The sequence below is a fragment of the Corylus avellana genome, chromosome ca2 (assembly GCF_901000735.1).
Source record: "Corylus avellana chromosome ca2, CavTom2PMs-1.0".
NCBI classification, from domain to species: domain Eukaryota; kingdom Viridiplantae; phylum Streptophyta; class Magnoliopsida; order Fagales; family Betulaceae; genus Corylus; species Corylus avellana.
Window position 1 is genome coordinate 36874693 of NC_081542.1, and position 61932 is coordinate 36936624.

Genomic DNA, 61932 nt, shown 5'->3' on the forward strand with positions numbered 1-61932 from the left:
AGACTTGGTGCAGCAGAAACAATGACCATTTCCATTTGGTTCTCTATAAATAGGCATGTTTCCCATACAAGATATCTCACCCATCACCATTAAACCAAAGTATTAGAGAATACGGTGCTTACTTAGATATGATGAAAGGAGTCCATTTCCTTGCAATTGTCGCTCTCTTGTCACTTGCATCCTCCCTTGTCTCTGCCTTCGATCCCAGCCCTCTTCAGGATATCTGTGTTGCAGTTGATGACCCCAAGTCTGCCGGTATATTTATTATTATGTTCATTACCTTTTGCTCAGAAGCATTGCTATTGTTATTGTTTACTTACTGATCTTGTATGCTATCTTGCAATCTATTGTTTCCTGCAGTGTTTGTGAATGGAAAATTCTGCAAGGATTTGAAGTATGCCAAGGCTGAAGATTTCTTCTACTCTGGGCTTCAAAAGCCTGGAAATATAGATGACAAGATTGGATCGAGTGTTACTACTGTGAATGTGGACAAAATACCAGGCCTCAACACTCTAGGCATATCTTTGGTTCGTATTGACTACGCACCATATGGCCAAAATCCTCCCCACACTCACCCTCGTGGTACTGAGATTCTGACAGTCATAGAAGGTACTCTTTTAGTTGGTTTTGTCACATCCAACCCCGAGAATCGCCTTTTCACCAAGGTTCTAAACAAGGGAGATGTCTTCGTGTTCCCAATTGGTCTCATTCACTTCCAGTTCAATGTGGGAAAGACTAATGCTGTAGCCTTTGCGGGTTTGAGCAGCCAAAATGCAGGTGTCATTACAATAGCAAATACTGTTTTCGGCTCCAATCCTCCTATCAATCCTGATTTTCTCGCCAAGGCCTTCCAACTTGACAAGAATGTTATTGAAGATCTTCAGAAAAAGTTCTAATTGTACATCATTTAGAGAAACTTCTAAAACAATTATAATAATTTGCCTTGTTCCATTATAATAATACTAAAATAAAAGTTTGTTTATGTAACACTCTCTAAGTGGAGTTGAAATATAAAATAATAGACATTTGTCGAGCGTGCATCTCTCTCTCTCTCTCTATATATATATATATATATAACAACCCAAATAAACAAATGAGATAAAGATATAAGGAGCCAATTCTAATTTTTGTCATATTAACCACTTATCAATTTTCCAAAATATTTTCCACCATCTACGCATTCATATCAGCCTTTATCTAAATTTTAACTAGAAAATTCACTTTTATTTCTTTATTGTAACTACAAACCTTTTTCAAAAGTCTTCATCAACTTATTTCAAATTATTCTCTACTTCACTAAAATAATAATTTGTTTGACTATTTTCTATTCACCTTTTTTAACAAAATCAAGGAATTTTAAATTGAACTCTTCTCATTCCATCACTATTAACATAAAAATAAATAAATAAATAAATAAAAAATTTACTCATGGTGGACTCATATCATTATCATCTCTAACACAATGGCAGAGGCTTATGCGGCATAGAAAACAATATGTTTTTTAGGCGGAAAGTCGGTTAGTAAAATTCTATAACCACCTATGCGGTTAACCAACGACTAGCGGTTAATAATCCTAATAACTACTAATCACTTTTTAAAATATTTAAAACAAAAAAACAAAAAAAACCAAAACGATGTTGTTTCATATCCTTTTAATAAATATAGTATAATACATATATATATATATATATATATATATATATATATTATTTATATACGCGGTTACCAGTTACAAATTTTTCTTAATATCTTTTAAAGTGGGTAGCAGTTAAGGGTTACTGCGGTTAGCGATTAGCTTTTCAACCTTAGTATTTTATTTGTTGGCAAAGTTTTGAGACTATGAAATGTTATTTTGGAAGGTAATGCTCTGACGATTGTTCATGCTTTCTTCGGGAGACCAATTGTGGAAAATATATTGTAAGTAGGTTAAAGATGTGAAGATTGTTTTGCACAGTATCCAATCTTGGGTCATAATACATACAAACAGGTAAGCAAACATCTATTGGCAAAAGGGGCGTTCAAAACATCAACGTATGAAATTTGGATGGAAGAATCATTTTCTTTTTTCTATTCAATATGGGAAAGAGGAAAGGGAAAGAGGTAATTGGAATTTGGTTCCACCATTTCTTTGGGGCTTGTAGGAGTGGTTAAGTTGCTGAACATAATTGTCCCCATTCTTTTTCAAATAATTGTCGTCTGAGAATCCAATCTTTGGTTCCATATATCTTTGAACCATGGAAGAAATATACAAATTGAGGCCTTGTTTGCTTCAAAGAGTGAAGAAATTATTGGAAAGCATATATCATGAAGTCCTAGAAAAGCCAACCCATATATATTTTAGGGCTTATTTGAGATTACGTTTGAAGGGCCTTGAAGTGTTTTTAGCTCTCAAAAAGTCCGTTTGAAGAAAAAAGTACTCGTTTAGTAAAATTAAAAACGCTTTTTTAAGGGTCTAAAAAACTCAAAAATAGCTAAAATGAAACTTTTGCCCAAAACTTTTTTTTGACTTAAAAACTCTATTTTTCAAACGCAATTCCAAACAAGCTCTAAATGATTTATATGAGCAAATATACATTTTACAAATTGGTAAAAAATTTGTAATCAAGCTCGATCAAGGGCCTAATCAAGAATTTTTAAAATTTTCACATATAATACCTACATTAATGTCATATTCTCCCATCTAAAAAAAGCGTTGGGGCTTAATTTGTTTATTTATTTTCATTTTAAAGACTTAACTGTAGAGTATGAGATAATTTTGCCCTATACATAAACCATAAATCCGAGTAAAAGCAAAATTCATTTTCTATTCTTTATTACACGCCAAGATTGATGCTCGATTTTTTCTCTTTTTTTTAAAGGGGAAATCATTCCAATCTCATTGATTGAATGATCACGAACATAAAGCTCTTACATCACAGAGCATAAAGCCCTGAGAAAATCATAGCCGAAGCTACAAGATTACAATATCATAGATACATACATAAGAATCTTACATTCAAGACCTATCTAAGACATCAGCATCCCCTAACCCATGACTAATCTTCAGTTGTAACAACAGGTCTGCTCCAAACAGACTCAATCTAATGCATAGGTAGTAACTCATCCTCCTCGACTCACAAGCAAGGAAATTATTCACATCTTCAACCCAAAAGGCGAGGACCACAAAATATAGGGAAAATAAAGAAAATGCATAAAATCCCATAAAACACCATTGGAGGAAGGCTGCTCGATGATTCTGGCCAGGGCGCAAACAAACCACGTTCAGGCGCGTGTGAGTCACGATCTGTCGTGGGGTTGCCGAAATCAGAAGCGGCAAGAGCCATTGGAAGCAGGCGTGGCCGGTGCGCACTGTTGTGAAAATTTTAATTACTCACAAGTGTACAAATCGTTTTGCAATATAGGGATGCAAGTGCTAGGTCGATCTTATAGGGAATTGTGTTTTTGAAAACATAATTTATATCTAAACTAATTTAATTTCAACCCAGTTCCAAAAGAGATTTGATTTTTGTTTGCAACAAAAAGAAAACATAAACTAAATAAAGTAAAATAGTCAAAAGATAAAGTACTAAAGTTGTGGAATCCACACACACCAAATCATAGCATCATGTTTCATGTTCATCAATATTATCCAAAGTGCTCACAATAGAATCTTAGGTATGTTTTACTTTCACTTCAAAAAATTAATCAAAACCATCCCATGTATCTAAATTACTAGGGATATCCAATTGTTTTATAAATAAAAACACAAGCAATCAATTATGTGAAATTATCTCAAATCATCAAATGTATCCTTGAATCACAAAAGATATACAAGAATCACTCCACAAATTGATTTGAAGTAAAACTATTGAAATAAAAACTCAATAAAATTGGATAACATTAACTTACATGAGAATAATGTTGCTATTCATTGATCCTTAACCTTAGTTGAGAATTTAGCTCTACATGACTATGAAAAATAAAACCTAAACCTAAAGAAAAACTAAAAGGGAGAAAAACTGTGGATCCAAATTGTGTATTTTACTTGAAGGCTTAGAGGTATATTTATAGGGCTTAGGAGAAACCTAGAAGCCCTAGTAATCCTAGGAAATTCGGAGGTCTGTCTCCCAATCAAATTAGGAAGCAATCTTAGTACAAATCGGAATAGGATTCGTTCAAATTTGCATTCTTATATTGCAGGACAATTTTGGCATAGTAAACGTCAAAATTAGGAAAATCCTATTGCACAATAAATTGTATAATTTTGAGTTATATTTTTAATGCCGCTAGTTTCACCTCAATGCAACACTTGAGTGAAAAGTTATGGTCAAAATACCGAGACATATACAGAATCTGAAATTTAAACCCAATCCGATTTTGACTCAAATTAGAGAAATTTCGATTTAATCATTTCCTTGATTCGGTTAAACTTAACCACATCATCTAGGTCTTCTCAAAGTATGCTTTCTTCCAAACTTTGCATTTTTTCCCTTTAAAGTGGTAGTTTTCATTTAGCAACCTACAAAACACTAAAAATATAGAACTAACACAAAACGTTAGATTATGACACAGCTAAAGGATTAACCAATGTCAATTAAGTGGTTCAAATATGTAATATTTGGCACACATCACGTGTGGTGGAAAGGCGCAAGTCGAGGTGGGTCAAATGGAGGGACATAAATCGAGCTTTGAACAGTCCAATCCAAGGCCCCATAAACCCCAAAAAAAGACACGATAGAAATGGTAGATGGCACACCCGGCGCGGTAGTGACCAAAAATAAAAGTAAACAAAAATAAAAGGGAGGGGGGGAAGAGGTGGTAGAGGGGGGGAGGGTGTAGTGACCAAAATAATTAACTAAGCTTAGGTAGCTTAGTTAGTGGGTTAAATTAGGCTTTTGGTCATTAAGGACACTAGAAGGGTAATTTGGACTTTTGGATTGGACGTATGCTAGGGTTAGTCGACGTACGCTTCTGTTTGTAGTTTAGATGTACGCGTGGGGGAGTACCGTACGTACGCTCTGCAAATAGTACACGGACGTACACGGGATCACACGAACATACGCTACTTTTTGTAATACCCTTTGGATAATACGTGGACGTACGAGGCACCCTTTGGACTGTGATGGAAATAGTACCGGACGTACGCTAGGGTTGGCAGACGTCCACTACTTTTCTGGAGAGTTGGTAGAGCCCCTCAACTATAAATACCCTTCTACCCCCTTCAATTTTTCACACCTCTCTCTTTCACCCCCAGGCTGCCAGAAACCCTTTTATGAGTGTTTTATGAGATTGTGTGCGTTTGCTGCTAACGGAAGGAAAGTTCTTGAAGTTTTGCTTCAAGGAAGTAACACTCTTAAGTGTAGCTCGTGTTTACATTGTTATGCTACTTAAACGTTGTCTTCGTTGTTGTTCGAGTTGTTAGTTTAGTTTTAGCTTTAGTTATGCTTTAAATTTTGTTAGAATAGCGTTGTCTTGACTTAGCATGATTTTGTTTGCTTGAAGACGTTGTTTTGAGTTAAGAGACCTTAGGAAGCCCTTTGATAGCCTTAGAATTTGGTTCTGGAGAATAGGAGGACAAGTGGACAAAATGAGGTTCTCCTTGAAAATCTCGAAGCGGACGTACGGTCGGAGATATAACAAAGGACGTACTGTCCCGATCCCGGACGTACAGCCCAGAGTGTGACAGGGGACTTTATTTTAGCCAATCGTCCAATAGCTCCTATTTTCTTGTTTTAGAGTTTTTTTTATAGAAATAATACTAATAGAAGGATTTCCACAGATTTGGAGAACCCAGATCATTTGGAATACTCAGAGACGTTAGACGACCCAGGTGAGTTTTAACTCACATAATGCTCATTGTTATTTTCCATGCACTGCACGACTATTTTGTGTACCAAAAATATGCATATTTGCAACTCTCACGATTTATACTTGTTATACAAGAACTCTAGCATTTTGAGAAAAATGGTGTGCTGAATATGTTAAAAAAGTGAGATTTGTAAAAGCATGCATGTAAAATACAGACAAGATAATTCACATCGTATAACATGGTACACCGATACGTGCGGTATAATAGCAATTGGCTTACTATACATGTTAGCTTTATGGTCAAATGTATAAGTGTTATGTGGGCTTTGGATCCAATGGTTTTGTGACCTAGTGCAGCCATTCCCAAATGGCTAGGTTACTACAGGACGGACATCATTAGTGGTGTAGGCCACCCAAGGTCAGACTCGGTTGTGCCGCTAGTGTTATGTACGGTAGCATACAATGGCTGGGGCACCTACATTGTATTACAGGTCCCTCGGGACAGCACCAACCCTGCTGGGAAGGGGTAATATTTCGGGTAGACCATACTGTTGAACTATGACTGTCACTCCATATCATATGCATGTATCATATATCCATACCACATTCGTGATAAAAACTATCATATGGAACAGTTTCTTGCTTTATGAAAATGGAGTTCATTACTAAACTGGCATGGACATTATTTGCATTAACATTCACTAAGTCTTAGACTTACCCCCCCCCCCCTTGTTTTATGTTTTCCCTATCATTACTAAATTCCGGTTTAGCTATTTTAGAAGAGGATGCCGCGAATCGACTTGGGTAATAGCACAGAACTTAATTCGAGTCATTTTTAAGGACTTGGACTCGGTTTGGTTGAAGTCTATGAGGAAGGATGGAGGAACTGCCCGTGATGATATGCTCGAGATTTTAATCTCGTTAGCCCTGCTTAAGCTTAGATCTAGGATTTGATCTGTTGATCTTTTGTTGGAACAATGTTATGACTTTATGTTATGGTTTGTAATCCTATTTTGATGACGGTCTGATGACCAGTACCGTTGATGGTTATCGTTATATTATGAGGATTTATATTTACTCTAGTGCATGTTGTGTGGATGTTAAATTTACTACTCTCTATTTCCTATATTTTTCGAAAGTCTTCCACTGAGATTTTCTCGTTTAGACGAGAAATGTTGAAATTCCTAAGTCTTGTTCCGCGAGGGATAGGGCTGGGAGACAACCATGAGGTCAATTACTAGTTAACTGATTTTTCCATCAGGGTCATTACAGGGGGGAAGGGTCAAAGAAGAGAGGGGGGGAGGGGCCTGTAACAATAGATTGATGCTCTATTGAGATCCTCATTGAGGCAATTGTTCTTTCTCCCCTCCCCGCATGTGCGGGTTTTGTTTCCCGTTCTCCGCCTCTTTAGGGGTTTTCACTGCGCCTTGTTTCCGATCCTAGCAGCGCAGCTGTTGAGCCCCCCTTCAGGGCGCTAACTTTTCCCCTATGCTCCGGTCTCCTTGTGGGGTTTAGATCCAGTTTGCCTCAAGCTTGATCTTGATTCTCTAGGGCTTGGCGGCCACTCCCCCTCCGATGCTATTCTTGGTTGTTGGTTTTGTTTTTTGTTTCCTTGTTTTGTTTATGTTTGTCTTGATTTTCCTTATATTCGGTTTTGGCTTTCCCTGTAGTTTTTGTTCTTGTTTTATTTGCTTGTGATAAGGCCTTGTTCTCTTGTTGATCTGTGGGGTATTTGTTGTTAGTCCAGACCCTTGGTTGTGAACAAAAACTATATCCTGGCTTTCAGGTCTAGGAGGATGAGTGTTGGTATGGACGTTTTATGCGCCCAGGGCCAAGGAATAAGCGCTACCTATGCATTGGATTATGTTTTCCTGGAGCAAATCTATTATTTCATTTGAAGATTAGTCATAGGTTAGTGGAAGTTAGAAATAATATATAGGTCTTAAATGATAGAATGTTATGTATGTGTCTATGATGTTGTAACCTTGTAGCTTCGGCTATGATTTGCATTCTCTGAGCTTTGTGCTCTTGTGATGTAAGAACTATATGGTCGTGATCCTTTTTATTAATGAGATTGGAATGATTTTTCCTTTCAAAAATTTAAAAAAATAAAATAAAAAAAAGTTAATATCTTAGAACACTAGCAACACCTTTTCTTAAACTTTTCTTAAATTTAGGGAACCAAACTACTTTTTTCATCTCTATTCAAATAAACTTCATAATAGCTAATTTTATTCTTCTCATATACTAATTAAATTTTCTTCTAAATAAATGATAGGGAAAGGAAAGATGAGAAAAATCCTTTTTTTGAATGAAGCAAAAGTGTGGCCCCAGTACTTTTGTTCGATCCCTTGGTCTATGGTATTAGAACAAATAAGAAACTAAATATAGAAATAAAAGAGATGAAACATGGAGATTTTATGTGGCTCGGCCTATGGCCTATGTCCACACATCAAAGCCTTTTCTTGGCTACATATTTTCTTTCACTTCATTATTTGATTGTATACAAGACTTTATTTATAGAGAAAGAGTATGAATGTTACATGTCTCTTTTACTTCTATATTAACAATCATAATTGTAATTCTTATCACTTGAGTTCTTGTAACTCTCATCTTCATATGCCGTTGCAAACCCAACGGTAGATCACGTACGTTGAGATTTGATCTTGAACCTCAAAGGGCTGAGAAATGGCTTCTATGGCTTGAATTGAAACATCAGCTGCTATGACCAAAACTTGGACTTCAGCAACTCTAGCCGTCATCAGCTACTGTGGTCGAAACATGGACATCGATGATTATTTGGCCGGCAACGGCTACAATGGCCGGAATTAAGCCAACTATGGGCCTTAAATAGGTCACATGGACCAAACATATGCCTCTTAGGGCTTTTTTTTTTCGACAAACTAAAATCAACTTGCATTGAGAACCCACGACAAGTTGCAGCGATAGGTGAATTTTGGCCGTGGAAGATGAAAGAGGTTGATGTATGTTTGTTGTTGTGATTATATGAGTCTTTGAATTTTGATTGTAGTTGTAGATGCGAAAGGGATGAGAGAGAAAAAAAATGACACAAGATCGATACTCTCATGAGTATATGAGGTTCTAATACCATATTAGAACAAATAAAAAACTAAATAAGGAAAGAAAATAGATGAAACACAAAGATTTTAGGTGGTTCGGCCTATGGCCTACGTCCACACATTAAAGCCTTTTTTTGGCTACATCTTTTCTTTCACTTCAACATTTGATTGTATACAAGGCTCTATTTATAGAGAAATAGTATGAATGTTACATGTCTCTTTTACTTCTACATTAATAACCATAACTGTAACTCTTATCACTTGAGTTCTTGTAACTCTCCTCTTACTATAGGGAACATCAAGGGAGTTTGGTGCATGGAACTTTTTGGGAGTTTTCCATACATTTAAGGAATGAAATGAAATTTAGAAAGTCTGCTGCTAGTGTTAAGTGCTAAAATATTCATATTTAGCCTTAACTTACATTTGTTAATCCTTTAGTTTTGATTAATTTATGCCATTTTAGTTCTTTTATTGTTTTCTTTGTTTTAGTAGGTTGTTAGAAGAAAAGGAAGCAATTTCGGAAGTTTTGAGCATGAAAGAGCTATTTTGGAAAAATTGAAGGATTTGGTAGTGCAATTGATTGCAGGGGAGCTGCGATCGAGCGCAATACAGGCGAAGACCACAAGCGCGAGGCTTGCACTCGTTCGCACCAGAGGAAGCCTTGATTGCACCTGCAATCAAGCGCCAGCACGAAGGATTGATCACATGCCTGCGATCGATCGCACACGGGTTGCGATCGAGCGCACCCGTGCATGAGGAGCAAGTCAGCCGCTAGCCTTGATATGGAAAGTGTGATTTTTAGGGTTTTGTAACTTTGCGTGAACTAGGGCTCAAACCCTACGATTTTAGGGTTTCTAGAGTATTCTTAAGACTTATAAATAGACCCTTAAACCTCTAGAATAGACACAATTTCCAAGGAGAAGAATTGGAGCTCTTCAAGTTCAAGTTTCGGGTTTATTCTTTTCATTTCTATTTTATTTTTATGAAGATGTTTAACATCAAACTCATGTGTAACTAATTTATTTAGTAGGGCTAGATTGAAGCCCTAATTATGTTTAGTTAATATTCAATATTGGTGCCTTTGTGATGATCATGTTGTGATATTTAACTTGATTAATTCCTGTTTTCATGAATTCCTCATATGTGTTTGCCTGATCAACATAGGCATGTGGTATGGACTAGTTAGTTAAATCAATTTGGATGACCGAGTCCTGGGTTTAATAAAAGTAACAAAAGAAATCTACACCGGGTTCTTGGGTTAATCAACATGAAAATTTGGGAGTATACACCCATGCCGTAGGTTCCGTGTGTTTGTCGATTTTCATAGAATCATGCTTTCTTAAAAAACAACTTAGTATACACCCATGCTAAATCCTTTAAGAAAGAAAAGAGTTAGAGTATACACCCATGTCTAACTCATTGTTTAGGGAAATCTATAGCCTAAAGAGTATACACCCATGCTTTTAGGTTGACAAACATTAAGTATTCATAACATGATCAAAGCATTGGCATATTGATATATTATGTAAGCATGATTAGTGGTGGATATCAAAGCCCTACCTTTTTATTATTATCAAATCAAAATCAATATTTGTTTTGTTTTACTTAAGGAATTTATTTTAAACAAAGTTTAGCAATCCTCATGGGAATGATCCTGTACTTGCATTATATACTACTATATTGACCTTGTGCACTTGCAAGTAAAACGTACAATTATTTGCCTATTAACTTAGGTAGATATTTGCACAACAGCTAGTGTTCTTAAACCAAAAGTTATACAAAACAAGGGATGTGCATAAATGTTTTCCTGCTATCAAAAGTGAAGGGTTGTTAGACAAATTAGAAAAATGGATGAGCCAAATTTTTTTTGAAGAAATTTATATAAAATACAAAATATGAGAACTATAGCATAAGCAAAGAGAGAGAAAAACGAACAAGGAATTTTTGAGTGGTTCGGTGTTAGACACCTATGTCTACAATTGTACGTGAATTGCCTCAATGTCTACATTGTGCTATCATTAACTTAAAAAATGTTTATAATACAAAAGTCTCTATTTATAAAAAAACATGTGGTAGGTGAGGGAATATGATTTGATTACAATCAATCCTAAATGGTGAATATTCTACTACCAACCTAATGTGGAAAACATCTTTTCTAAATATATTATAACATCCCCTCAAACTCAAAGTAGAAGCCCGAGTTTGGAAGACAAACGAGTCGTCTTTTTTTTTTTTTTTGATGAAGAGATATGGTGTGGCAACAACCAAGAACAAAGTGTGAGCTGGAGCTTCACATCCACTAATCAAATATATGATGCATTGATGAAAACAGGTGATATTCCTATGCAGCTTGAACAAAAGCTTGTTTGTGAGCTTGGATGGGACCAAATTAGGTGTGATGTAGACCCAAACCAAGCTTGTGCTCGCTCTTATGAAGCCGGCATGATACGATGGTGGATGTTGTAAGTGGTGAACACAGTGGTGACGATCAGTGGTTTCCTAGAGGTGGTCAGACTAAGACCAGCGAGAGTGGCGAACGAAGGTGGCCGGCACCAGTTGTTGGAGACAACACTACGCGGTAGGTAGCTGGTCGAAGACGGTGGCAGCCAATGGTGTGTTGGCAATCATCTTAGTTGGCCCACTTGGGTTAGTTAATGGACCGAGTGACCCGAATTTGGCTCACACGTGAAGCATGTGTACTCGACCAACTTGGGCAGTTATCAGATCCGACTTGAGTTGGGCTCACTTGGGCAATTAACAGTTTGTAGGACTTGGATACATCTCGCGCATGTAGAAGCCCATTAGGGCTAGTTACCGAATTCGATTCGAGCGTGCGGCGCGTGCACTAACCCACTTGGACTGGTTATTGGATCCGGTAACCGGAACTGATCAACGAGTAAAAGAGCGTGATCAATAAAGGATGTGAATGGCCAACACATGGGCAACACTAAGAGCGCATGTAGGGTATTGGTAGCACTTATAAGCACATGGATCGCGATTAGAAACATCAGGCAGTACGTGGAAGACTCTGGTGGCGCTTGGAACCATGTGGAATTATAAGTAGGAATTTTAGGCGGCGCGTGACGACACGTAACAGGTCGATTAGGGCTGTTTTGTACGGCAGAGTGTAGAAATGCTTCCAAGCTTGCGAATGGTATGTATACAACAATTTGAGAGAAGGCATGGGAAGCTGAAATCCAAAGAGGACAATGGATAAACAAACCAACAGGAATTTCGGAGGAGTCTTTACCATAAAGAACACTTAAAAAATTGAGAGAATGTCGGAGTCCATAAGGAAAGAGGATATGATACCATATAGAAATTTATATGAAATATAAAATATAAGAATTATAGGGGAAGTATATAGAGATAAACGAGACACAATGAATTTTGGGGTGGTTCAATCTTAGACATATATGCTCGACACAATGAATTTTGGGATAGTTCAATCTTAGACATATATGCTCAACACCGTGAACTGCCCAAAGGACTATCTTTTGCTTTCATTAACTTAAAAAATGTTTACAATACAAAGATCTCTATTTAATGGAAACTGGCCTAAGGTAGGTAAGGGAATACAAATATAAAGATTTGATTACAATCAACCCTAATTGGGAATATTTTAATATCAACCTAATTTGAAAAACATATACTCTAACATTTTACATAAGTTGTGTTGTGATTGTAACTTCTTTTTTCTTTTTGGAAACTCTACTTAATCCCCATAAATTTTCATGACATTTGCGATTATCTTTCCAAATATTAAAAACTCTCAATTTAGTGTATTTAACTTTTCATTTTTGCAATATCACCCATCCGTTAAGTTTTGGTGTTAAGTCAGACGGCAAAAGCGATGAAATGACCTTTATACCAAAATTTTCAAATTCACCTTTAATTAAAAATTAAAAATTTTAAAAAAGGTGACTCCCTGTGGTGTGACCCACATTGGGTCATGACTACACCACCCATGGTAAGGTCTGGCGGTGACCTTGCAGTGGGTCACCCCTTGACCGATGTTGGGTCATGTCACCTTATGAGGGCCACTAGTACAAAATCTATATTCATGATCTAAAGGTTATTTGAGACTAACACATTAGCATTGTGAGATCGATAATTATAAAATAAAAATATAATTTCTATTATTAGTACACTTTTCTATAAGGCTATATGGTAGAATAAAAGAGTAATGTTATACATTACACCATTATTTCACTATGATGATATAGTGTATTTGCTTATTTACCCTTAGATTTGTATTTGTTAAAAGAACCAAAAAATTAAAAATTAAAAAAAAAAAAAAAAATCAAGTGTTGATTGGTGAATAGTGAAAACAGTATGTTAAATAGCATTTAAATTTATTATGGATATATATTTTTTTTTTTTTTGATATGTCCACACAAGGGAAGGAGGAGAGGAGATTCGAACTAGTAACCTCCGCTTCATTAGGCGTGGTTCACAGCCAATTGAACTACCCCTTGGGGACTATTATGGATATTTATATTATAATATTCTTGATGGAAATACTTTGTACGTATGAACACGTACATAGCGTTCTTATTCATCGGAGTCCAAGGTTCAAAAAATTTCAATACCTCGTGGGGTTAGTTGTCCAAACAAAATTACTTGAACTTTTCAAGTACTTTTTTTTAAAAAACTAAATTTATATCCAACTAACATGGCTTTTACACAATAATTTATATATCTTCTTTTATTCTACCTTTTTTTTATTATTAATATTATTTTGATGAATTAAGTCTTCAGAAACAAAGCCGTCTCATTTGACATCTTCAGAATAGGTTGTTAATTGACCAAAGCACCTTTACAAATATGTCATGGCGTTGAAGTGGCAAGAGCCAATTAAAAAATGATATTGAGAATTTGTCAATTGTTTGTTTAGTTAAGCATGAGAAGAAGTAATCAATTAAGAAGAAAGAAAAAGCATGCATTAGAAGAATAAACCAAAGGAGGTTAAAAGTCTACAGTAGTTGTTGATAAATCGATAACCATTGAAGTCTTAAGAATTTTTTGTAGCAGAACCAATGACCATTTCCATATTGGTTCTCTATAAATACACATGTTTCCCATACAAGATTTATCACCCATCACCAAACCAAAATATTAGAGAATACAGAGCTTACTTAGATATGATGAAAGGAGTTCACTTCCTTGCAATTGTGGCTCTCTTGTCAGTTGCATCCTCCCTTGTCTCTGCCTTCGATCCCAGCCCTCTTCAGGACATCTGTGTTGCAGTTGATGACACCAAGTCTGCTGGTATATATATAATTATGTTCATTACTTTTTGCTTACAAGCATGACTATCATTATTGGTTTCTTACTGATCTTGTGTGCATGCAATATATTGTTTCCTGCAGTGTTCGTGAATGGAAAATTCTGCAAGGATTTGAAGTATGCCAAGGCTGAAGATTTCTTCTTCTCTGGGCTCCAAAAACCTGGAAATACAGATAATAAAGTTGGATCGAATGTCACTACTGTGAATGTGGAACAAATACCAGGCCTCAACACTCTAGGCATATCTTTGGTTCGCATTGACTATGCACCATATGGCCAAAATCCTCCACACACTCACCCTCGTGCCACTGAGATTCTGGTAGTCGTTGAAGGTACTCTGTTGGTTGGTTTTGTCACATCCAACCCAGAGAATCGTCTTTTCACCAAAGTTCTAAAGAAGGGAGATGTCTTTGTGTTTCCAATTGGTCTCATTCACTTTCAATTCAATGCGGGAAAGACTAATGCTGTAGCCTTTGCTGGTTTGAGCAGCCAAAATGCTGGTGTCATCACGATAGCCAATGCTGTTTTCGGATCTGATCCTCCCATCAACCCTGATGTTCTCGCCAAGGCCTTCCAACTTGACAAGAATGTTATTGAAGCTCTACAGAAAAAGTTCTAATTGTACAACATTTAGCTAAACTTTTGAAATAATTATGATAATTTGCTTCGTTCCATCATAATAATATTAAAATAAAAGTTTGTTTATGTAACACTTTCTAGGTGAAGTTAGAATATAAAATAATATTGACGTTTGTTGAGCGTTTATGTATCTCTCTCTCTTTGAACTAGCCATATTTTCAAAGCATTAAAAAACTGACAGATTCCAGCTTTTTTATTTTTGAACATGTCAACACAAGAGGAGGAAAAGAAGAAAATGGGATTCGAATTAGTGATATCCGCTTCATGAAATGTAATTTCCAATCGATTAAGCTATCCCTTTTGGACAACAAACTGATTCCTACTTGTCTATATACGAAAGTCACTTGTCCACAAAGTTTATAATTAAATGGAAAATGGAAGAGCAACTAGAAACATAGGTTATCATGACATGTTTAAAGTAACTTTTATCATTTTTTATTTTTTTTTTTGGTAAGTAACTCTCATATTAAACCATTTAAAACTATATGTAAACCAATATAGAATGAGTACGAAGAATAACATTACTAAAAATAAAAAAGGTTTTTTAAAGAGTAATGTTATACATCACATCACTATTCCATTACTATTCCACTGTCGTAATGTGGCGTTGTCAATTCACCATTATTTTTCTTTTTTCTTTTTTCTTTTAGCAATGGTTGATCTAAGAGTGCATTGACAATAAAGTAATGTTAATTGGTAAATTGTTATATGACTGTACTACAATTGGGATGACGTGTAAATAAAAATTAACCTTTGAATGAGCAATGGCTTCTAAATGAGAAAATAAATGGTTGGTTTTAACTGCTACATTATTTCAATTATATAACAATTTTATAGCAGTCTAATAAATAACATTTTTCTTAATAATATCATGTCAACATAATAAAATAATGATAAAATAATAGCATGGTAGAGTAATGCTAGAGGTATCTTTCATATTCTTCTCCTATCACTCTAAAATTGAAGGACTTTTAAAATAGTATTTTTTGTCCTTAAGGGATAGCTCAATCGACTGTGAACCACGCCTTATGAAGCGGAGGTCACTAATTTGAATCTCTTCCCTTGTATGGGCATGTTAAAAAAAAAAAAAAAAAAAAGTATTTCCCTTTTTCTAAAAGTTTGCCCATAAAAAAAATAAAAATAAAAATAAATAAAATAAAAGGAGGAAAAAATTTTATCAGACAAACTTTGCTGGGAAGAAAGAATGAAGAGCAAGAGAGGGAAAATCAAAAGAACGAGAGGGAGCGATCAGCGATGAAAATGGAGACGAAGAGAGAGCGTACGATCGAAGTCCATGTGGAAGAAGACGACGACTTCCTATCCCAGGTGGCGGCTATCGAGGCTAACGCCCTCTCCATCTCCTCCACCAAGCGCCGAAAGGTCGACCCCGGGGAAGCCTACACCGCCGCTCTCAGAGGCCTCTTTTCGCCCGACAATTCTCGACGCGGCGTCAAGGTCGACCCTGCGAGAAACGACGGCGTTCACGCTTCTTCTTCGTGTTTCAAATGCGGGAAATCTGGCCACTGGGCACGCGATTGCGATGCTATAGGAGTAGGAGTAGGAGCAGGAGCAGGAGAAGGAGGGTATAATAGTAATTTCGGGAGCCACTCGTCGATGCCTGAGAAGCAATGCCCCTGCGGAATGGGACCTTGCCTGGTTCTCACTGCAAATACGCAAAAGAATCCGGGCAGAAAGTTTTACAAATGCCCTCTCAGACAGGTTTGTAAACCGATTTTCCGTGTTTGATCTGTTTGGCTGCCGAGAAAGCACGGGAAAGGCAACTCAAATAAAGCTCAAAGCATTAACGGTGTTTAATATCAGATTCCACTAGCTTGTGGTTCTTGAGTCAGTTTAATCTGTTTGCGTTGTATGTGTAGTTTATAAATTTTCGTGGATAACGATTTAGGTTATATAAACATGGTATTGGCGATTTTTTCATGCAATTGGAAAAATTCATGTGTACGCTTTGAGTTTTTTTCTTTTTTTTTCCCAAATAGTAAAAGGTTTGAATCTTTCGTCATTTTTATTTTTCATAGGAAAATGGGGGCTGTGGTTTCTTTGAGTGGTGTGACAATGCTTCTGGAACCAATGGCATGGTTGGTGGGAAAGAAAATTGCGGGTCTAATTCTTCGTTTCCCGATCTTCCTTGTCCCTGTGGAGCTGGTTTTTGCCTGATTCTAACAGCAAAAACTGGGAAAAATATCGGCCAGCAATTCTATCGCTGTCCTGCAAATCAGGTAATAGTTATACACCAGATTTTTGTGCAATTTCCGCGTAATAGTGCATGCTATGATATATTGTTTAACCTATTACTCTAAGAAGGAAAGTGTACTTTATTTTCTGGCTGTTGCATTTTCAGCTGAACTTGATCTAAGTGTAACTTTAGCGAGAATTGAACCCTTTCTTTGTTTTAGTCTAGGTGAAATGATAGATGGTCTTCTAGTATCCCGATCATTTTGTTATGCTAGAGAAAGAAGATGATCTTTTTGTGTGTCAAGAGGGTTTTTTTTTTTAAAAAAAAAAATTATAAAAAATTATAAATAAAAAAAAAATAAAAAATAAAAAAATAAAATAAAAAATAAAATAAAAAAAAAGCAATCTATAAAGCATGTCTTTCTGTGCGTGTGTAAAACTCGGTTCTCAATTATGATCTTGGATCATGGGCAACTAATAAGTTTTTGAAGCTTAAAGGATTTTTTTTTAGGTACTTCCAATACTTAATACATACTGGAATTTTGATAAATGTGAGGTGGTTACCAAATCCAGTTATCATTTGTTTTTTCTCTTTATAAAAATTAATAAATTCTTTTTCCTCCGGCCTGAGTCATCACCTGTTTTAAATCATCCTAAAACAATTGCTTGATGATGGTACCAATAATTTTTTAGATTCATAATAGATTGCCGTTGATCTGTGCATAATGCCATCCGAACATCAAGGAGTGGTTAAAATGTGTCAACATTTAATAAGGTGGCCTTGTTATCATAAGGAGTTTGTAATACTCAACTTTGCCTCTTGCTTGTGAATAAAACACCCACAGGAAAATGCTTTGCTGCACTTGTGGTTTTTTTATTTATAAAGAATTCATGTCTCGAAACAATGAGTTGCTGCTTCTCGAAGGTTACTGTTGAGTATTTGTGCGCTGACATTGCGCCTTGGACTCTGGCTTATGGTTTGAATTGAAGGCTTTGAATATCTAACTAGTGATCATATAATATTTGACCTTGAAATAAAATTTATGGTCAATAACTTCAGGATGACTGTTGATCTGTATAATAGAAGTAGGGGCATCGCTATGCTCATTTATCATATTGAAATAGAGTGATGCATTCATGGAGGTATTATATGTTTTCAAACATAGTGGTGCATTTCTGGAGATGTACTCCGGTAGTTGGATAGAGTAATGCATATATGAAGTTGCAATAGAAATGAGCTTTATCATGAACAGAAGTACAAGCTGATGTTCTTTTGGGATCAAAATGGCATTGAGTATGATGATTCCATAGAACTAGATAACAACAGGGAATGCAATAATACAGCATCTGCAGCATGCCATTGACATTTTCCTTTGCATTGTCTCAATTGGAAGCAATTAGATAAACCCTTAGCATCACTGAGTTGTCAGCACTGTACGTGTTGACATAATGTTTGTTTAAAACAGGACAGGAAGCACACACAAAAAAAAAAAAAAAAGGAAACAAAATGAAGCTGAAGAAAAATACTGGCAAGTTCTGTGATTAGTAAATTTCAATGTTGAAACTTCTGTTATTCTAAAATACATGCAAAAAATGTCTTTCGCTGGGAACTATGCTGAAAAAAAACTGATGTGGATGTGATCCAGTTGCTCCTTTTTGTGCTTCTATGCTACAATGTAGTGCATCATTAGTGGGAATTTAATTTGATTTGAGGTAAATGGCAAGGATGAGAAGAAGGTGAAAAATGTTGGTTGATGTAATGAAAAAGTTGCCATCGCAAATGATTGAACATGGAGCAGTCTTGTAGCTGACCCAAATAGTTGGAAGACTATGCTATCTTGAGGATGTCAGTCATTAGATAATATTAAGTTCTATTCTAGTTGTGCCAATAATATGTCAGATCATATGGAGTTGACTCCAGCATTAGTTTAGACAGCACTAGGAGCAGTCTTGTAGTACATGTCACTGTTCTGATTTCTTATGGAGATAGATCACTCCAGAATTAACATGCTGATGGAGTGGTGTTGCACGGATTAAGTGGTTCTGTTGATGAGTGGATGGACTAGGAGGTAGCATAAATATTAAATAGTTCAATAACTTATCTGATTAAATTGGTGAAGGCCCATACATAAAGGGCATAAACATGAAATGCACTCCATGTGTCTTCCATGAAGGGACTTGGAAAATATCCAAAGTGCAAGTGGACAATTAAAGAAAAAAAGCATAAAGAAGAAATATTGGGAGAATTTACTGAAGTGGCCTTAAGGAATTTCCGATGCTAGAGCTGTGGGGGAGAGCTCATGCATCTCTTAGAAACCTTCTTTGTGCCATTTTGACGTGCAGATGACTATATAACTCTGGTAATGCAGAGCATGTATGTTAACACTTTTTTGAAAGTGTTTTCGCTGTTTAAATGCTGAAAAGTGCAGGACTATATCACTCTGGTAATGCAAAGCATGTTTGTTAACACTCTTTTGAAAGTGTTTTCGCTGTTTAAATTCTAAAAGCACTGAAAATAATTTTCAGTTTTTGTTTTCAAAAACACTTGTCTAAAAACAAAGTGATCACTTTTTAGAAAATAAAACACAAAAAAAGTTAGAAAACTTCGTCCACCTTGATATAAGAGTGTTTTGAAAACACATGCTTAGCTTTTAAAAATAAGTGAGAAACATCCTTGAAAACAAGGTGCAAGTTTTCATGCACAGTAACAAAAGGAAGCTGGCCTCTTTGGAGGTAGGCCTCCAAAGACCACCCTTCACTGGAGATGGGGGAAGTGAATCTCCCCTTCCTACCTCTCCTATTGAAAAAGGGATGGCACTAAGAGAGTTGGTCGCTCAAGGCCACTCCCGCTCGAGGCCACTCCCATTGACACAAGGGTGGCTTGTGGCTACCCTGACACATAGGGGTGAGCCACCCCCACAGTTAGTGGGGGTGGCTCACCCTTAATTGATTTTTTTTTTTTTTTAATGTTGTTTTTTGAGAAAAGTGGGGGTGGCTCACCCTTAATTGAATTTTTTTTTTTTTTAATGTTGTTTTTTGAGAAATGGGGAAAATAATTTTTATAGGATCCGTTAAAAAAAAAATATATTGATGGAATTTGTACAGAGTTGGATAGGAGGGTTGATTTAATAATGGGAACTCAAAAAGTTGAAAGATAAAAATAGAATATCATGGAGTGATATGATGAATTCTCAAAACTCATGGAGTGATTCAGTATTTTTTTTTTTTTTCCATTTTTTTTTCTTTAAGAAACACTTTTCTAAACAAGTTTTAAGATGTGGGCCGCACATTTTAGTTTTTTAAACACAATAGAAAGCACTTTTCCAAAACTAATCCAAATGTACTGTAATTCTGCTACAACAGGCCTTTCTTTCTCCATTCAGTAATAGTTGAGGCTGTAGTTTTTCATTCTTTTTATTCTCAAATTTGATTTTCTCATTCTTAGTGTAGTCATCAATCTTCATTAGACACGTGTTATCATCTTAAGCTACATATCTCTTTTAGGTCTTCAGTTGGTGCTAGCTTTCTTCCGAATGCCTTTATTTCTTATTAGATCTCCAATGTTTTGCCCATTACTTTTCTTGATACATGAAATGCAGCTCCAAAAGAATCGTTATACCTATTTTCCCTTCTATAGTTGTACTCATTCAGTATCTAATATCATGATTTTGTCAATCAGAATGCAGAGTATAAAAGTTTGGTAAATAATTTAATCATGCAGTCATCTGTTGCAAACAGTTATTAATACTTGTATGGCTAGAACTACTGGCATATAAATTTTCATCTATCAGAACCTTTTTTTTTTCTCTGATCTATCAGAACCTTTTATTCTCATAGACTAATGTTTAGTTTATTGAAGTACATTTATTTGTATCACTTGTGCACCGATCTTCCAAATTGGAGGTAGAAAAGCTAATGTAAGACAAAAATACTTCTTAAAGGTTTTTAGAGAAGTTACTGAGTTTCAGCGACTTTAATTTTTTATGTTACCTTATTTTATCTTTGGAATGCATCGAAGCCTGAAAAGTTTTCTAGCCTGACGTTGTGTTATGCTGAGTTATTGCTAATGTCATATACTTTAAAAGTTAATGTATCAACATTATATATTATGATACCTTCAACTGGATTAGATATAAATTTTAAATCATGGTTCATCAGGATTTAAGCTTGGGATTGCTTTAAAGACCTCTTGAGAAATTATTTTGGTCTTTATGTAATATGCACACATTTATATGTACTATGTACCTTTTGTAGGGATTTCACGTGTCTTTAAGATGTTTGTATGAGCAAAAAACTTATAATTAAGAGCCTTAAGGTATCTTTTAGAATTAGGTATTAAAGTGTGCATTTCTTTTTTTCTTTTTGATCTTGCAATTTTTCCTTTTCTACTTTCCTTTTCTTTTTTAGCGGGTGGGGGCAAGGGACAAAGTACAGAAGACAAAATAAGCACAGGAATGGGAATAATTACACTCAAAAACTCAGAGGTAAAAGTCTGAATGGGGCAACATTGAAAATGTGATTTGTAAGAGCAAACACATTTCAAATATTTATTTAGATTAATATTTGATGAATTTGACAAATAGTCTTTTTACTATGTTGGATAGCAGCGCAATCACTATGTGACAGTGTCAAGATATACTGGTGTTTATTCTTTTGTAAATTCTTAATATGCTTCAATTGTACTTGTATTTGGTGAAACTGTCATTGAATTATAGAGAATTAGATGGCAAAATGGTAGGATTAACCTAAAAGTTTAGGTGAAAATAGCTACTCCAGAAGCATGTTTTATTCAACCAATTTGAACTGAAAGGTAACTTTGTTTCAAATTGTATTCCATGATGGCCATAATTAGATGATATCATTGTGAATAAATGCAGTTTTTGTGGTATGAATAACATCATCCAAAATCTTTTCTTCGGTGTCGTATAAAAATTTTCCTTTAATGCGTAATTGTCTTTTTGTTAATTTTTCTATCTACTAAATACATTTTCTGAGACATGCATGGTGCAAATAACTTTGTTTACTGGGTTAATTGCTTCTTTTTGTGTAGGGAAGTACTTGTGGTTTCTTTAGGTGGTGCAATGAGCATAATGTAGCAACTGATCATCCAGTCAGTGCCTCCAAGGCTTGTAATTACATGAATGGCACATGCAACGATAGCTATGGAGTAAGAACTAGTTCTTCTTGCTTTAAATGTGGCAAGGAAGGGCATTGGGCAAAAGATTGCTCCACCCCATCATCAAATTCTCCTGCTCAACTGGGGGGAGATTCTGCTTCAGCAGGCACTTGTTACAAATGTGGTAAGCCTAGACACTGGGGGAGGGATTGCCCCACTCCATCATCAAAGTCTCCTGCTCAGTTGGGGAGAAATTCTGCTTCATCAGGCACTTGTTACAAATGTGGTAAGCCTGGGCACTGGGGGAGGGATTGCCCCACTCCATCATCAAAGTCTCCTGCTCAGTTGGGGGGAAATTCTGCTTCATCAGGCACTTGTTACAAATGTGGTAAGCCTGGGCACTGGGCAAGGGATTGTTCTTCTAGTCAATAAGTGAATATCCAACTGAAGCACTAGATTGGTTTCTACATTTTGTAGCACTTGTATATTGGAAATTTGCAAGACTGGTCAACTTTTTGTGCAACCTATGTTTTTGAGTTTGACATATGACTAGAATTTATGATTTCCTTTTATAGGAGCATGAATGTGATACATGAGCTTTAGCTGTTTGAATACTCAAATTCATTTTTTTTCTATAAAAATTAATCTGATGTGTAAGTTTTCTCTGCAAGTTGCTGTACCCATGAATTAAAATCCTAATGGCATTGATAGAACCACAAAATTTGCTGGGGAGAGGGTTTCTGGAGTAACTTATTACTGATTCTAATCTTAAAATTCAGCTTCTGAGAAATAGTGTTGCTTTGCAGATGAATCACAGACAGGACAGACAACTACTGTACTTCATTGACAAACTCCAATGAGGTTGTTTGCCTACAAACAAGAGACATAAACAAACTGGTTGGGAGATGGAGCTTTATGGCCAGAGTTTATTGAATGCAACAGAACCAATTACTTTTTATTTATTCATTTTCATGACAATTGGTTTCAACCAACTAAAACCAATGGAAAAATAAAAATAAATATTTAGAGAGTTTGATGTTGTGTGCTCTGCGCCTTGGGAAGTGGCGAGGTAAAATAACAAAAATGCATTTTTGAGCTAAAATACCAAATTCAGATTTGGGATGGTGGGCATGACATGCTTAATTCTCCATTTAATGCATCCTTTTTTAAGTAAGGCCGTAACATATTTTGCCATGTCTTACGCCAATCCTTCATGGTAATTATGATTACATCATACTCAAAAAAACTTATATATCTAGAAGAAAATACACTTTATCTCCTGAACTACTCACCTATTTGCACTTTTAACCCTAATGTTTAAAAAGTGACACTTTACCTCCTCAAAGTATCTGATATTGACATTTGACTCCCATAAAATACATTTTACCCCCTAAAGTATTTTGACTTGACACTTTACCCCATCCCCCAAGTAACTAAATTTTGAGGGGGTAGAGTGTCGAGTCAAAATACTTCAGGGAGATAAAGTGTACTTCATAGGAGTCAAGTATCAATGTTAGATACTTTGGAGTTAAAATGTCACTTTTAAACATTGGGGTTAAATGTGCAAATGGGTGGATAATTCAGAGGAGTAAAGTGTATTTTCCCTGTAATTATATTATCATATGGGTATCAACTAAGTTAAGGCACCAAAACAACCAAAATAAAAGAACTTAAATAAACCCAAAAAAATTAAACGGAGTCTTAAGTTAATTGATTGCATACTACAATATATCTAATTGTTATTTAAACAATAACAAAAAATAAATACAAAAGACAAAAATTGAGAAAAGAAAATTCAAACAACTGAGAAACACCAAAAAATTGAGAAGAAAAAAATAATACACAAAGAAGAGAAGCTTAAATATTACTGCAAGATTCTAAGTTACAAAATTATTCTCTTTATGTTTTGGCCCCTCGTTAAGAATTTATGCCTGTCCCTAGCTGTTAGGGAGTCCTTTATTGCCCAACCAGCAGTCTGCCAAGAGTCCAATGGTAGAATTATAAATATTCTTTTTTTAAATCAGCCCCTCTTGTGATCCTACTTATGGGGAGGCTTTGGTTGCATCTCTTATAGTTTCACCTTAGAAGGAGACTCCCAAGTTGTTATTATAGCTTTTCAACATTCCTTGTTTACCATTTCTCTTTTCTCCTTTTGGAAGGAAAATAAAGTTTACATAAATGCAAACTTTTAGGTCCTTCATATGACTTATTGGGTTGTGGTTATAGTTTACCCCACTACATTCCCACACGTTTTCCTCACTCCTACCCTCTTTCCAATTTGTAGTGGAAAAAATCCACCCCTTTGATTCAGTCTTCCTTTCTGTTTGGCTATATTTGACAATGGAATGGACTTAGGAAGTGGACTGATACTGTAGCAGATTTGATTGATATGAGAGAAAAAAATAAGAATGTTTTGTATAAAAAAAAGTGAAAAAAAATTTGTTTTGTTGTGATTTTTTTTATTTGAATAGTAATAAAAAATGATTGATTTAATGTAAAAAATAAAAATATTAGAGTTAATTTTAAAAGGAAAAGTATAAAAAAAAAATTTTGAGTTTTGGGTCATGGGTCCTCTTTCCGGTTCGGCCATATGCCAAACATTACCTTTCATTTCTTAAATGTACTTGTATCAAAAATAAAAATAAAAAATTAATAAAATAATAATTGAATGTCGAAAATAACCGCTAACCTATCTATATGAAATACTAGGCCATTCAAAGGCCAAATCTCAACATTGGGCCCCAAAGATGAGCCGACATGCTTTAGAATCACTACTCTGTCGACACGTGGCCCCACTCAACCATCTTGGACCCACTCGCGTATTCGCCGAAGGACGAGAGAATTCTGTTAGCTGGAACCCCTGACGTTACATACAAAGCTTTACTGACGTCACATAGTGCCACGCCACGGCAACCACTCATTTTGAAAAAAATATCTTCTACAATTAACGCAACGTCACCGTCAGCGTCAGGTCATAAAACAGATCCGAAACCGCCAATGAGAGCGCGCCGCGTATGCCAACAACCGTAGTCAGCGTGTCTCCATAGCAATTATGGTCCGCAATCGCTGGCAATGCCGTTGTAGTATAAAGAATATGTACCTCGTGTTTTCCGCATAACGGCATAACCAAAGCCGAAGGGAAGGAGGTGATTTTCCCATTTCTGATAGAGTGAGACCTCCGGGAGGAGGAGCGCGTGATGGCGGAGAAGAGGAAGCAGGCGGAGCACGACAGCGGCGACGTCGTTTTCGGGAGGCAGAAGAAGGTGCGAGAGGACACCGTGACGGAGGACGAGGTGGAGGAGTTCTTCGCGATTCTGAGACGAATACACGTGGCGGTCAGTCACTTCAGGAAGGTTGACGGAAACGGCGCAAGGATGACGGCAAAGGAAGGGTCAAGGAGATTGAGGGAAATCCTGGAGGGGGAGAGTGTGGTGGCCGTTAACGGCGTGAAAGGGGGGAAGGGGACGAGGAGATCAGAAGAGGAGAATGTTACTGCGGGTTTTGACTTGAACGCGGATCCGAGTCCGGAATGTGACCCGCTCTAGACGGATCCTATTATGTGACTGTATTAATTGTTATTATGTTAATAATTGTTTACCTAACACCCTTTGAATTGTTGAAAGAGAAATGTGGAAATTACTTTTTGCTATTGCCTTTATATGGAGTGTTGTGTGGGTATGGTTTATTGGTACCTTTCAATTCAATTGGGGCAAATAGTAGTGGGTTTGGCTACATTCTCCATGATTAGACACCTATAGATGTAAGATGTGAGAAATGAATTTCTCCTTCTCTTTTGCAAATTTATTATGACAACTTTTAGAAATGTATAGCGGAATGATTTTTACTGACAATCCGTCCTGGCATATCGAGTTCAGATCGTATTAAAACATAAATAGAATATAAATAATGTTAAGAGTTACTAATGCCGGAGAATTTGAACATAATATTTGAACAATATTTTGGGAATAAGATTTGCACAAAATGAAAATAATTAAGCAATAATATTTGAAGATATTTTTTTATCCACAATAATTTTACTTTTGTCTCCCATGTGTAGAGATACTTTTGTTTATTTTGGGCTATTAAGATCTTTCTCTTCTCTATTTATTATTTTGTCTATTGCTGTCAAAACAATCTTAATTCTGTTCGGCGTCAGTTGGTATTTTATTTGAAAAATACTCAAACTCTAGCCAATATAAAGGCAGATATGTATTATTATGAATTAAGGTTTGAAGTATTAATTATTTCGTAGTCTTTTAGAATTATTTATCTGTTTGCTTATTTAGGATAATTATGATCTTTTTCTTCCTTACTTGTTAATTATAACTTACTAATTTCCCTTGGGTTTATGTCAAAAAATGTAACATTAACTGTATTGAGAAATGTTAGTTGTTCTTGTAGTGTTTTCCTATTGTTTGAATTTGAGATATCATTATTGACTTTTAATTTATTGCTAATTTTAAAAGTTGCATCACAGATGAAAAGATACCAAAAAAATATTAAAAGAACACTTAACATTTCCCAAAGTTTATAAGTCAAATTCAAATCATATAGAGACGGTAATAATAATTCATTCTATTCAATTAATTGTTCAAACCTTTTACTGGCTTGGCATTCATAACAGCTTAACAATTAATTGAAATTGCATGGAGAAAACATGTCAAACCAACTCTCTATGATTCGAATTTGACATAGAAAGGTGCCCTTAAAATCATCCTAATTGACTTCAATATTTTTATTTATACCTAGATATACGGAATATTACACGGGTGTTATAAATACACCAATACCTCTAAGCATGGCATTCCATCACTGGCACCACGAAGGACTGGAGCCCACCTCTTAGAGGTTCCCTTAAAGTAAATTTTGATGCGGTTATCAGGCCCCTTTTTGGCTGTAGTAGCTGCCATTCTCAGGGACCAAAATAGAGACATCCTAACTACTTGCTTCAAACGTCTTCTCCACATGAAGGCCAACCAAGGTTGGCCAATGTTACCTTTCTCGCCGTGTAGTTTGTTTCTTGGTACAGCAGCTCCCCTTTTATCATTGAAGAGGACTCTTTGACTACAATCCTAGCCATCAACTCCCCCCAAGTATTTCAGCACCAAATGGACCTCTACCCATGTCTTCACCGACATCAACCTTCAACTCCTCTCCTTATCGGAATGGATTGTTTTGAAGGTCTCAAGATGTGCCAAATTTTGTACACACCATATCGCCAAATGGGTCGCTTTGAACCTAGTGTTTCGAAGCATTTCCACTCACTCTCCCATGTTTTCCTCTTTTAAGATTTAGAAGTGGAAAGGACCCCTTTGTAATCCTCTTTTTTCCTCTTTGATTAAAAAAAAAAAAAAAAACCCATTTTTTTACGATTCTTCATTTTTCTCTTTTGTTTATTCTCTTATTCTTTTCACTTTTTTAAAATTACTATTATATCTGTGAGGACATATGAGTCTTACATATGAGTCTTACATATGAGTTCCACAGAGCCAATAGTAATATTGAAAAGTAAGAGGATGTGTAATACTTCTCGTTTATAATACTCACTTTTATTGTTCCATATTGATGTGTTATCTTTTTAATTAAAAAAAAAAGACTTGATTTGTGTCAAATCTCTTTAGAAATTATTCTAATTAAAAAAGAAAAAGTCTACATACTATTTTCAAAACTATTACTTAGTTGACAATGTCCTCCCTCTAAACTTTCAACTGAGACAATGTCTCTCTCAAACTATCAAAAATTGTCAATATCTTCCAACGAAAATATATATATATATATATATATATATATATATATATATTCCCCTCTAAAACGTCAACACTCAACAGCAGACCAGTTGTAGTTATACTTATAAACTTTGCTGACCGCTTACGCCTGCCATGTGCTAGAGAGTTGAGTTGGAAAAGAGAGAAAAATTAATATTAAAATGACTGAGAAAGTGATGCTATTTTCAAACCATAACTAAATTATGCTTAGAAGCAAATTAAGCAATAATTCAGCTGTTTGGGATTCTTTAAAAAGTACTTTTAGTATTTAAAAGTTGTATTAAACAAAAGTTGATATATTTGGTAAAAAAATTTAAAAGTAATTTTCTACTTTTTTTTAACTTTAAAAATGGCCAAAACTGATTTTTAGGAAAAACTTAAAAATAAAACTTTTGCAAAAAAAATATTTTTTAACTTAAGACTTGTTTGGGTGTGCGTTTGAGAAGCTTAAAAGTGCATTTAGCACTCAAAAAGTCTATTTGAAGAAAAAAGTACGTGTTTGGTAAAAAACAATTAAAAACACTTTTAAGGGTTCAAGAAGTTCAAAAATGGCCAAAACGCACTTTTTACAAAAACTTAAAAATAAAATTTTTGCAAAAAAAAAAAAAAAAACATTTTGACTTAAAAATTATATTTCTTAAACACAGTTCCAACCATACTCTTAAAAATTTTATTTTTCAAATAAGGTATAATTCATTCACTGTCTTCACCGTCCCTCTTTAAGAAATTAAAGACCAATTTGTTGGGATTATTAACTTCGCTGCCCAAAAATGCCCAGTCTGTTTTAATGAGTGATATTTTTTCATCGGAAAGAGCCAGGCCCACCAATTTTATCATCCCATGTGGCCACGGTAATTTCCATCTTTTTTCTATCTTTTTCTTTCTTTCTTTCTTTTCCTCTTTTTTCTCCTTTTCTTCTTCTTTTCCTTTTCCTTTTTGTCACCTTTTTTTTTAAAAAAAAAAAAAAAAAAAATTTAAGTTATGCCGACAAGTTCGAATCACAATTTAATCCGTTTAAAGATTTATGTAGTTTTATATCTATACTTCGACAAACTCGAACCTGACATGTGACATAATCATATATAATTTTTTATAAGATTCACAAATTCAACATAAACACAATACAAAATTAAAGAGTTAAAATCGATAAATTTAACCTGTTTAATTAAATGGATCAAATTAAAATTAACTTCTAAAAATGCACATGCTAAAGGTAAGTGAGTTTGCATATCATATTTGATTTTTAATAAATAAAAAAAATTATTATTTTATAAGTGCACAACACTCGTGAAATTAATGTTATTTATAGAATATTATATTAGATAATAATTTTTTTTTTTTGAAATTATATATAAACTTCTTAGGTCAACGTGCCTTTATTAAAAACTCATTAGGTGTTTTTTTTCGAAAATTTAGTCCCTGAGTCAATCGAAACTATAGTAAACTCCTTACCGTCAAAAATTTTTAACAGCCGTTAGGGCCACTCAAAACTCCCCGTTTTACTTGATTAAAATATTAATTTAATTAAAAAAATTAAATCTTAAAAAAAAAATAAAAAATGAAGGTGCCACCCTTGGCCACCCCCTCCTTATGGGTGGCCATAAGTCACCCCCAAGTGATTTGGGGTGGCTCGCGACAACCCCTTTCCACCCATGGGTGGAGGGATGGCCTGCGGGTGGCCACAAGCCACCCAGGGGTGAGCAAACCACCCCTGGAGTGGCTCGCGGCCACCCCATTGGGGGTTTGGGGTGGCTCGCAAGCCACCCCTCCACCTATGGGGTGGCTTGTGGCCCACCCCATGGGTGGTTTGGGGTGGCCCGCAGGTCACCCCAAACCACCTGGGGGTGGCTTACGGCCACCCCATAGGGGTTGGGGGGATGGCCAGGGGTGGTAGTGCCACCCCTGGCCATCCTTCATTTTTTTGTTAAGATTTAATTTTTTAAATTAAATTAATATTTTAATAAGGTAAAACATGGAGTTTTGAATGACCCTAACGGCTGTTAAAAATTTTTGACGGTAATGAGTTTTGTAGTTTCGATTGATCCAATGACTAAATTCTCGAAAAAAAAAATATATCCAGAAAATTTTTAATAACGACGCGTTGACCTAAAGAGTTTATATATAATTTCTTTTTTTTTAAAAAAAAATTGATTTTATTATAATTGTTTTAATGAGTGATATTTTTTCATCGGAAGGAGCCAGGCCCACCAATTTCATCATCCCATGTGATGTGGCCACGGTAATTTCCATCTTTTTCTATCTTTTTCTTTCTTTCTTTCTTTTCCTCTTTTTCTCCTTTTCTTCTTCTTTTCCTTTTCCTTTTCGTCACATCCCTCCTCCGCATCTTCCTTTATTTTTTATTTTTTATTTATTTAAAGTTATGCCGACAACTAAGATTCACAATTTTTCGAAACAACACAAAATTAAAATATTAGAGTTAAAAAGTTTAATTTATTTAATTAAATAAATTAAATTAAGGTAGATCTATATAGTCTTATATCTATGCTTCGACAGACTTAAACCTAACAAACGACGTAATCATATATAATTTTTTACAAGATCCACAAATGCAACTTAAAAACAATATAAAATTAGAGAGTTAAAATAAATAAATTTAACCTATTTAATTAAATAAATCAAATTAAAATTAACTTATAAAAATGCACCTGCATAAGTGAGTTTGCACATCATATTTGATTTTTAATAAATAAATAAAATTATTATTTTATAAGTGCACTGCACACGTGAAATTAATGTTATTTATAGAATATTATATTAGATAAATTCTTTTTTTTAGAAATTGATTTTATTATATTTGTTTACATTTCAAAGCTGTCCCCCACTTCCGACTCACCGCCCCACGAGGTTGTCAGTCTTTTTCTCTGATTTGGTCGCCTTGGAGGTTTTAGGTCCTGTGTGATCTAAGCCAGATATGTTCATATCGGGCTTGCCAGACCAAAGATGCGCTTCTCTCCCACTTTCTCCAGCCTCTTTGCCATTTGTCACCGCACACCTCGTCGCAACATTGCCACCACGCATCAGTGCGTGGACTACACGGGCCGACATAGGAGCTTCATCGATGCTGCTGTATTTTAATTTGTTTTTTGCAGTTTCTTTGTAACTTGTTTAAAGAAGGATTGTCCAAATCTTTGGATTGTAGATGTAAACAGTTTTCTTACTTTTGGATTGATGATGAGTTTCGGCATGAAATTTTCTGCTTTCAGGGCGAAGAATATGAGCTACCTATGCATTGAGTTGAGCCTGTTTGGAATAGATTTGTTATTACAACTGAAAATTAGTCATGAATAAGCGAATTTTGATGTCATATATAGATGTTGAATGTCAAATCGTTATGTATGTATCAATAACTTGTAATTTTGTAACACTATGATTTTTCAGAGTTTTTGTTCTGTGATGTAAGAACTTTATGTTCATGATTCTTCGTTTATTATTAAGACTGTTTCTGTAATGTAAGAACTTTATACTCATTATTCTTCAACCATTAAAGAGACTGAAATGATTTTCTGTTTTTGAAAAAAAAAAAAAAAAAAAAGAGGACCCACTCCCTTTGACAATTCTAGAAGTGTCATTACAAAATGTTGATAATTTTGGTCATATGCGTCATGGATTCCAACTCTATAATGGATTTCCAACTGGTGGCTCCACGTTTCCTGTCCTGTCGCCATTGATGACGCAAGAGCCCTCTCATCCCATGACATCACAAACCAACATCATCATACATCATACCTTTGACAAAATCCAGTACGAAGAGCATTATATAATTTATATTAGAGAACCTTTGGGACCAGGCTGCAGAGCCAGACACCCCCACCACCAGATACTCACCAAATACCACGACGACGTTTTCTATGGAGCAGGCCGAGGGGAAGAGGAAACGGGAAGATGACGGAGGGGTGGACGTTGGGAAGAGGGCAAAGGCGGAGGATGGTAACGGAGGCGGGGAGACGGTGACGGATGCTGAGGTGGACGAGTTCTTCGCGATCCTGCGGAGGATACACGTGGCGGTCAAGTACTTCGAGAAAGGCGACGGAGGAGCCGGCCTTGAGTTGACGGCCTTGGAGAAGCGGTGGAAACGGATACCGTTCTCTGAAGTAGTGGAAGATTTTGGGGAAGATAACGGCGTTAAAGACGACGGAAAGAGAGAGCATCTAGATCTGAACCTGGTTCCATCGTACAAGAGCAACGGTGTTTAATCGTTTTGGGGGTTAAAAAAAAAAAACGCATGTATTGGTAATTAATTTCTTGCATGTACTTTGACTTGAGGATATTTTTATTTTACCGTACAGGTTAAAACTAGGAGGAACTGTGACTAATTTACTGATATAGCCATTAAGATTTTGTTTTTAATTTTATTTTGAGCTTCCTAACTTGTTCGCTCAAATTTGTACGTCTTAATGACGATTACATGCGTTGGTGAAAATATTTATACCCTCTTAATTGATGTATTTATGATTTTCACTTCCTGCTCATATTCTTTCGTTTATATATATAGATTAAGCATGTGGTTTTCACTGGGAATTTTTTATTTATTTTTTATTTGGGTAAATATATCATAAGTTCTTGGGTTAACATGCTAAAATTTTTATGTCCCCAAGTTTTTTTTTTTGAAAATTTATTCATTGGATCAATCGAAGTGTCAATAAAATTTCTACCGTAAATATTTTTTAACATACGTTAATTTCAATCAAAACGCACCGTTTTATCTCATTAAAATATTAATTTTTTATTAATTTAATTTAAAAGATTCAGACAAGGAAGAGTTCCTCAAGGAATTCGGTGCGCATTACGGGTACCCTAACAGTCCCAAGACCATCGATGAAATCCAAGCTACCGAGTTCAAAAGATTAGACGGTCAAAATTTTCCTTTTTACTCTCGTTTGGAAAGAATTCAAAGTTGCTATATGTTTTGGATTTTGTTGGTGCTCTGAATTTTCCCTTGAACCTTGATTCTGAATGGTCTTGATTCAGAACAATTCGAAATATAGCTGTTTTACATTTTTTTTTATGAATCTGATTTGTATAATTTCTCACAACCAAAACAAATTTTATAGCATGACACAACAACGGGACTTCAAACTAATTCTCAATGCAAATTATAATGTTAGGTAAGCACTACCAAAAATTCATCGATGCAATAGGATGATCAACCAGGAAAGGCATGTACCCAATTGACCCAGTGTACCCAACTGACTCATCTTTCTTTTGGTGCAAAACTGTTGCCTTTACATGTATGAATAGGGATCACTAATTAATGGGCCTATTGTGTCTGTGGAATTATGACTGGTTTTGAAGTTTTTTTTTATATTTGTTTTCCGAATTATATTGGAAATAATTAAGCAATTGAGTATTGAATCTTATACTCTGTTTACCTCTGTTTTTTTTATATGGTGAAGTTATCAATTTTTTTTCTTATTGGGTAAATATGGTCTACTTCTCTCTCTCGTTTGAGTAGAAGCAGCACCAAAGTCTTGAAGATTGTGGCATGTGGGTCATCTTCAAAATACAACAAGTTTGCTGCATTTGAGTTTGCTTCCATCTGGTCCAAGTATACAAGAACTAAAATTCTAAAAATTTAACCCAAAATGACCAAGAGGATTCTCAGCTAAAATTTATCATTTTGTGAGAACCAAACAGAGAGAAACTTTGAATTCTTTCCAAACGAGAGTAAAAAGGGAAATTCTGACCATCTAATCTTTTGAACTTGGTAGCTCGGATTTCATCGATGGTCTTGGGACCGTTTTGGTACCCGTATTCCGCTTCGAATTCCTTGAGGAAATCTTCCTTGTCTGTGTCCATGAGCTTCGATAAGAGAGTCGATGCTCTCTCTCTGGATTTTTTTTTTTTTTTTTTTAATTTTAGATTTAATTTTTAAATTAAATTAATATTTTAAGGAGGTGAAACGGTGCGTTTTGATTGGAATTAACTGCAGTTAAAAAATTTTTACAGTAGGGATTTTATTAGCATTTCGATTAACCCATGGAGTAAATTTTTGAAAAAAAAAACTTTGGGAGATAAAAATTTTGGCGTGTTGACCCAAGGACTCATGATATATATACCATTTTTATTTACATGTCTGTACAAGAGGAGGAGGGGGATTCAAACTAGTGATTTCCGCTTCATTAGGCGTTGTCCCAACTGATTAAGCTACCACTTGGAAACGTTTTCATTGGGTTGTTAATAATAAGGACATAGTTTTTCTCTAAACAATAAATTCTTTTACAAATTTTATAGATTAATTATTAATCCATTCTTGATGAAATAGATCAACTATATATATATATTGAGCCCAACATTTATTTTTTTAATCTTTTATTAGTCTCCATTCATATTTTTTTTTACATATTTAATAATAATTTTTTTAATATATCTATAATTGACGAATAGCAAGTCTCATATTAGAATGAATTGTTGCTAGAGGAATGCTTCATTATTTTCTACAAACCATCTCTCCACTTTAGCATCTTGATTTTTTCAACAAAATAAAAAAAATTAAAAAGTGAAGAGAGAAGAAATGGTGGGGAGATGATTGGTAGAATGCAAAAAAGCATTCTTCTTATTGCAATATATCATTAAATTAAGCCCCAACACATAATTTTTTGGGGAAAGATTTGGCAATCTGCAATATCTTTCACCCTCTGTTCTAAAAATAATTAAAATACTCCTAATAAAAAATAATAAAAATTATGGCCCACAACACAAGGCCCATGGCGTTGTAGTAAGTCACAAGACCCACGTCTCCAAACCCACTGCCACGGTTTTTTTTTTTTTTTTTTTCCTTCTTTTTTCTTTAAAATTTATATGAGTATTTTGTCCTTCCAAGAATTTTAAGGGGTATTTTTGTCTTTTTGTGAACAAGAAATGGTACTTTGCAATTTTTGATAGTTTGAAAAGGATATTGCTTTGCTTCAATTAAAAGTTTAGAAGGGACATTACAAATTACATATTAATTTGAGAGGGTTTGTATACTTTTCTTTAACCAATTTTTTTTTTACAAAAAAAAAGTTAGTTGGTTTTTCAATATGTATATCAAAGACTTTTTGTCAATTTCTCATTTTGATAATGGCCTAACAAATTTTGAAATCTAGCTTTAGACTCCGTTTATTTCAACAAAATCATTTCCATCAAAATATTTTTTGGAGTTTGTACGAAAAATGAGTGATAACATAAAACAATAGGCAACTTTTGGCATCAAGTGAACTCCGGCAATGGTTTGGCAAAACTTAAGTGGCTTTGATGGTGGTCCAACAGCTTATGGCAGTTGTCCAGCAAACTCCTGCAATGGTTTGTCAACTTTCGGTGACGGTCCAATGCACTTTATTAGACAGTGGTCTAACAATTTGAGAAGAAAAAACTCAAATTTAAAAAATGATTTACAGTTTTAAAAAAGAGAAACTATTTTATAAAAATTAAAAAAGATTTTATTTGTCAACCGAATTGGGAAAATATATATATTTTTTTAATTATTTTACATCAAAACAAACAAAGCCTTAGTTTATACTAACTAACTGGTTCAACATGCAATTCGTGTCTTTTTTTTTTTTTTTTGTTGAGAAAATACATTTTACCTCCCATGAAGTATTCACACATTTGCATTTTAGCACCCAATGTTTAAAAAGTGACGAAAGACCCCCACAATGTATTTGATGTTGGCAAAAAACACCATCCGTCTATTTGGACAGAAACCAGGCCATGTGCGTGGCACGTGACATTTTTCAACAAAAACTTTCGAAACTACCCTTGAGGTAAAGTGTAAACATAAATGACTTTTTTTTTGGAGAGTAAATTGTAAACATAATCATAAACATAAAAAAATAAAAAATAAAAACATTAAACCTAAAACTTAAAACAAAAAATTTATATTCAAATTAAAAAAAATAAAAAAATTAACAGAAAAAACCAAAAACTAAACCTAAACTTAAAACATAAAGTTTATATAAAAAAAAAAAAAAATCAATAAAAATAAAAAGGGTTGATAAAATATCATACAGAATTGCTTCTATCAACTAGAAGATCTTGAGACTTCCCATGGTGATACTCAATGTGTTTGTCCCGAACGGGTCCAGTGATCAACCTTTCATCTCTATGGGGGTCCTCAAACATTGCGGCAGCCAAGGAAGTTGACAAAATTTTTTCACCCCAATGAAGTCAACTTCATTAATCTCTAAATGAAATATGTCCCTCATGGGGTTATCATCAGGCGGTGGAGTACTTGAAATGAGAGGCATAGGCTCTGGTGAGTTTCTTCATGATGGGGCTTTAGTTAGAGTAATAGGAGGTGGATCTGCAATAGTTTTTTCAATGTCATCCAAGAAGAAGCATTCATTATGATCAGTTGCATGCATTGGTTGTAGCTAAGAAATGTCGCCCAAAGATGACATGAATTTGCTTCTCTGGATTCGGGACAGGTTCTGTGTCGAGAACTATGAAGTAGCACTTGTCCACCTTGATGATGACATCTTCCTCAATCCCTTGGGGTTTCTTGATAGATTGATCAGCCAGTTGCAAGACAATAGTTGTAGGTTTCAGTTCCCCTAAGCCAAGTTGCTGATACACAGAGTATTGAAGCAGATTCACACCAGCTCCTAAGTCGAGGAGATATTTCTCAATCTCAGTGTTTCCGATGCTGCATGAAATTGTAGGAGCTTCAGTGTCCTTGAACTTTGGACGAGTGCTATGCTGAATTAAGGAGCTCACTTGCTCGGTGAGAATGACTTTCTTGGGATTGTGTTTCCGGTTTTTCCTCTTTTGAGTGCACAAGTCCTTGAAAAATTTTGCATAGGCCAAAATTTGCTTGATGGCATTGATGAGTGCCAAATATTTAATATTTAGACCCCGTAATTTACATTAGTTAATTCTTTAGTTGTGTCGTTATCTAATATTTTGTGTTAGTTCTTTGTTTTTAGTGTTTTATAAGTTGCTAAAGGAAATCCGCGCTTTTAAAGGGAAAATTGCAAAGTTTGGAAGAAAGCACACTTTGAGAATACCTAATGTGGTTAAGTATAACCAAATCAAGGAAATGATTAAATCGAAATTTATCTAATTGGAGTAAAAATCAAATTGGAATAAATTTTAGATTCTGCATACATCACGGTATTTTAACCATAACTTTCCGCTCAAGTATGTGATTGAGGTAAAATCAGCGGCATTGAAAAGCTAACTTAAAATTATACAATTTATTGTGAAATAGGATTTTCTTCATTTGGACGTTTGCTATGCCAAAACTGTTCCGCAATAAAAGGATACAAATCTGGACAAATCCTATTCTGATTTCAGACTTCTATTTGGACTGTGAGACAAACCTCCGAATTATCTAAGTTTACTAGGGCTTCTAGGACTTCCCTAAGCCTATAAATAGACTTTTTTGCATTGAAGAAAAAAGGATACAATCACATAGAGCAAAATTCTATTCTTTTTCTCTTTTAGTTTAAGTTTTGATTTTAGGTTTTATTTATGTCGAGTTAAATTCCCAACTAAGATTGGGGATGAAACCTCACCCATGAAGAACAACAAGTCTTTATTTATCCGATTTTATTGAGCTTAATATTCAATTGTTTTACTTATTTTCAATGTGTTTCATGATTCTTGGATATCTTGTTGTGATTCTTAAGGATATACTTGATGATTTAAGATAATTCTACATAATTGATTGCTTTGTTTTATTTGCCTAAAAATTGAATATCTTTGTGATTTGTTCTTCGGATACATTTGGTGTTTTAATTAAATTTAGATTTCATTTGAATTTGCGATTTCAAAAATGTTATATTAAAATAAACATTTTATAACGTGTGATTTGCAATTTTAAAAAAAATATAGTTAAGCTTGCTTTTAAAATCGTGTATTTAGTAAAATCGCACTTTCTTGCATGGTTTTGAAAATGAATATTTTTCTAAATTTTTAAATTGTAATTTTTTTTCTTTAAAAAACAGAAGCTCCTAAACAATACATATTTTAGAATTTAATTTAAAATCTTACTTGTTGTCCACGAAATCTCAATGTCAAACATATCATTCGCTTGTATAGTTTCTATTTGAAAGGTTCTAGCTTCTTTCTTTCTTAAAAAAAAATATAGAAAAAATTACAGTTTATCCCCCTTAAGTTGATAGCGTTTTTCAATTCGAACACTAAAGTTTTAATTTTTGCAATTCACTCCTCAAAGTTCCAAATTTTTGCAATTTGACCAATTGTATCCAAAACTTCTCATATTGCCCATAATTTTTATTTTTTTATTTTTTATAATTTTTTTTTAAAATACATTCAGGGTGGCCGTAGCAACCCCTTTGGCCATCTGGTCATTTTTGCACCCCCAATTTTTTTTCATAAAAAATAAAAATCAGGGGCAATATGAGAATTTTGAGATAATATTGGTCGAATTGAAAAAAATTGGAACTTTGTGAGGGAGGATTGCAAAAATTGAAACTTTCATATTCGAATTGAAAAACGTTGTCAACTTTAGGAGGGTAAACTGTAATTTTCTCAAAAATATATATTTTGTTTGAATGAGAAGGCCCACTGAGTTGTGTGTGTATATATATCCATTTGCTGCTTCTGCTTCTTGCAGAGAAAATTGTGCTCCTCTGCTGCCGGAGACTACTAAATATTCAATGGCGCGGTGCAAGTGCTTTGGCGACCCTTGTGCACCTGATTTTTCCCTCATCCGAAAGGCACGTATCTCTCTCTCTAACCAGTTCCTATATATGTAGCTTTTTCTTTTGAAATTATCTTTAGAATTGGGAGATATGTATAACCTCCACCCTCTTTAAATAAGGGTCCTGTGAATTATTGGCAATTGATCAACCTATTATTAAAGATGGTCACATTCTTTGGAGGAGATTTTTTTTTTTTTAGTACAATAAGAAGGGGGACTAATCTGGATTTTTTCACTGCAAATGGGGAAATTAAGAGGGGTAGGAGACACGAGAATGTAGCCAAAAAAAAATTTTGTCTCATAAGACTTTCTCTTCACTTTTGTAGAGATGCTTTTTCTTCGTAAAATAAAAAGACGATTTTATCCTCAAAGCCTTTTTAAAGCATAGAGAGCGTGAGGAAAATATACTCTATTTTCAATCGAAGCATACTACAATTTTAATAGGTAGTATTTGTCAGGCATTTTGATATCTAAAAATGACCAAAATAGCGTAATTTAAGAATCTACTATTTGTTTAAAATTGTAGGGAATTCTAATCCGTGGGTAACACCACGGCCATTAGGGCTAAGTTACGAGTAAATGTCATACATATTAAGAATATCAGAACACTTATACATTAAACGTTAAATGCATGAGATGATTTTAAAAATGATTGAACATTGAGCAAAAATTAACTAAAAATTTTAAAGAATGTAAGTAATGAAATAAATTAACAATTTAATAGAATGTAATTATCGTTTAAGACATATAAATGAAACTGGCAATTTATTTTTCCATGCCTAGCGTTTATCTATTCGGTTGTCATTGAAGAGTTTTTATATTTTAAAATATTTGCAATCTATAATAAAAGTTTCTAAAGACAATTTGACAACTTGATAGTAAATTTAAAAATAAATTCATATAAAAATTTGACTACATACCTAAAAGAAAGACTATTTGCAGTAAAGCAGCCTAGCTTGTTATTATAGATAGTGTGAAACTACAAAATTGAGAGCAAAAAATACTATTTGGCAAGAGACAGAAGATGGGTAATTGAAAAAACACTAAATTAGACGGAAGTTAGGTATAAGGACCTATTTGTTATTTTTGTATACCACGGACCTCTCTGAATATTTTGATACCATAAGGAACTTATTGCAGATCGGTTTAATGACAAGGAGGACTCATTTTGTAATTTTCCCTTAAAACACTTAAAGATGAAGTTTTCATGCAATTTCATACACAAATGCGATTATACCAAAACTTTAGGGCTTTCAAAAAAAAGTTTTCATGCAATTTCATATATGATAATTGATTAGAGATGCCCAGTCCTTTTGTCAATGTCGGCATATATATTTTAAAAGCCTTCATTTGCTACTCTCATAAACTAACATTCAATTTGCAATTGTCCCCCCCGAACTAAAAATTGCATAAATATACCTTTAAACAACCAAAAATTTGTAATAACTATATGACAAAAATACCCTTAATAAAAAATTATTATTTTTTTTAAAAAAAAAAAATAGTGGTGACAGATTTTTTTTTGAATTTATAACGGCATTTTGTCTTATTGAAAAAAAAAATTAGAGTACATTTTTATCTTTTTGCAGGATAAGAGGACATTGCACATTTTTGGCAATTTGGGGGATATTGATGCCATCTTTACTTGAGAGAACATTACAAATTGAGTGTTAATGTGAATGGGGGTATATGTATTTTTTCCATAATTATATGAGAAATAAGAAAAATTGTTCTTTATCTTATGTTTCACCCATCTCTCAATAGTAAATATGTGAATTTACTATTGAATTTGTATGGCACCCATATGAATTCATGCATATAGGTTGGAGCGGAGTTTGTTGGAACCTTCATCATGGTATTCTTAGCAGCAGCCGGACCCATTGTGAATCGGCCAAAAGTACCATGGAGCAGTCACTGATTGGGAATGCGGCTTGTGCAGGGCTGGCAGTGATGGCCATGGTTATCTCCACCGGCCACATCTTCGGAGCACACTTCAACCCATCCGTCACCATTGCTTTTGCGGTGCTACGTCACTTCCCTTGGATCCATGTCCCAAGCTATTTAGCGGCGCAAGTTTCTGCCTCCATTTGTGCTGCCTTCACTCTAAAGGGAGTATTCCGTCCATTCATGTCCGGTGGTGTTACCGTTCCGATTGTAAGCGCTGGCCAGGCCTTTGCACTCGAGTTCATTGTGACTTTCACTCTCTTGTTCGTTATCACTGCTGTAGCAACTGATACCTGTGCGGTATGCCTCACTACCATCAAATCCAACTTCATAATTACGTACACTTTTTTTTTTTATGACTCTCATACGATTGTCATACAACTATGATGATGTGGTAGTGAATAATGTAAATGTTGATTTTCACTGCCACATTATCATAGTTGAATAATAGTCGTATGAGAGTCTATTAAATAACATTATTCTTTAGAAGTTTAAAATATCAACCATTCCGTCCAAATTCAACTTTAAATCTTAACGAGAGAAGTGAAATCTCCAAAATAGTCCCATCCAAATTCAAGGTATTTTGTAATTTTATAAGCATCTTAAGGGTATTTTGGGGATTTCACTCATCAACTGTTTGATTTACGCTAAATTTTGATGGGATGGTCAACATTGCAAACTTTTGAAAGATGGTAACAAAAAATTAACACTTTTTAAAGTTTAATAGTATGATTGTAAAAATAATAAAAGATTGAAGGTAGTAAGTGAGATCTTTCCTATTATAAGACTCAATTAATGAAGGTATGCATTCTCAAGTGCTCATTTTCTTATGTCATCGTTTGAATTGAATAAAAAATGAAATATATATATATATATATGAAATATTTAATAATAATTTTCAGTGTTACGTCATAGAGTAAACATAAAACTCGTTGGAACAAATGCAATAGGTGTACTGGAGCAATGATATACATCACGCGGGTGTGTATGAACAGTCATGCACGCCCATTTTAATTATATTTTATAATTAAATCATACGGGTGTGTATGACTGTTCATGCACGCCCGCGTGATGTATATCACTGCTCCAGTACACCTATTGCGTCATGCACGCCCATTTTAATTATATTTTATAATTAAATCATACGGGTGTGTATAACTATTCATGCACGCCGTGTGATGTAATATCACTGCTCGGTGTACTGAGGTTCTAATTAGAGGGTTTCATGGGAGGTGGGAGAGTTGGCAGGTATAGCAATAGGAGGTACTATAATGCTCAACATTCTTGTGGCAGGGTTAGCATTTAGTAACTACTTGCTATTTATTCTATTATTCATCGTTTATTCATCAAGGAATTCAATTTAATTTGACATGATTTTCTCCTTTCGAGTGACTGTACCATATGATGAATATTAGGGCAGGACAGTGGGGGTAGTTGAAACTAGAATTTTAAATGTGGGGGAAGAAATTAAAACCCAAAAAAAAAGGGTAAAATTTTGTTTTTAAAATAAATATAAAAGTTTATTTTTGCTAAAAATAAAAAAATAAAATTGAAGAACATTTTGAAGTTTAGTGGGAGTGATAAGCCCCCCAAGCCATGATGGGAGTTGGATAATTTTGTTCTTTTATTTTTTATTTTATTATATTAAGAGGCATAATTATAATTTCACATGCTTTTCTTTTATCAATTTATTTAGTGTAAAAAATGATAGATATATATTTTATATATGAAAAATGATTGATGTCAATATTTTGTCAATATTTTTTTCATATGAAGATCAACTATTAGATTTGTGGAGTCTACCATTGACTTACGTGAAGCTCATATAAGTTTATAAATCTAATGGGACTTGTAAGAATGCTTTCTTTCTTTCTTCATATATATATATATATATATATATATATGTTGTGTAACGTTGTTGACATAGCAGGATGAGCACCGGTGCATCAATGAATCCAGTACGAAACAATAGGGCCAGCCATAGCAGCAGGAAGTTATAAAGGATTTTGGAAATACATGGTGGCACCGATCCTGGGGGCCTTGGGCGGTGCAGCCACCAACACCTTCGTCAAGCTCCAACAAGATGGGGTTCGGGTTCAACGCCAGCAGCCTTAAAGCTAGCGCTAATGAAGATAAACATATTATATTTGTTGCAGTTACGAGTCATCCAAATTTGTTATTCATAGATGCTTAAGATAAACATTCTGATATATATGACTCATTCAAAATGTTCTGATCGATAAGAAAAATAATGTCTCATGTCTTGGTATTTGATCTCTCCAATCTCCATTTCTTTACGAAGGTGAGCAAATTTCATTCTCCATCTTTGCCTTCACCTTCTCAACTTCATTTTAATGTTGTTGGACATCGAGCGGCTTCTTCATTCAAATTAGGTGCCTTTCCTGCAAATGATCTACCATCCTTCTACCATGTGCACACATGGTAGGATCAATCTAGTGCCAAAAATTTGGGCTCAGAGTTTTTTACAGGACCTACGAATCTAACACAAAATTAGAGGGTTATGATTTGGCATAAGTGAATTCGGGTAAAAAATGAATCAATCCGCTTAATCCGTTTAACAAATGGGTCAATCACTCGATCAGCCTGTTTAACCCACGGATTGACCTGTTTATGAAATTATATATATATATATATATATAATGTAATAAGTACAGTTTGAAACGAGTCAAACATGTTGTGTTTAGATCGAAATGGGCTAAACATGTTTGAGTCTAAACAGGTTGACCCACTACAGGTCAAGTGGATAGTGTTAGGTCACTCGCGGGTTGTATCAGTGTTGAAGGGTTTGACCCGTTTAACTAAATAGATTGTATTCAAATTGACTCTTAATGGGTTAGCGGATCAAGTGGGCTGGTCCGAACTAACTAGTCAATCCGAATTGCTAGCCCTACCAAAAATCATGTGGCTGATTAATCTGCAAACCCAAAACAAATACCAAGTATTTAAGGATTGATATTGGCGTATGACATAATTTCAAACACAAAATTGCCCATCTGAGTGGTTTCAAATTATAAATGAAAGGGAACTGACATAAAACGGAAATTTCTATTTTAAAATTTTTTTTATAAAACAGAAATTAAAATAAAAAACGAAAATTTTTAATTTTTATAAAAAAAATACAAAATCTTTTAATTTTTTTCTTATAAAACGGATTATTTTATTTTATTTTTTTTTAAAATTTTTAAATTTGGCCACCATTTGGATTTTATATTTTCGTTTTTAGTTTTCGGTTTTTTCTTGAAGTTTTAGTATTTTTTTATTTTTATTTTTATTTTACTAAGGGAAGTTTCGTCATTGGGGGATATTGATAATTTTTTGGTAGTTTGGAGGGATATTGTCAATTGAATGATAGTTCGAGGGAGTATATGTAGACTTTATCCTAAATAAATATTTCCTACACCATGGGCCTAAGAAAATTGTATTTTTAATGCCAAATTTACGGGCTTATTCTAATTAAATCATAAAAATAATAACCTCAATGTGGGGGCAAAGTCATTAAATTTATGAATTAATCACAACGTAGATGTTTAATTCTCTTTAGGAAGTTCATGTAAATAATTTTTATGTGATTATCATTATAAAATTAGGATGCTGTGACCATTTTTAAAATATTATAATAATTACAACTTCAATAACATCTAATTCCCATATAGATGCCGAAAATTCATATATGAAGTTATACAAAATTGCCTTTTACTTATAGCCATATATACGTCCTAGTTTTGGTTTGGGGTTCTCTGCCCTCAATGCTGAGAAATAAGAATTACTTATGTATTGGTTTGATTCTGTTTGGCGCAGATCTGCTGTTTAACTTGAAAATTAGTTATAAGTTAGCGTATTTTGTTTGAGTCTGGAATGTAATACGTCATCCTTGACGCTTGTAAGCTCGTAGCTTCGGCTATGGTTGTTTCAGAGCTTTGCTATGTATTGTTTGAGTTTTATGCTCGTTTATCAATAAATGAAATTGAACTGTTTCACAATATATATATATATATATATATATATAGTATATATATATATATATAGTTTTATCTAATGTTGCTTCCTTCAATCAAGGGAGATAACATTTGGACTTTTCACCTTTAATAGTCATATGTATATTTAATTACCAAAAATTTTAATCTAATATAAATTCTCTTAATATAATATAATATATAATATACTAAATCTCCTTTTTTTAATATATATATAACTTTCAATCCTCACCGTCCTTTTTTTATTTTTTTTCTACAGAACCCGGATCCAAGTAGACACCAACGGGAAGCGAAGCGGTGCTTTCCACAAAGTAGAAAACGAAATGTATGCGTTTACAGCTCGCGCCTCCACCGCCGTAACCCAAGCCGCCGCGTACGCAGACACTCTGCACGCTCGCGTACCGTGCGCCGCTCTTCACAGAACTAAAGTTACCTCTCCGGTAACTTTTCAACTCCCCGATATGCCCCTGAATTCCAGCCCATGTCTGTTTGAACAAGCTTGGGTGTTTTTGGTAGTATTTTGACACTTCACTGTCGTTTTCCTTTTCAGTCGTCGATTGGGTGCGTTTGGGTTCCCTCGTGCTCCCTGCGCTTGAGCTGTGGTCCAATCAAAGCCATGTCTGAGACTGATACTCTCTCGGTGCCGCACAGTGCTTCTCAGTCATCCGCTTCTGGTATTCTTGTCTTTGAATTTCTTTTCTTTCCTTTTCTTCGAGCAATATAAAATATTCCCTTTGGAAAATAGCAAACCTTTTAGAAATTAGCTTTCGTTTCTGGCGTGTGTGAAGTTGATTGGAAAAATGTGCCTATCAACTCGGAATTCTGTTTTTGTTTAGTATTTGTTGGAACAAAAAATGGGCCAGTGATGTTCTAAATATAAAGCTGGTAACTTGGTCGATTTTAAATTTTGGATGATAATCTTGTTCTTTTTGTAACTTTTTCCTTTTCTTTGGATAATTAGATAACATTCTCATGGTTAGTTGGTTTGTTTCAGGCAACAAGCAAGCACTAATATCGTTGTCAGACAAGAAGGACCTCGCTTTTCTTGGAAATGGACTTTCTGATTTGGGGTAATATTTGAATGCGTTAGTGCGTTCTAGTCTATTTATTCTGTTGTTAAAGACTGATTTTTTGGAAGCTCGTGTTACCAAAAGTTTTCATTTTTGGTGTGTATCTGCTGGCTTGAACCTAGCGTTCTCAAAATTTAAATACCCCTAGCATTTTCAATTTTTAATTTTTATTTATATAAATAATTTACCCTAAGGAGAGGGGAAAGAGAGATTCGAACTAATAACTTTTGCTTCATGAGTTGTGTTTTTCAGCCAATTGAGCTATCCATTGGAGTTAGGATTTTAAAAAATTAAATACCCCATTTCGCCTTTTGAAGTTTTTGATATCATAACACACTTTTTTTTAGGTTTATTGCTTGAGGTAATATATCCTCTGTTATGAAATGTTGGTCCTTTGCATCCTGCTTGGAATTGCGGTAGAGTGCTTAAAAAGTACTTTTAGTACTTAAAAAGCTATGCTAAACAAAATTTGGCCTATTTGGTAGAAAATTTCAAAAATACTTTTTTGACTTTTTTACTCTAAAAATGGCCAAAACACACTTTTGGTAAAAGCTTAATATTTTTAAGCTTTTGCTAAAAAAACGTTTTTTTGACTTAAAAGCTCTATTTCTCAAACAAAATTCCAAACATGCTCTAAGTCGGTCCATTTCACGAAACTTTGTTTGATGTAATATTCAAAAGTTGTTGATTACTCTTTTGATGGTCTCTCTTGTGAACTGTAGCTACACAATTGTTTCAACTGGAGGGACGGCATCAGCCTTGGAAAGTGCCGGGGTGTCTGTTACTAAAGTGGAACAGCTTACTCATTTTCCGGAAATGGTGAGTACCTGTTTTAGCTAAATTTCTTTTCAATTTTTTAAGTACCAGTCTTTGTACTAAAGCTGTTACTATGTTCTTTAGGATATGATTATTTACAAAGGAAAAATCTTGTAGGTTAGTGAATCAATCTAGGGGTTTTGATGCGTTTTATATGGAGTTACTAGGTGTTGTGCAGCTTTTGAGCTCTTTCTGGATCTTAAGTGTGGAATTTCATTGTTATTCTCATATCTTCAATAAGTAAGATGGTTTGTTCTTATAATAATTAAATGTCCCTCTACTTTGACTATAATACGAGCTTACTTTCTAACTATATCTGTGTATATGGTGAATTCTTTAGGCACATACTAAGGCTTTTTTGGGGTGATTTTAAATCAATTTTAGAAATTTTGGACATTTTAACTTCCAAATTGGTCAATAATCATGCATCTTATTCTGGTAAACTGGTTCAAGTTATCAAATGAGAGGTTCTAGCCAATGGGAGATCTCCTGGTGCTAGTTGTCGTCTTGCTAAGTTGCTATGGATTAACCTTTGATTGCTTAAATAGATATGTTTAGATTTTGCCTATGTCTTCTTCTTTTGATCTTCCACTTGTGACAAGTGAACTTTTTCTTGAATGAATTAATAGAGGAGGAATTCATGTTGAAGATTTTTCACAAAATTGATTTTTTAGATTCTCTTTTGCAGCTTGATGGCCGTGTAAAAACTCTACACCCTAACATACATGGTGGTATTCTTGCTAGAAGAGACCAAAAGCATCACATGGAAGCCCTCAATAAACATGGAATTGGTAAGTTTAGATGTGAAATCCTTTACCATGCCTTCACCTTTTTGGCTATCTCATTCTTATTATTATTATTATTTTGCATGATGTTGCGTTGTGTAATTTTTTGCTAACTAGTTACTTGACTATGCTCTTCCACAGGTACATTTGATGTTGTAATAGTGAATTTGTATCCCTTCTATGATAAAGTTACTTCAGCTGGAGGAATTGAGTTTGAGGATGGAATTGAAAATATCGATATTGGTGGTCCTTCAATGATTAGAGCTGCTGCCAAGGTTTGTCTGACTTACTACTCTGACTTGTTATTGGCAAGATAATGGGGATCATAGGGGTTTTCTCTGTGGACTTGGCACAGGTGTGCCGTGATTTATGCATGGTTCTTGCCAGCAACCAAATTCTAGCAAACTTGTTTTCTTGTGTTTTAAACCATTTTTATCACTAAAACTGTTAACAAAGTGAAGGTTATTCATCTGGCTGATGCTGAGCCACAAATATTACCTCTGGCGAAGGTCACAGACGAGGCTTTAATTTGTGAGCAAAACCAAGAGTGACTGCACAGGCCCAGCTATTTCAAATGCTGCATTTGCCTAGCTTCTAAAATGTTAAAAAGAAAATCGTGTCTTATACTTATCAAAAAAAAAAAAATCGTGTCTTATGCAATGCCAGCCTACTGTTGTTGAATTGATCAAGCAACAATGTCATTTGAGTTGTAATTAAGTTATGTAGATTTAATGGGGTAATAATTTTCGTGAGCCAGATTTTAATATTTTTTTTATTCTTTCTCTCCAACTGACATACTGTTAATAAACAGAATCATAAGGACGTGTTGGTGGTTGTAGATCCACAAGATTATCCTGAGCTCATAGAATTTCTAAAAGGAGATGTGGATGATCAAGAATTCCGTAGAAGGCTTGCTTGGAAGGCATTTCAACATTCTGCTTCTTATGATTCTGCAGTTTCTGAGTGGCTTTGGAAGCAAACTGCAGGGGGTTCGTCGGGTTCGTCTTCTTTTTCTAATTTGGATTTGCAAATTTTTTCACCAAAAAGAGAAAGAAAAGAAAAGAAAAGAAAAGGAATACAAATGCTCAATTTAAACATTAGGTGCCCCTAGTTCCTAAAGCACACTAAAACTTGCTCCACCATTAGGAAGAGACGCAACTAAAAGATAAATCTTTTCACAACTTGAGAGGTTAGGTTTCCTAAAAGGAACACAGTATGTACTACCTAAAGAAAACATATGTCCCAAGTAACAGAGATGCCATTAGATAGCTTAATGTCTTGGTCATGCTCAAAATGCTCTCACATCCTGCAGGGTGAGATAAACATGCTAGAGTGGTTTCTTGAGTGCTTTCTTGGCCACATCCTTTTTAGTGTCATTGAAAGTAGCTGTGACCTTCATCCTTGATTGGTAGACTGAGTATTCTTGGCTTTCTACTTTGCTTCCTTGAAATCTTTGTACTTTTTCTTTCAAAATCCTATTGTGTTCCTCTCTTGATCTCTCCCTTCAGATTTTTAGTTTTGTTCAACTTTTTTATTTATTTGCCCTCCTAAGGATTCTTCCTCACCATTCACCACACACTAGTCTTCTCACTTTCAATGGGATTTATATCCCTTTTTTTTCTTTCCCTGGCATACAACTAGCGAAAACCTGAACCGCATACCTGTTACCCCCCCACCCCCCGGGGCTACAGTGTTTAGAAAAGTTTATTTACTTTTAATCCCTTTGCTTCAAATGTGCTGATTTGGCTTTCAAAACACTCCAGTTGCCACAGGACATGTTCAAGGAGTTTACACCCCAAACCCCCCCGGGACTACAGTGTTTAGAAAAGTTTATTTACTTTTAATCCCTTTACTTCAAATTTGCTGATTTGGCTTTCAAAACACTCCAGTTGCCACAGGACATGTTCAGGGAGTGTGTTGAACTGACTTCCATCGTAACTTTATAACTTCTGCAACATCTCCATACCAAGACTTAGTTTCAATGATTTGAGAATATCTTTGTCTGCCTCATCTCATCCTAGATCCTAACAAAGTCAGCCTTGCTCCTAGCAGATGTCTGCATATGCACCAAGAGGATCTCCAAGGATGTTATCTATATAACCAAGACCCTCAGAAAATAACTCGAATGGGACATTGTAAAACTTTACCTGGACAAGAATTTTTTTGAAGGTGGTAATCTTTACAATACCCATTCTTTGCTAATGAGCTTGTCTTAAATGGCACTTCCTTTTACCACCAGAATGGGCTGACCAACCAATAAGAGACAGAATTTTTGTGAAGGTGCTCTTCTTAAGAAGCAGACCTAGTTGTTATTTCCTAATGATAGATAGCTTCCCTGCTATATGTTAAGTCCCTCCCTGAGTATTCTCCCTAATGCCTCTTCATCTACAGATTTAACAAGCATTATCAAACATGATGACATCCACAACAATTTCATGTTCAAAAGGTAGAAAGGGGATATTCTGAAATGATCTTGACTTATTAAAAAAATAGCTTTTTATTCTGAATAATATCTGAGAAAACAGAATACCAATAAAAAGGTCCAGGAAAGCAGAATGCAGTAAATGCATTATATTGTGTTTCAAAAGTGCCTCCCACTTGGGTTTATGGATTGATAGGGTTCTTTATTTGTTTCCAGATAAATTCCCTCCCAGCTTGACAGTGTCTCTAGAGCGCAAAAGTACCCTTCGCTATGGTGAAAATCCTCATCAAAACAGTGCATTTTATGTTGATAAGAGACTGGCAGAGTTTAATGCTGGTGGTATTGCAACAGCTATTCAACACCATGGGAAGGTGAGAAGTACATGTTACTGTTCATCTGTTACTATTATAAAAAACTACATGATAAATAATATGCAAGTCTATCTCATGAGTTTATCTTTATCTCTTTGTGTCACTGATTCACCATAGAGTTCCTCAGTTTAAGGATGGTGGTGCCTTTTTTTTTTTTTTCCGAAGAAGTGGTACCTATTGTCTTTTATTATATTTTAAGGGTGAGATAGCTGACAAATGTAGCCTCTAATGTCTCTACGCAACAATTGATTTCAGAAATGAAAACTCTGGAGGGCTAAGCTCATCCCGTCTTGTTTAGAAGTATTTTGACACTATCAATAAAAGATTGCTGCCGCACACAATTGCAATTCCCCTTGTGTTCTACATTTTCATGTGATTGATAAGTTCAGTATTTTGAATATTAAATCATCATTATTGTTTCTCTTGATTTTGTTTCCTGTTGGTGAGACTGGAAGTAATAGGTAAATACATTGTCACATCATACCCATGTATGAATGTCTGTAATAGTGTATGTACAACTATCATAGCAACACTGTGGTTGGGTTCTTTTAATATCCTTGTATGTGTGTTTTAATTTAATTTTAGGGATAACTTTACTTTAAACCTCTTAATTAGCACGGGATTTGGCATACCCCCCAAACTTTAAAATCTTTCAATTTGAACCTCTCCGTCAGATTTAGCTGTTAACTTCTAATGGCAACACCCAAAAAGACCAAAATATCCCTAATTTTTCAGCAAAGACCCAGGTCGCCGCACTCCCCAGGGGTCACCGCTACCATGGGGTCTCCGGGCGACCAGCGTGGGTTAGCCAGACTCCATCGCGGGTCTTTAGCACCTATATCAAGCTCCCACACCGGGTCTGGCCAAAGACCCACCGTGGGTCTGCTGACCCATGGCTGGGTTTGGCTAGGACCCAGCCGTGGGTCTCTGGCCGAGACCCACCGTGGGTCATGGCCTGACCCACGGGTCTCAAGGCCAGAACCTTTTTTTTTTTTTTTAATTTATATATATATTTTTAACTTTATTTTTTTTAAAAAAATTTGGAATTAAGGGTAAATTTGAAATTTTATAAAAAAGCCAGGAGTATAAACGTCATTGTCTCACTTTTAACGTTCTAAATCTGATGGAGAAGTTTAAATTGACTGCAATTGAAAGTTGAGGGGTTCAAATTGAGAGGTTTTAAAGTTTGGGGGGGTTTGTCAAATCGCGTGATAATTCAGGGATCTAAAGTGAAGTTACCCTTTAATTTAAATTCTTTTTGTTATCTTTTAATGTTTGTGCTCGTGTTTGTGTGTGTTGAGCTCGTCTCAGTTTTCTATTTTCTTTCTCTGCCCCCCTAAGTTTTTACTGTTAAATTGTTAATAATCAAGATTATCGGTTGATGTTTGAGAACGAGAGTTTTGGAGTGGAGGATTATCTGAATCCGTTATGGTCTACACTAATCACTCTTTTGATTGTATACATGTCTGTTGAATCGATGTGCGTAAAACGTGTTTTCTTATGATGCAGGCAATGTCTTACAATAACTATTTAGATGCTGATGCAGCTTGGAATTGTGTGTCAGAGTTTAGAAACCCTACCTGTGTAATTGTGAAGCATACAAATCCTTGCGGTGTAGCTTCACGTGATGATATCCTTGAAGCATACAGGCTTGCTGTTAAAGCAGATCCAGTGAGTGCATTTGGCGGCATTGTAGCCTTCAATGTGGAAATTGATGAGGTTAGTTGCTATTTATAAGTTTCTGAGTGTAGCGTAGAAATCTTTTACAAGATGAGCCCAGTACAATATGCACTTCTTGTGAGCCTTCTAATCACGTTAGATCAGTTTTCTTTCATCCTATATAATACATAATCTATTATTATTACTGCTATGCATTTTTTTGGCTAAGCATGGTTTAAAATTGAATATAAGACATACCCAGGTCTCCAAGCCCACCTTGTGCCTTAATCAAGTGATCCAAGGCCCTGGGACTAAATCATATTTTCTTTACTGAAAAGATTGAATCCCTTCTCCATGCGCTAAAGATTTGACAAGTAGATTGCTGATGCAACTAAATTTTTGAAAATCGGTACCAAAGAGAAGTTAAACTCTCTCACTAATTCTTTTTCTGTACTTGTACTTGTAGGCTCTTGCTAAGGAAATCCGAGAGTTTAGGAGTCCCACAGATGGTGAGACTCGGATGTTTTATGAGATTGTGGTTGCACCCAAGTATACTGAGAAAGGCCTTGAGATCCTTTGTGGAAAATCTAAGACTCTAAGGATTCTTGAAGCAAGCAAAAATGAAAAAGGAAAGCTTTCACTCAGACAAGTTGGTGGTGGGTGGTTAGCCCAGGATTCAGATGACTTGACCCCCCAGGATATCCAATTTAAGGTTGTCTCTGAGAAGGCTCCACAAGAAAGTGAGCTTCATGATGCGGAGTTTGCATGGTTATGTGTCAAGCATGTCAAAAGTAATGCCATTGTTATAGCAAAGGTTGGTATTTTTTCCAATTTCTTAGATTATGCATCGATGGATTTGGTTGAACACTCTGTTCTGATGCTTGTTACCATTTTGTGCAGAATAACTGTATGTTGGGCATGGGAAGTGGCCAGCCAAACCGTTTAGAGAGTTTGAGGATAGCACTGAAGAAAGCAGGAGATGAGGTCAAAGGGGCAGCCTTGGCTAGTGACGCCTTCTTTCCATTTGGTAATTGCTACATTATGCAGTAACTGCACTTGAAAGTTTTTGAAGATGGTGCTCATATGAAGAGATTTTAGTATAATATCCAGGGACAAAAAATTAAAATTGATTTTATGTGATTATCAATGAAAATGAACCAGTATTTCTGCACCAATGAAATAACTCCTTGCTAGTAAATTGTTAATGATGGTTATTTCTCAGCGTATACTGGAATTAGGTGGAACCAAGACTTTATTTTATATCTCTTTTAATGTGGATACTGTTTGTTCTGTAAACAGCCTGGAATGATACGGTGGAAGAAGCATGTGAGAGCGGGGTTAGTGTTATTGCAGAGCCCGGCGGGAGCATCAGAGACGGGGATGCCGTAGACTGCTGTAATAAATATGGCGTTTCACTTCTCTTCACCAATGTGAGGCACTTCAGGCATTGATGATTGTTGCCATTTCTCTTTTCCTTTGGTTTCATCAGAATATTGGACGTCATCAGTTTTGTGATTGGAAAATCTTCATGGTCCGGGACTTTTTTTTTTTTGGCTAATAGTGTGATGAAATGGGAAGAGTTCAATTTAAAATTCCTTGATGATTTTCCCATATGCATATATATATGGTGTAACAGTAAGCTCCATGGATGGGATGATGATTAGTAACCTAGAGCTTATAAAGCTATAATCACTGTACTCTTTTCTGTGTGGTAGTTGATTCCATCTGCACAACATATGAAATGATTCCTGAGGCAAGGCCCCCACTAGCATGTATTAGAATGCAATTGTGTGAGATGTATTCACCACACCATCCTTATATTTTATCTATGATTAGCTTATTGTGAGACTTGTGTATTAATGGATTTGTAGATGCCCTGTTTCATGTTTGAGATATATGTGATGGCTTTTCTTAGTTAGTTACAAAAAAAAAAAAAAAAAAAAAAGGGGAAAAATGAAGTTTTTCAGTTGCAATACACGCCGAGGAGGGAGATAATAGTAGTATTTCGAGTTAATTACTAGTTAATTAAGTTGGGATGCTATACAAACTAATTTTTCCTTCAAACTGAGGGCATTATGTAAAGCATTATCAGGAAACTTTTAACAATTAAAAAATTTAATGATACTGCACAGAAAAATAATCAAATTTGACAGATTGTCACTCTATATTTGATTTTTTATTATAAAAGTTTTAGCCTAAATACAACTCTTGAACTTTTACATAATTGTACTATCACACCTTAAATTAAAGTTTTTCGTTAATTTTATAGGTTAATTACCTTTTTAGTATTTACGTTCACTATTTTTTTATTTTTTTATTTTTTTTTACTTAGGTTTCAAATGGTATGACAGATGACACTACCGTATGGGTATAGATCAATTTAATATCTCTGTTACGTTCTTGTCAGCTCAAATTAATGTACGTGACATTCCACATGTCATAAAAAAAAAACTAAACCCAAAAAAAAAAAAAAAAAAAAAATTATAGGGTGGCATTTCAGCCAATGGGATGGCCGGCCACCTCAGTTTGGCCATTGGGGGTGGCTCGCTCATGGCTCAGCCATGAGCCACTCCTAGGGCAGGAATAGGGTGGCTGATATCTGCCAAGATGCTTTCCCACCAAGCACAAGTTCTAGTGTTCCGAGTGACTTGAGATCAGAGCTCAGGGCCAATAAATTTGCAGAATGTGTTCTTGTAGTTTCAAAAAATCTGGCTTCATTTGATTCATGATCGTTTCTAGAAATTGGGCAGATGGTAGTTTTTCCACTTGAATCTATACCAAGCATTTGCGCAGGCACAGAAGTATGATCAGAAACAGGCATTCCAGTCAGATTTGTGATGAAAAATCTGACCCCAACCCACCATTTAAACCATTGATATCAGAGGAAATTGTGTCTTTCTGCTGAATTCCAAAAGGTGGCACAGGTTCTATACCACGAATATTATTCTTCAGTCTTGAGTGAAATCAACTCACTTCGAGAATCTAAGTCTGTACTTCCAAAATCTTCTCGACCTTCCCACAAAAATCCATTTGCAAAAACTGTGTTTCAGTCGGATCTGCTGTGATGGAGAAGCTTTGCTTGCATTGTCATCTGGTATTGAGGTCTCTGAATATTTCTCATCAGTAAATAAAGACTGCATGTGCTTTAATAATGCCTCATTTTCTCCTATCCATCCAGGACCAAACTTGAGTCCGACAGGCAAAACTCTTTCAATTTTTTTTGAAGCAATCTTCCAAACTACAGGCCAAGATCTGCTACAAATTGCGTGATGCTTTTTGCATAATCATGGACCCCAAGGCTTTTGAGGGTAGTTTTGGCCATCCCTTTTGACTGTTAGAGGTGGCCGAACCACCCCCCAATTGTCTTGGGATGTTCAGCCACAACATTCCAACCTAGCCACCCCCAATGGCCAAAATGGGTGTGGCTGGCCAACCAATTATTTGTTTTTTAATTTATTTTTTTAAATTTTTTAAATTATTTTTAGGTCATGTGGCATGTTTACGTTATGACATTGGTAGTCTGTTAGTTTGGGATACTAAATTGGTCTTTACCCATAAATCAAGTGTCATCTATGATACGATTTGAAACTTAGGTAAGAAAAAATAAAACAAAAGTGAAAACCTAAGTACTAAAAAGGTAATTAATCCTAATTTTATTCTCAAACTTTTCAAACGATGCAAAAGCCTTCTATAAAACCTGAGGGTAATTTGTTTTTTTTTTTTTGGCATGTTTGCACAAGGGGAAGGAAATGAGGTAGGGAGATTTAAACTACTGATCTTCACTTCATGAAATGTGGTCTCTAGTCAATTTAGCGACTCCTTATAAATATAAAGGTAAATTTTTAATGGGAAGTGAATCACTTGATGATCACATGGTCACTAATCCTCTAATTTCATTGTCCAAAATGTGAAAACTTACGAGTTAATGAAAGGTATTTTAATAGATGAATGCTAAGCTTACAAACAAGATTTTATAAACAAACTTTTACAACAGAATGTGGCACAACATGATTGAAAATGAGATAAATTTAACTTTTGAGAAACCCAATTATATTGTACCACATCATGTTGTAAATTTTTTTTTATAAAATTTGTTTGTAAGCATAGCATTTTTCATTTTAATAACCAAAATAAACATTACAATTTCTCTAAAACACCCTTAGAAAAAGAAGTCTGAATTCAAGTTAGAAAGTTTAAACTTTTACAGTAATATTATGATAAATTAAACCAAATTCCATCCTATATAGGCAAGTTATGGTTAAAATCCCACATAGACAAGTTGGAATTTGTCCATTTTTATATGCTTTGACAAATATGGCTGGTTCAAAAAGGAGTTACGTCCTTTAATTCAACCCCAATACTTTCTTTCTGTGTTACACACGCACACGCAAAGAGAGAGATATGATCAGCAAATGTCAACATTATTTTATACTCCAACTCCCCTGAGGGAGAGTTACATAAGCAACCTTTTTATTTTAAAATTGTAATGATGGAATGAGGAAAACTGGAAAAGGGTTCATAATAGTTTGATAATTTCTCTAATTATCCGATCAGAACTTCTTCTGAAGATCTTTAATAATATTCTTGTCAAGTTGGAAGGCTTTGGCGAGAACATCAGAGTTGATGGGAGGATCAGATCCGAAAATAGCATTTGCTATTGTGATGACACCTGCATTTTGGCTGCTCAAACCAGCAAAGGCTACGGCATTAGTCTTTCCCGCATTGAACTGAAAGTGAATGAGACCAATTGGGAACACAAAGACATCTCCCTTCTTTAGAACTTTGGTGAAAGGGCGATTCTCTGGGTTGGCTGTGACAAAACCAACTAACAGAGTACCTTCTACGACTACCAGAATCTCAGTCGCACGAGGGTGAGTGTGAGGAGGATTTTGTCCATATGGTGCATAGTCAATGCGAACTAAAGATATGCCTAGAGTGTTGAGGCTTGGGATTTGGTCCACATTTACAGTAGTGACATTTGACCCAACTCGATTGTCTGTATTTCCAGGAATTTGGAGCCCAGAGAAGTAGAAATCATCAGCCTTGGTATCCTTCAAATCCTTGCAGAATTTCCCATTCACAAACACTGCAGGAAACAATAGATTGCTATAGTAAGAAACCAATAAAGATATATAATAATGCTTGTAAGCAGAAAGTAATGAACATAATTATATATACCAGCAGATTTGGGGCCATCAATTGCAACACAAATGTCTTGAAGAGGGCTGGGATCGAAGGCAGAGACAAGGGAGGATGCAAGTGACGAGAGCAACAATTGCAAGGAAATGGACTCCTTTCATCATATCTAAATAAGCTTTGTGTGTAACTTGGTGATGGGTGATAAGATATTGAATGGGAAACATGTGTATTTATAGATAACTGCTTTGGAAATGGTCATTGGTTCTGCTACACGAAGTCTTGAGTGGTTATGGATATTTAATATTACAAATACCAAGTTCTTCTACAACTTCCGCAGAATTTGAGCCTCCGTGGGTTTCTTCTTATCATTCTGTCTCTCTGTTCTTATTTGATTACTTCTTCTCATGCTTTCTCTTTGTTCTTATTTGATTACTTCTTCTCATGCCACTTCAACGCCATAACATATTTAAAGGTTGTTTGGTCAATAAACAACGGAAGCACTCAAATCTAGATTGCTTAAGATGTCAAATGAGACGGTGGACAATGATAGCATATCTTGAAGTTTTAATATATTTTTTCTTTTGCTTTTTGGTGAAAAACAGATTTATTACAATTTACAATAAATAAAACATATATGAGGTTCAATAAAGTCTGACCATGGCGGAAATATCCTTGTGCAATATTCTCATTTGTCACCCAGTCAACAGCTTGAGACGGCTTCAAAATACAAAAAGAGTATTCAAGAGCATATTATGTATTTTTAAACTCAGAGGTCGAGTTTTGTCAAAGTAGGAGAGAATGATGCGGAACAAGACAAAATCAATTAGTTTTTTAATTTTATTAATTGGGTTTTATTAATTAATTAATTATGTTATAAATATTTAATTTTGTACACATTTGGTTAAAATAACTAGAGAATATAGTGATAAACTGAATATTGTATTTATGTGTGTATTAAACTGTATACAAGAGGTCCTATTTATAGTTGAATAAGGCCAGATAAAATAGGAAAATACAATCAAGAGTTAATGGACAATAAGCAATTATTCTAAATATTAGAGTATATTCAAAATATAATCTGAATATATTCTAATATCTCCCTCAAACTGAAGGTGGTAATGTGGGTGCTAACTTGAGTTTGGAAACAAGATCGCGGAACCGTCTAGGTGGATGTGCTTTGGTGAACACATCGGCCAACTGATCAACAGAAGCAATAGGACAAAGACGTAGAGTTCCTTGCAAAAGATGATGACGCACAAAATGTTAGTCGATCTCAATGTGTTTAGTGCGTTCATGAAATACATCATTATGCGCAATCAGAATCGCACTCTGATTGTCATAAAAGATAGGATAGCTAGAGGTCTAAGAAACACCCATATCATGTAGTAGCCAACAGAGCCAGAGGAACTCAGACGAGGTGTCAGTAAGGGCCCAATACTTAGCTTTAGTGCTAGAACGAGCAACAACAGATTATTTCTTGCTACGCCAAGAAATGAGAGAGTCACCAAGTAAAAAACAATAACCCGTGGTGGAGCGACGATTAGTGGGATCACCTGCCCAATCACCATCTGAATATACATGTAAATCTAATGAGGAGTGGGAAGAGAAATGCAGCCCATGAAACAAAGTTCCCTTCACATAGCAAAGGATGCAAAGAACAGCAGCATAATGAACAGAGTGTGGTGCGGTCATAAATTGACTGACAAGATGAACTGCATAGGCAAGATCCGGTCGTGTCATAGTAAGATAGATGAGACTTCCAACTAACTATTGATAGAGAGTGGCATAGGAAAGTCTCTCACCATCAGTGGCTCAAAGTTTGACATTTGTCTCTAGAGGGCTATCAACAATTTTGCAGTTAGTAAGGCCAGCTTGTGAGAGGAGATCAGAAGCATATTTTGCTTGAGAAAGATAGTAACCATTTGAGTTAGAGGATACTTCCAATCAAAGAAAGTAGCTGATATAACCTAAATCCTTCATATCAAATTGTTGACTTAAAAACTGTTGAAGGACGCATAGTATCATCACCAGTAATAAAGATATCATCAACATATAGTAAGAGAAGAATGAGACCAGAATCTGTACGCCGGAGAAAAAGTGTAGAGTCATAGGGGCTAGAAACAAACCCAATTTGTGCAATAGTGGAGCTAAATTTGGCAAACCAAGCCCGTGGAGCCTGTTTTAGACCATACAATGCCCGGCGAAGTCGGCAAAATTTGTGAGGTGGATGATCGTATCCAGGAGGAGGCTGCATATAAACTTCTTCACTCAGATCACCATTGAGGAATGCATTTCTCACATCCATTTGAAAAAGATCCCAATGGCGCACTGAAGCTACTGCAAGGAGGGATCGAACAGAAGTAAGGCGAGCCACCGGTGCAAAAATCTCCTCATAATCAATGCCATACTTCTGATTGAGCCCCTTTGCCATAAGACATGCCTTGTATCGCTCAACAGACCCTTTAGATTTTGTCTTAATCTTGTATACCCACTTACACCCACCACAATTTTACCTGAAGGTAAGTCAACTAAGTCCCGGGTATGGGTTTTGGAAAGGGCATTAAGTTCTTCGGACATAGTATTCTACCAAAGAGGGTTAGTATGACCCTCATGGAAAGAGTAAGGTTCATGTAAAGTAGCAAGAGCAGAATAACAATGATAATCAAGAAGATGGGAAGGAAGAGCTGTTACCCGAGTAGAACGACGAGGGATACAGAGATCAGGCTCAAGAGTAGATGGATCAACAAGCGGGATAGGGACATTGGGGTCGACTGTCATAATGTTGTCTTGAGAGCTTGTCATCCCTACATCAAGATTAGTAGTTTCGGGGAGCAAATCAAACGGGACATTAGTGAAGACAGGAGAAGAACTAGAGGGATTGGGAGGAAAAGACTCCATACCACTAAAGAACTGATGTTCCCAAAAAGTGACATGTCGCGAGATGCGGAGCCATTTGGAAATAGGATCATGACAACGATATCCTTTATGTTCAATGTCATACCCAAGAAAACAACATAGGCAAGAACGAGGTTCTAATTTCGTGCGTTCATGAGGTGGAAGAAGCACGGAATAGACACAACCAAAGATGCAGAGGGATTGGTATCAGGAGGAGAACCATACAAGAGTTCATAGGGGGACCTATTTAAGGTAGTGGGAGACAAGACCCTATTAATGGTGTAAACAACGGTAAGAGTGGCTTCTCCCCAAAGTGTTCAGGGATAGAAGCAGAAAGGAGTAAAGCGTTGACATTGTCTAAGATGTGCCTGTGTTTACGTTTAGCATGACCATTTTTCTGAGAAGTATTCGAGCATGACGATGGGGAAGAGTGCCATTTTGTTTGAGAGTAGTAAGGAAGGTAGATTAATGATACTCCATGGCATTATCAGAATAAAAAAGATTTTATATTTCGGGAAAATTGGGTTTGAACCATCCTTTGAAATTTAGAATAAAATTTTGGAAGTTCAGACCTATTTTGTAAAAGGTAAAGCCATGTGTATCAAGAATAATCATCCACAAAAATTACAAAATCGCGGGATCCCCCCATGGTGGGAATAGGCACAGGGCCCCATACATTAGAATGCACCAAATCAAAAGGAGCAGAAGAAATAGAGTCACTATTATTAAAAGGTAAAGCACTTTGTTTTCCAAGTTGACATGCAACACAATCAAATGACTCAGACTCAACATACCCTAATTGACCACTTGTAGCTAAAGAACAAATACGAGAAGCAGATGCATGTCCTAAATGAGAATGCCATAAACTGAGGGTGGTAGATGGCGATCAAGAGGGAGAGGCAGTGGACATAGTAGGAGGAAGATGAAGAGATGAAAACTCAAACAGACGTCCAATCTTATAGGTGGTCCCAATTAGCTTTCCCTTCTGTGGATCCTGCACATCACAACCTCGTTTAGAAAAATATAGTTCTAAGCCAAGTTCACAAAGTTGACTGGCAGATAAAAGATTTAATGAAAGATTAGGCACTAAATATGTATCAGACATAGATAATTGATGAGTAGAAATAGACCCGATGTGACTAACATCAAGAAGGGAACCATTAGTAGTGTAAATGGTGGTAGGGCTAGGTAAAACGGATTTTGCAGAAAATATGGAAGAGTTCGGTGTCATGTGATTATAACAAGCAGAATCAATATACCAAAAGGAATTACCTGGTGTGGTGGACATGGCGGTATTAAGTTTGGACTTAGATAAAACCTGATGAATAAGAGCTTCAATTTGTGCAGGAAAAGAGTACTGGGTTGGGGTGCAACATCGATGTAAGACATATCTGATCTATTAGTATGAGTGACTGTAGTAGCCTTATGACTAGGAGCTCAGTGATTCCCACGAGAAAGCCTTTCTCTGCATTCACTATACTTATGGCCAAATTTCTGACAGTAGTAGCACTGGATATTCCGATTAGATGAGGAAGACCCGGTAGGAATAAAATTAGGAGCACGCGTATGGCGTGATGCAATGGCCATGACCATCTTAGTGGTGTGCAACTTTGTAGTAGATAATTGGGTATCTTTTGAAACGAGTTCACCAAGAGCACTTTCCAAGGATGGCTGCGGTGAGCAGTGAAGAAAAGAAGCTTGAGTATTCTCAAACTCATCTTGAATTGCCGTAAGAAACTCGGCCAAGCACATGCTATCGCAAAAAGCGATGTACTCGGAAGCATCAACCTTATCCCTCCATTTTGGCTCACATAATGCTAATTGATTCCAAAGATAAGTCATTTCTGAATAAAAATCAGTAATACTCTAACCTGGTTCCCGGTGCATGCGATGAAGCTTGGTCACAATCTGAAACCGTTGAGCAAGATTGGTTGCGTTGTAGCATTGAGCTAATATGTCCTAAACATCTTTGGCATTGTCAAGACTGCCAAAGGTCATGTTGATGGAGACGGCACAAGTGTTGGAGAACCAAGAGATAATCCTGTAATGGATACTTTTCCATGTTCGGAGGCGGGTAGAGAAAGCTGCAGCGGGTTCCTTTTTTCCAGCAACAGGTTTAGGTTCTCTCCCAGAAACATACTCCCAAAGACAATGTCCTTTTAGCCACCTACTCATATTTTGAGACCAAGCCGGGTAGTTTGAGCCATCGAGAATGACGGGGATAAGTTGGGTAATATCTTTGGTGTTTGGGAGAGTGGTAGTAGGAGGTACTCCCATTTTTTTTTGGGATATAATTTGGTG

The 61932-nt window shown here is 35.4% G+C and overlaps 5 protein-coding genes and 2 pseudogenes across 6 annotated transcripts; 6 read left to right on the forward strand and 1 right to left on the reverse strand.

Annotated features, from left to right (window-relative positions):
- The first annotated feature begins 79 nt into the window (after nt 1–79).
- LOC132171330 (germin-like protein subfamily 1 member 17) lies at nt 80–1015 on the forward strand. Its single transcript, XM_059582621.1, has 2 exons — nt 80–255; nt 361–1015. The coding sequence occupies exons 1-2, from the start codon at nt 129–131 to the stop codon at nt 894–896; spliced, it is 663 nt and encodes a 220-aa protein (XP_059438604.1). The 5' UTR covers nt 80–128; the 3' UTR covers nt 897–1015.
- Nucleotides 1016–13985: 12970 nt separating this feature from the next.
- On the forward strand, nt 13986–14802 carry LOC132171255 (germin-like protein subfamily 1 member 13). The gene is made up of 2 exons (XM_059582525.1): nt 13986–14138; nt 14240–14802. Exons 1-2 carry the CDS (start codon nt 14012–14014, stop codon nt 14773–14775), a joined length of 663 nt encoding a protein of 220 aa, XP_059438508.1. The 5' UTR covers nt 13986–14011; the 3' UTR covers nt 14776–14802.
- Nucleotides 14803–15993: 1191 nt separating this feature from the next.
- Nucleotides 15994–23138, forward strand: LOC132172998 (uncharacterized). Of its 2 annotated transcripts, XM_059584563.1 has the most exons (4): nt 15994–16514; nt 16832–17032; nt 22039–22492; nt 22911–23138. In XM_059584563.1, exons 1-4 carry the CDS (start codon nt 16050–16052, stop codon nt 22949–22951), a joined length of 1161 nt encoding a protein of 386 aa, XP_059440546.1. In that variant the 5' UTR covers nt 15994–16049; the 3' UTR covers nt 22952–23138. The 2 variants fall into 2 exon arrangements, with proteins under 2 accessions (XP_059440546.1, XP_059440545.1); XM_059584562.1 differs by lacking the exon at nt 22911–23138 and having other exon boundaries at nt 22039–22716.
- Nucleotides 23139–25175: 2037 nt separating this feature from the next.
- On the forward strand, nt 25176–25748 carry LOC132172390 (protein NIM1-INTERACTING 2). The gene has a single exon (XM_059583878.1). The coding sequence runs from the start codon at nt 25302–25304 to the stop codon at nt 25647–25649; it is 348 nt and encodes a 115-aa protein (XP_059439861.1). The 5' UTR covers nt 25176–25301; the 3' UTR covers nt 25650–25748.
- Nucleotides 25749–36248: 10500 nt separating this feature from the next.
- LOC132169690 (probable aquaporin NIP5-1) lies at nt 36249–42594 on the forward strand (annotated as a pseudogene).
- A 2147-nt stretch (nt 42595–44741) lies between these two features.
- On the forward strand, nt 44742–53443 carry LOC132170772 (uncharacterized). Its single transcript, XM_059581874.1, has 12 exons — nt 44742–44914; nt 45025–45148; nt 45469–45544; nt 46267–46363; nt 47049–47151; nt 47287–47420; nt 47957–48143; nt 49784–49938; nt 51448–51657; nt 52064–52411; nt 52498–52624; nt 52897–53443. The coding sequence occupies exons 1-12, from the start codon at nt 44798–44800 to the stop codon at nt 53046–53048; spliced, it is 1830 nt and encodes a 609-aa protein (XP_059437857.1). The 5' UTR covers nt 44742–44797; the 3' UTR covers nt 53049–53443.
- Nucleotides 53444–56147: 2704 nt separating this feature from the next.
- LOC132172531 (germin-like protein subfamily 1 member 13) lies at nt 56148–56900 on the reverse strand (annotated as a pseudogene).
- Between the last annotated feature and the right edge of the window lie 5032 nt (nt 56901–61932).

Coding starts and splice junctions, on each gene's coding strand:
- LOC132172390 (XM_059583878.1), top strand. CDS start 25,302: ATGGCGGAGAAGAGGAAGCAGGCGGAGCACGACAGCGGCGACGTCGTT.
- LOC132171255 (XM_059582525.1), top strand. CDS start 14,012: ATGATGAAAGGAGTTCACTTCCTTGCAATTGTGGCTCTCTTGTCAGTT. Junction 14,139..14,239: donor TGATGACACCAAGTCTGCTG/GTATATATATAA, acceptor TGTTTCCTGCAG/TGTTCGTGAATGGAAAATTC.
- LOC132170772 (XM_059581874.1), top strand. CDS start 44,798: ATGTATGCGTTTACAGCTCGCGCCTCCACCGCCGTAACCCAAGCCGCC. Junction 47,152..47,286: donor CCTCAATAAACATGGAATTG/GTAAGTTTAGAT, acceptor GCTCTTCCACAG/GTACATTTGATGTTGTAATA. Junction 47,421..47,956: donor TGATTAGAGCTGCTGCCAAG/GTTTGTCTGACT, acceptor GTTAATAAACAG/AATCATAAGGACGTGTTGGT.
- LOC132171330 (XM_059582621.1), top strand. CDS start 129: ATGATGAAAGGAGTCCATTTCCTTGCAATTGTCGCTCTCTTGTCACTT. Junction 256..360: donor TGATGACCCCAAGTCTGCCG/GTATATTTATTA, acceptor TGTTTCCTGCAG/TGTTTGTGAATGGAAAATTC.
- LOC132172998 (XM_059584562.1), top strand. CDS start 16,050: ATGAAAATGGAGACGAAGAGAGAGCGTACGATCGAAGTCCATGTGGAA. Junction 16,515..16,831: donor ACAAATGCCCTCTCAGACAG/GTTTGTAAACCG, acceptor TATTTTTCATAG/GAAAATGGGGGCTGTGGTTT. Junction 17,033..22,038: donor ATCGCTGTCCTGCAAATCAG/GTAATAGTTATA, acceptor CTTTTTGTGTAG/GGAAGTACTTGTGGTTTCTT.